General features: G+C 40.8%; 4 protein-coding genes across 4 annotated transcripts; all 4 read left to right on the top strand.

Annotated features, from left to right (window-relative positions):
- Nucleotides 1-10,443: 10,443 nt before the first annotated feature.
- Nucleotides 10,444-22,854, top strand: LOC306755778 (uncharacterized protein). Its single transcript, XM_079240293.1, has 8 exons — nucleotides 10,444-10,503; nucleotides 19,107-19,185; nucleotides 21,488-21,664; nucleotides 21,743-21,853; nucleotides 21,931-21,987; nucleotides 22,052-22,228; nucleotides 22,311-22,427; nucleotides 22,511-22,854. The coding sequence occupies exons 3-8, from the start codon at nucleotides 21,497-21,499 to the stop codon at nucleotides 22,577-22,579; spliced, it is 699 nt and encodes a 232-aa protein (XP_079096419.1). The 5' UTR covers nucleotides 10,444-10,503; nucleotides 19,107-19,185; nucleotides 21,488-21,496; the 3' UTR covers nucleotides 22,580-22,854.
- Nucleotides 22,855-23,794: 940 nt separating this feature from the next.
- Nucleotides 23,795-26,962, top strand: lamtor2 (late endosomal/lysosomal adaptor, MAPK and MTOR activator 2). Its single transcript, XM_079241272.1, has 4 exons — nucleotides 23,795-23,979; nucleotides 25,398-25,560; nucleotides 25,649-25,738; nucleotides 26,479-26,962. The coding sequence occupies exons 1-4, from the start codon at nucleotides 23,912-23,914 to the stop codon at nucleotides 26,533-26,535; spliced, it is 378 nt and encodes a 125-aa protein (XP_079097398.1). The 5' UTR covers nucleotides 23,795-23,911; the 3' UTR covers nucleotides 26,536-26,962.
- Nucleotides 26,963-27,711: 749 nt separating this feature from the next.
- LOC306755791 (ras-related protein Rab-25-like) lies at nucleotides 27,712-43,725 on the top strand (the record flags this gene model as incomplete). Its single annotated transcript, XM_079240311.1, has 5 exons — nucleotides 27,712-27,748; nucleotides 38,173-38,368; nucleotides 42,621-42,814; nucleotides 42,926-43,006; nucleotides 43,604-43,725. The coding sequence occupies 5 exons, from the start codon at nucleotides 27,712-27,714 to the stop codon at nucleotides 43,723-43,725; spliced, it is 630 nt and encodes a 209-aa protein (XP_079096437.1).
- Nucleotides 43,726-45,674: 1,949 nt separating this feature from the next.
- On the top strand, nucleotides 45,675-64,501 carry rab11al (RAB11a, member RAS oncogene family, like). Its single transcript, XM_079240310.1, has 5 exons — nucleotides 45,675-45,966; nucleotides 55,492-55,687; nucleotides 57,426-57,619; nucleotides 59,824-59,904; nucleotides 63,031-64,501. The coding sequence occupies exons 1-5, from the start codon at nucleotides 45,927-45,929 to the stop codon at nucleotides 63,168-63,170; spliced, it is 651 nt and encodes a 216-aa protein (XP_079096436.1). The 5' UTR covers nucleotides 45,675-45,926; the 3' UTR covers nucleotides 63,171-64,501.
- The last annotated feature ends 4,821 nt before the right edge of the window (nucleotides 64,502-69,322 follow it).

The following is a 69,322-nucleotide window of genomic DNA, read 5'->3' as shown; positions in this document are numbered from 1 at the left end:
AAAATGAAAATCAAATATGCTTTTTTTATTTTATTTTTTTTATTTTTTTTATCATAACGTCAAAAAGATTTAATCTCTAAGAGTTGCATTTTGTGTGATCTGGCAGCAACTGCAACAGTTATGTTACAACAGTGTCACGTCAGCATTTTCTGACAGAGTAAAACTAAGAGAGACTGTAATAAGTTTTCTGTGCTGCAGTAAATAAACCTTATATATTTATAAATAAGTTCATAATTTATATTTATATTATGTTTATTTATAAATAAATCATTTATATTTATTTATATATTCATAAATAAGATTTATGAATAAATCTTTGTAAAAATAAAAACACCCCAACCTGCAGCTGACGGAGTGATGAGCAGTCGTTCTGTTCGATATTTTGTACACTTGCGTTATTTCTGCAGTTACAAGCTACTTAGCTAATGCTACGCTAGTTGGGATAAGCACAGGGATGATGATGTCAATACAAACAGGGAGCTTTTTAAGCCAGTTTGGCACAATTTCAGCAATGCAGCATAAATAAAAAGCTGACCGGCACAACAAATCACACGTTGCTCGTCATTAAACATAGCTAACTGAGTGCAGCTGTCGGCAACTCCACTCAACCCAGTGCTGAAATGTAACCTGCCGCTCCTGCTGCATCTTCCTGTGTGGGATTGAATGGAGTCTAGTGGACTAACCGCAAGTAAAACAGTAAACGCTGTTTACTGTTTTATGATAAAGAAATGAGCATTTAATCAGCAAAACAACGGCTGATAATGGCTAGTTTGAAAAGCACTAATGTTGGTGGATTTTATTGGGCAAACTGATAAATCGGTCGTTCTCTAATAAAAATAAAAGTTCATGACAAACATGATAATAAAATAGCATAAGTTAGATTTTGCAGTAAGCGGTGACAATATGAGTGAAGGGACATCTGCAACAGTTTCTGGAGGTGTATGCAAGTATTGATCTGGACAAATGTAGGGTCAATTACAGCTCTTTAAAGAATCCTCATAATTGACTGACTGGAGTTTTGCAGCTTAGGCACAGATTTATTCTAAATGTCATTAAAAACAGTAAAATTCTTTTACATGCATGAGACGTGCAGAATGATGTCATTGCGACTTTTGTCCAATAGATGGAGATCTGACTCCATCCAATCATTAGTCTCAGTAAAGTACAGGAATAAAGCCACAGTCAGGCAACATTACAATGCTAAGTGGAGCTTGCCGATAGGGAAGCTCATTACGTTTTAAAATTAATAGGAATGGGTGATATGGAATAAGAAACTTATCCCAATAATTCCTCCCTTTTCGTCACAGAATCTAAAAGAAAAATGATTAAGAAAAAACAATTTAACCTAATTTTTACCAATAAATCTATCACCAAAATAATTCTAAAGGCTACTAAAAGCTCTTTTTTTCTGAGGTCAAATTCCACTTTAAAAAGACAAGAAGGGGAATTTAAGCAAGTCGTTGGTCCAAAAACTGTATAAATGATTCTCTTATATGAAATGTAGCCATGTAAATTAAAATTGTTCTTTTATTAAGCAATATTTGAGCTGTAATCACTTCTTGACTGGGGAAAAAACTCTATTTCTGATGTCCTATTCCACCTTAAGTGGGTATGGGGGTGGATGTAACAGTTGATTCTCGACTGAAGTCAGGCCATTTGAGGATATATGAAAATTCCACATTTTATTGACAAGAAATGCACCATCATCAATCCTTTTAGTAATAATTCATGGGCATCTATGTAAATGATACTGTAGCGTTCTCCATATAAATTTGTCTGTAATAAATCAATAAATGGCATTAATTGGCCTTCACAACACTAACAAGCATCAGGCAAACTCATAACCAGAAGAGTGAGGAAACAACTTGCGTGAACATCATTTCATCTCTTTGTTTTACTTGTTGATCAATTAAAGCACGAACGTACAGCAAAAACATATTTTCTCTGTTAAAATGAGCCTGATGTCACCTGTCAACCTGTTTTGTGGTGAGAGAGACCGCAGCAGATTGGAGACACAGAGAAAATCTGATTTACACGGCTTTAACATGCTGCGCGCTAATAATTTTAATTTGTTTAATTTAATTTAATAGTTTTAATTTGTTTAAAGCACAACACTGGTTTGTGTTTGTGCTCGAGGTGTTTGAATACACTGGTGGTTTTGCACGTCTTTGTTTGACCTATTTGTCTGCAAACCTTGCAAATTACAAATTTCTGCTGCGTGTCCGACTTTCTGAACCCAAACCAGTTACAGATAACGGAGATGGGGGCGCCTCGTCCAGGAATAAGCTCCTCGCGTGTCTGATGCTCCTTCCGCCATGCTTGTCAATACTCCACCCGTGCTGGGTTGGAAGCATCGCGTCCTCACCTACAACTTCAGTGGGTCTTGCGAGCATTTTGCAACATATACACGTGATCAATGGGAATTTATCATGGGATGGCAAATTCTTACCACACGTGCGGGCGGCGTGGAATTTGTAACGATAAATTACAAACGATAATTTATCGCACATTCCTTATGAAAAATGACTCGTCTTCAGTTTCAGTTTAACTCTTTGTCATGTGTAGTGACAAATGAGTCCTTTTGATCTGCATTGCATTGCTAAAGTTGAGCTAACTTAGTGTCGTGGAATTTATCCGATGAGAAATAAATCTATAAATCAACTGTTTTCTGTTCAATTTATTGGGCATGTACAGATGTTGCGGGCGAGAGGTCTCGAGAGCTCTGCCCCTGCTCAGAGTGCTACAGTGTTCTTTAAGCATACACAAACAACCCTTGCCTGGCAGCACTAGTCAAAACAACTGCTAGCTTGGAGATAAGTCAAAGCTGAAACAGGCCTTGAGCAGAACACTTAGTTTTATGCATGAATCTACTAAAGCAAGCTTACTGAACTACTCTAACTATGCAGAATATATATCTTAATATAACTTAATAAATGAGTAACATATTAAAACTACACTATACGCATAATTTCACCACATTCCCCCCTTTTGATCCTTTCAGGATCAACACAAAAGAAACACAATTCATGAACATAACAAAGCAACAAAACAAACCCATAAAATAACACTAACTACCCAAAGAGATGCAGGAAACTAAAACATCAGAATGGTCACTCCTGGCAGGGTTGAAGAAAATCATCCTGAACGGAAAAACACTCACGTGTCAGAGTCAGAATCAGAAAAGCCATCACTATCAAAAAAGAAGGAAAAAGGATCAAAGTGAGGGAGATCCAAAGCAGGGAGAGTAATAAACAAGCCGAGGAATGCGACATCCTAAGGCAGAGTCAATCAGCCCAACCAACAAGGCTCTGATACACGGGACGACACAGCAAACACGGAACAAAAAGGGCAGCAAGTACTGCAATGGAACCCCAATAGCGTTGACGTAGGCAGAAGCAGCTGAGTCGTCAGGATGAACAGAGTGCCTGGACCGAGTGACCGGATAAGGGGGCAGATGGGAAACCCAGGAAGACAACTGTAGGTAAGAGAAGGGTGACAGGGGCATATATATATACCAGCCCATTTCGATGGCAGCACGCCCCTAAGAACCAGACCACCGTACCACCACCAAAGGCCGGCGCAGGCCACAGAAAATTAACAGCATAAACACTGTCACACCAAGCACGGACCAAAACCCCAACAAAACCAGAACCCGGAGAGGAGCTCATGAAGCAAGTAAAATCTCACTTCATCACACCTGAACCAGAGAGGAGGGGACTGTGTGCGGGTAACAAGGAAAGGAACATCCAAGGAAATACATATCTGAAAGGGATAGGGTTAGGGTTTTCAGAAGAGAGTAAACAATCATACAGGTGGAGTCAAACTCAGGTGGAGGGGTAACTACATGCAGCACAGGTCTGGGCCCCAGGCAGACCACACAGGCAACTCCAACAAACACTTCTACCTGCTCAGCCAGCAATATCCAATTATTACTCTGAGCAGACATGCCAGTCATCATCTCAAAGCAATCATCCACTTACTTCTCAAGTTCAGACTTGGGACCCGGGAAAAGACCTACAACGGGGAAATCCACATAGGACTCAGCCAAGCTACGTGGCGACGACACGACATCACTGCAAAGAGAAAATCTTCTAACGGGTCCCAGCGAGGGCCCGGAACATACACAAATAACCTCACATGACAACAGGAGTTATTAAAAGTACCACCCCGATATCGACTAGGAGGAGAATGCGACAAAAGGGGTTCAGAGGTAGTGTTAAACGGGAACACCAAAGTAGCCTTAGTCAGGTCTAATTTCAACACACAAGACCACCTGCGAGGATTCTTATTATCCACGTTGGAGGAAGGAGACCAGTCAGTTCCAGTTTAGGAAAAAACGGTCCCCCAAGTAGACGCAGAAGTGGAATCAGAAAAACACCACTGGTAACTGGTCCACCGATCACCATGCCATCCAAAGAACCAGAGCACACACATGGCGCATGTATCATAATGACAGAGTAGACCGCACAGGGGCTCCTCAGAGTGCTAGCAGGGAAATACATGACGGCGCGTCTACCTGTTAGAACCACAGACTGTATAAAGAGATGGACGGGGTCTCTGTGACGTCACCCATAGGTTCCTGAAAAGCCGAATTGAAGCTCGGTGGGCGGTCCCTACCGTCGCCATGTTGGTAGCGTCATGCGCGTCGTCTCGCCCGGAAAACACAAAGATGGGCAAAGAGGTGGAGCTGAGAGGGGGGCTGTGAGCGTCATGGCGGATGATGGACATCGAGTGAACTCTGAGGCTTCTGTAGCTAAAAGCTAACCGAGCTAACCCCGAGATAACGGGAGCTACCCAGCTAATGGAGGTAAGCGGGCTAAAGCTAAGTCACATTGATCATCGGCTAAAAACCGTGGTTGTTCTATGTCCTTCGTCCTTGAAGCCAGAGATTGGTACCTGTCAATAAAAAGGACCCCCATGGGAACAAGGTGACATGGGAGCCTATGGGGATTTGCTCTGTTTCTGAGCCAGCCCCTAGCGGATGAAGGGGCAACTGCAGCTGAATGCACTTCAGCATAGGCTTCACTTTTAACCGCCAGAGGTTGCCCTCAGAACCCTTCTGGGCACTCAGCAACCGCGGGGCAGAGAAGGAACTGTAGTGAGTGGCAGAGCGGTTAACAGGGGGTGAAGCAGATTGATTAAAGAAGATAATAGGAAACACAATGATGATAGCTAAAATAACCAAACAACACATTGAGCTCTTTAATGATCAGACATGAACCCTAAATGGATGCCAGGGTCGATCTCTCTCTATGATGCCGTGTGGGCGGAGCTTGCGTTGGAGCTTGGCACGCTACTGTTGCAGGTGGACACTAATTACACTCCACACTGAGATTGCTTGAGAACGGTGGCTGGTCTTCAGGTGTGAGAGTAGACTGTCTCACTACCCACGCTACCACAGGGATTATTCTGCCCTCTGTCGGGTGGTGTGTTACACTGCTGCGTCAGGATCAGCAGCAAGCCGGGGAGCCACGGTCAGTGCAGGAACCTCCCTGCAGCAATGATATGGTATTACGGTAGCCAAGTAGCACGGTCATCTGTCTGGGTCGCCAGAAGAATGTGAAATAGGTGGTCCCAGCACTGACGTTTGAAGCTTCTCATCAGTACAAAGTCTCCAGGCTGAAGTAAACGGAGGTACTTAGATGCTGGTTCAGGAAGGTCTGCAGCAACCTGAGAGCAAATGCCTGAAAAGGTTCACATGAGATCAGCACAGTATGTTAAAACATTACTATCACACAGGGTCGTGCCAGGAGGGGGAGCCTCGGAGGGGCCCATGCCCATTCGGGTGGACCTGCAAAAAGAATTTACGGGGGGACCAATTTGGTCCTCCCCTTTTACGCATGCGCATGGACAACAGCACGAGAGGAAGTGCTTTGGTCCAAGAGGCCTGAAAAGGCCTGAGAGAGACCAAGGAGGAAATCTCTCCATCTGTGGGCCGTGAGAGAAAAGAGGAAGTGAGAGGCCGTAAAAGGAGGGTGGGTCAGAGACTCAGCCTCCATCTGCAGGAGAGTCACCTGTAGAGACAGGGTCAGAAGAGTTAGTGCATGTGTGCAGCAACCTGTCAAGGGAGCAAAATGGCAGAAAGAAGGGAGTCAATAAGGCGACGGTGACGAACTGGGTCACCATCAGATGTCAGGAAACCATGGTATTTCCACAGTGCTCCAAAACCCACACCTGGGTCTGGGTTCTGAGAGCGGAGCCATCAAGTCAGGGTCAACTCGAGGTCGGTCAGAGAGGTCAGGTCTGGGGGTGCAGAGGATGGCCAGTCCAGCCACACAGTCATGGTGCGTGTCATCGGCAGGAGCGGGGAGTAGAGAGGCTGGATGTAGGACTGTGTGTCGATTGACAGTCAAATCGGGAATAAAACATCCAACACTGATAAAGATGATTTCATCCACTACAACAAGACTCACACACACACACACACACACACACACACACACACACACACACACACACACACACGTGCACGTGCACACACTCACCCACACACACAGCAACACCTCCTTCTTGAGAATGTTTTTTTTCACTGTTACACACACTTCTCCACTGGACTTAACACAAATGTGTGTATCAGAAAAGGCCAAGGCTAACGGTCTAGCATAACTAGCTTAACCTTGGAAAGACCAATATTCGGCCTCACGTTTATGGTATTTTGAAGACATACAGGGTACAAATATTTGTTTGTTGAGCATGTTGAGCCAGAGAACAGGCTGTCTACTGGCAGCCTTCACAAGAGTTGCTTCCCCTCGTTGCTTCCCTTCATCAAATAAAAGCACTTGATGTGAAATTAATAGGACTAACTTAGTCAGATCAGGACTAACACACCGGGCTGTCAGCAGATAACATGGAGGATTCCAACCTTTCCTAATATTTTTCTTCGATTGGTCATATTGCACCTGAGTGGCGTACACCGAAGCCAGGAAATTACCACCTTATTTATTGTCATACAGTTAATGCAGCCTTATGTTGTCTGGGCTGAAAATTTAGAAACGTACACGAGCCGGGAATACTCAGCGATCATCTGTGTGCTGTCTTTAAACAGGTTTGCCACCGTAACGGCCTGCCTGGTGCATGTTTTGTCAGAGACACTGAAGATAAATGTTTTGTGATAAGGCACAGCTAGAGATGTAGAGCGTGCCAGAAGTTGTTTTGTCTGTAAGAACTGATGTTTCGCTTCACAGCAGCAGAGCAGAGAAAATACTGGGACCTTGTTCAGTTGCAAAAGTCTGCAGGACTGCAGAACTTTGTATGCATGTTCATAAGAGTGGTATGAAGCTAAGCAGAAATAATGAAAATGTTTGATCTTTGGCCTAATTGTGTGGCCTGGTCATGTGGATACAAGGCCAGGAATATATGTAGGTGTGTATAATCATTCAGCTCGGACCACTCGGTCTGCTCAGGAATCAGATCCACTACAGTCACCACACCCTGCCCACCAATCAGCATACAAGCAGAAATTTATGCCAGGAAGTGCCCAACACATGTCTATTAAAGCTTCCTGGTAGATAAATCCGGTTCATATGTATAATTAATAAAGACTGACATGTAAAAGATCAGGGAGGGGCCAACGGTTCAAGGAAGCAGATCCAGGTTTTCCACAGAGAACTGAGTGAACACAACAGTCTTTCTGACAGAATCAGGGTGCAGCTTATTCCAGAAAACATCATCTGACTCTGTAGTCGGGGTGGGACTTGTGCTGCCTGCCGGCCACATCCATTAGTCTTTTACTTCCAGAAAATCCCACAGTCAGGACAAGGAGGACCCATCACCTCCAGAGGTCTAAGGTGAAAACCAAGCCCACATGTCCACCATAAAACCCATATCCACACTGTTCACAGTCACAACCAGCAGGGCTCTGCCAGACCCTCTGGTTCTGGGATTGCCGGGCCCCATCAGCAGTGGCGGGGTCCCTGTAGTCACATCTGCATATCAGGTCCTGCTCCAGGACTCAGAGTCTACCAGGACTCTATAACATGACCCAGGCTGTAACAGGAACCCCGCATGTGTTGTTATGGAGTAGCATTAGTGTCAGGCCATTTGACTTTTTAAAATGCAATTCTAACAAAGATGACATGTTTTGAAAAAGGCACCTCTGGTTTTTATTTTGGTCCATTTGAGTCATCACTTGAGACGAAGTAAATAACTGATTGAAGACAATGTTATTTCATTTTAAATGGTATCAGAGGGCTGCATAAATGTTTTTCCAGTAACTCATGTTCTTTACCAACAGAATACACCTTTTAAACTGATGGTTTTAATGAACAGCTGACTGAGACACTGAAAGTACGAAAATGTAAACATCCGTGGCATTAAGACATGCGCCTTGTTGCTTACACCACCCCGTCCTGGTCAGTTAGGTACTTCTTATGGATTAGGAATTGAACAAACCACAACAGACTTATTTATTGTTGTTGCAGGCTTAACAAGAACAATGTTTGCTTCTCATAGGGCTGTGTTACAAGATTTTTATTAAGAATTTGGACTGCCTGGTTCTCCAATGATGAGTTAACCCATTGATCCAGTTTTTCCCAGGTCACCACCATGGGATCCGGTCAGACTTGGCCAGAAAGGGTAACATTGGTTCCCCCTCCTGGGGGCATACCACCCATGATCAGTTGCAGTGTAACCTGGGCTGCAGCTAAAGTTGGGGATCCTGGCGGTCTGATCTTCGGCTCCAGAAACGAGCTCTCGGGATGTGGAATGTCACATCTGATAAAGAAGGAGCCTGAGCTGGTGAGCGAAGCTGAGTGGTTACAGCTAGATATAGTTGGACTCACTTTGATTCACGGTTGGGATCTGGACCCAGTATCCTCAAGAAGGGCTGGACCTTCTTCCACTCTGGAGTTGCTCCCAGTGAGAGGCACCTAGCAGGCGTGGACATACTCATTGCCCCAACCTTGATACCTCTACGTTAGGGTTCACCCCTTGGGACAAAAGGATGGCCTCCCTGTGTCCCTGTGTATGGGGGAGACTGGTCTTGCCTGTTTGTGCTTATGCACCTAAGGGCAGCTCAGAGTACCCACTGTTTTGTAGGTCCTGGGAGGGAGTGTTGGGGGGGGCACTCCCTCTGGGGTCTCCCTCATTCTGCTGGTTGGACTTCAGTGCTCACATGGGCAAAGGGGTGAGATTGAGAGGACCCACCCACCCACCCCAAATTTAAAAACAAGTGGGGTTTTGTTGTTGGACTTCTGTGTTCATCACAGATTGTCCAGAATGAACACCATGTTTGAGAGTATATGCACCTGACACTAGGACACTCTAAGCCACAGTTGAATGATGAGTTGGCTCAGACGGTGTGGGAGGATGCTGGTCAAACCTATCAGACCCAAACATTTTGTGAGGGTCTACTGAAAATGTCTGGTGGAGTTCCGTGTCATAGAGAAGTTTAACTCCTCCAAGCTTCAGCCATGTCCAGGGTGAGGTAGGGGATAAAGACTCCAAGTGGACTGTTCCACTGAGGTGGCCAGTTGGAGCTTTTAGTGCTTGTCAGGGCTGTAATCCCAAAATTTGTTGGAGGACACCAGCAGTGAGGGATGCCTTCAAGCTGAAGGACGAGTCTTTTTGGTCAGTGGGACTTTGGAGGCTAAGTGGAAAAATTATTCAGCATTTTGCTGAGGCACAAACCGGGGCATGGGAAGGAGAAAATAACTTCTGGATACCTTCAAGGAGATTTTGGTCAGTCATCTGGCAACTCGGGAGGAGGGAACAGTGCTCCGTCAACAGTGTACAGTAGGGATGGGGGGCTTCTGACCTTGACTCAGGGCATTGTGGGTCAGTGGAGGGAAGACCTCCTCAATCCCACCAACAAATCTTCTGATCAGTAAGCAGAACTGGGAGATTCAGTCTCCTGTGGGGGGTGTTCCAGTAGTATGTAAAATCAGATCCCCTTCTATGGGCTGTCCAGTCCCTAGACAAATGGTTTGGGACTAGAATACATCTGTGATATGTTCAGAGAATATAAACCAAACAGAGCTCAGGTCAACTAGTCCAGACCAGAATCCGTTCCAAAGCCCTGACTAAACATGGAGAAGCAGCATTTAGCTGTTGTGCTGTAAACAGCACAACAGCTGCCAGTGGATATTAAACTCTTTCCAAATGAAGTACCCATATCCACTTATCTGCCCCACTGTTTTTATTGAATGAGGAACAATGCATGCCAATATTTTATAACTGTGACGTTAAAGAGGCTGTGAGGGATGAAGAGGGGGTTATTGTGCTGTATGGTATTAAAATCAAACTTTCTTTTTTTATTTCAGTGTTCCTTGGCGATGTGCACCAACTGTTGGTGATTACAGTCTACTTGCAAACAGAGTCTGGACATGTTGGACCAAGAGTTCCAGTATGGCTCAGTCAGTATGGAGAACAGTTGTTGATGGACTGGTGGAAAGTGGCACCAATTTACCAATAATGGTGGCTCCTTTGAAAAGTGAAGATGATGACCCTCAGCCTTGGTCATATTCAACCCACCTTCATCAACCCCCAACTGAAGACAGCACAGAGGTAGAAGGTCCAATCAGCAACCCAGTTAAACAGATCAAATCAGAAACTGGTGGAGAGGACTGTGGAGGACCAGAAATACCCAGTAACCCAGAAGCAAACAGTTACTTACAACAATGTAGTGACAAAGAGCCACATGGGTCAGGTATAAACAGTAATGTGAAGTCTAACATCGCAGAAGAATCCCTTAGTTACTCTGAATGTGGCAAAGGCTCCCAACAATCTATCCAGAAAAAAGTCCCCAAAAGGGTCCACACAAGGGACAAAACTGTTCAATGTGATGTTTGTGGTGAAATCTTCAGTCATGAAGTAGACCCTTGTGTACACATTAGAATCCACACAGAAGATAAACCATTTGGCTGCGATGAATGCGGCAAAACATTTAGTTGTAAGTGGAACCTAAACGAGCATATGAGAACCCACGCTGGAGATAAACCATTCAGCTGCGATGAATGTGGAAAAGCGTTTGGTCGTAAGTGGAGCCTAAACGAGCATATGAGAATCCACGCTGGAGATAAACCATTCAGCTGCGATGAATGTGGAAAAGGGTTTGGTCATAAGTCAAGCTTAAAACAACACATTAAAATCCACACAGAAAACCAATCAATCAACTGTGATGAATGTGGAAAAACATTGAGAAACAAGTTGACCTTAACACAACATATGAGAATCCACACTGGAAATAAACCATTCAGCTGCGATGAATGCGGAAAAACATTTCGCTGTAAGTTGTCCTTAAACGAACATATGAGAATCCATGCTGGAAATCCATTCAAGTGCTATGAATGTGGAAAAACATTTGGTCGTAAGTCAAACTTATGCCAACACATTAAAATCCACGCAGAAAATGAATCATTCAACTGTGATGAATGTGGAAAAACATTGAGCAACAAGTTGAGCTTAAAACAACATATGAGAATCCACACAGGAGACAAACCCTTCATCTGCAAAGAATGTGGACATGGATTTAGACAAAAGATACATTTATACCAACACATGAGAGTCCACACAGGAGACAAACCCTTCAGTTGCGATGACTGTGGAAAAACATTCAGTCATAATTCAAGCTTAAAGCAACATATACGGGTCCACACAGGTGACAAACCATTCAGCTGCAATGAGTGTGGACAAAGATTTCGACAAAGGACAAGCTTAAACCAACATGTGAGAATCCACACAGGTGACAAACCATTCTGCTGCAATGAGTGTGGACAAAGATTTCGACAAAGGGCAAGTTTCAATCTACACATGAGAACCCACACGGGAGACAAACCATTTCAATGTGATGAATGTGGACAAAGATTTTGTCAGAAGACGGGCTTAAACCAACACTTGAGAAACCACATAGGAGAAAACATTCATCTGTGATGATGTGGAAATAAATGTTTTCACAAGTCCGGTTTAAAAGTACACATGAGAATCCAAACCGGATACAAAACATTTCCTTGTGAAGTCTTTGGTAAATTATTTAAATTGCTTCAAATTTTAAGAGGACATTTGCAAATGCATGCAAAAGATAAACGGCTCAGTTGCAAGTATTTGCTGCAATGTTTTCTTTTCAATCCATTTGTATTATCAGATTTAAACAGATGAATACCATTAAACACAACAACACAGTGAAACTTGGTAAGTACTTTAGAGACATGGCAAACCTGCAAGTGAAGACCAACGATGGCAATTTAAACCTTGAAAAGGACAAACGGTAAATATTATTAGAATGATATTATGGAAATGAAAGAAATGGATAAATAAAAGGGAAAAATAAAATACCAGAGTACAGTGTCTGCTGCTCATTATTCCACTAATAGTTTAGGTAATAAGGCACTCAACCTCAACTTTGGGGTCTTGCGGAAATCCAGTTCTTGTACGAATTCTTTTAAAAAGTTCCACACCTTACTAAATTTACTCAGGGATCCATTCTTAATGCAGTATGTCTTTTCCAGATTAACACAATTAGTTTTTTTTTTCTTATCTATGCTGTGTGTGATGAGGCTGTTTTTAAGATTCACCATATGAACTTTGGCTACGTTTACATGGGAGTTTTAATTTCTCTTTAATTCTGCTTTAAACTGACGAAAAATTACCATGTAAACACCTAATTCCTAATGCGAAAGTCAGTTCGAAATTAAACTTAATTCTGAGGTAACGGGTGTTCACATTTTAAATCTGAACTGATGAATTCCTCTCTCATGTTAATCTTCGTTCCGCTCTAAGTTGATTCCGATCGTTCTGCGCATACTCGTTACTTTGTCCGTCCCGATGACGCATATATTCCACACGTTGTTTTACCTCCCGTCTCCGTGAATCTAACTTCCTTCTCCTTCTCATCTGCTAAAAGAAAGTAAAGTAGTATGTTCGTGTCGAGCTGGTGCTTCAAACTTAAAATCAAAATAGCTGCGAAAATGATACTTTTGTAGTTTTCCAAGTTATGACTGAGCAGTCCTCTCTATTATGGACAATCCTGCTCATCCACTCCACCGGACTGTAGAGGGGCAAAGGAGCTCCTTCTCCAATAGACTTTTACAGCTGCGCTGTCACAGTGAGCGCTACAAGAACACATTCATACCATTCTCTATACAGATGTACAATAACTCCCCACTTTGTGACAGATAACTAACATTCATTTCAAAGCCCCTGTGTAAACTGGTACTGCATTTAGTCACATGTTGTATATATTGTAAATTTCTAAATTTCCATATTCTATATTGCCAATTTTACTTTAGATTGTTTTATTTATCTTTTATCTTTGTAAAAGTGTACATATTCCAGATTGCTTTATGGATAGTACCTATTCTATTTTATTATTTACTTTTTTTTTTTTCTTACCTACTATTGCTGTTCTATTTCTTCCTCTATTGCTGTTCTGAGCTACTGTGACAACAGAATTTCCCTTGTGGATGAATAAAGTCTAAGTCTAAAAGACAAGAAGCAGGAAGCGAACTTTATTTCCGGTAGACGTCAATCAGAATCCTTTCCAACCTGCCGCTCTAAAGTGGAATTAACTCAGGATGTTTTCCATGAAAATGTCCATTTGGAATTATTTCCATGTAAACTTAAAGGAGAATACTGTTAAGAATGATTTTAATTCTGAATAAAAAAAAATCCATCATGTAACCGTACCCAGTATCAAGTGTCTAGCAAGATGGGAGACCAACGCCACAAGGGCTGCCTCTGGAGGAACACGACTTCATAGATACACTAAATACTGCAATCGTTTGTGTTAGCTGAGAGATGTTATCCTTCCAGCATGTCCTGGATCTGTCCTGGGGTTGCCTCTCACAGGGACGTGCCCAGATCACCTCACCAGGGAGGTGTCCTGGAAGTATCCAACCAGATGCCCGAGCCAGAGGAGCAGCAGCTCTACTCTGAATCCGACCTGGTTGACGGAGCTCCTATCGATGGGTTTCTGATAAAATGAGCTGCATTTAAGCTAATTGGGCGTTTCCTACTGTCAGCATCTTGGCAGTGTCATACCTGTTGTCTCTCCCGGACAATCTCAAAATGGGCTGTAAAGTCTCTGGGGATTTGCTCTGTTTTTGAGCCCCTTCTGGATGATTTGTTGTCTTTTCCAGCATTTAAGCAAGGGACAGAAAGGGAATCGAAAAGAAGAGAAAACAGAAAAACACCTCAAAGAGAATAAGCGAGCAACCTACATGCATATACGTAAGCACGCATACACGCGTGCCGATATCACCTATACACATTGGAGTCATGTTCCCCCTGCGGGAGGATGACGCTATCAATTGTCAGGAGAACCTAGAAGTCACAAGCTAAATCAAACACAAAAAACTAGCTGCTCTTAGTAAATAAACCTGTAGATGACATAGTTACTATGTCACATGCAGAACATTCAGAGTGGAACGTGTTCGGAGAAGAGTGATCATGCCAATGCAGCCCCGCCCATACACAGGCCAGAGGAAGGCCAGGAAAAACCGGAGACCCGGACAACCGGTAGCCTCCCCTAAGCACAGGCTCCGACCGCCCCACTCCGGAGCCAACCATGCACCCACCCAGGAGGTGACAGAGTGGAGGCCCCAGCCAGAGTCCTCCACAATAAGGCGGAACAGACCCCAAGAGCCCAAAGGCGACCCGACCCCCAAACGCAGAGGGCCCAGCCCACGCCATCGAAGAGCCAGGACACCCAGACTGCCAGTGAGCGGCAGCCAGGCCGCACCCCAGCGCACCAGTCATACTCCCCGGGCACAAAGACCCTCTTTCCCCTCCAACCACACACACACACTCCCTCCCTACACACACTCTATCTCTTCACTTCTCCACTCCTCTGCCCCCCCCCCACATACTCCCCAATACACACCCCATAACATGCTCCCCCTCAACACACCCTCACACTCCTCTTCTCACACCCTCTATTCAGTCCCAATTCACCCCTTTACACACCCACTCACCCATTTCTCCATACACACACACACACACACACACACACACACACACATCAACCCACCCCTCCACCTCCACTTATACACTACTACCTCCCCCCCACACACACCCCATCAGTCACCCCCAGCCCCCACTTACATACCCCCCTTTATTCACATACATGCCCAATCACATTCTAGACTCTACACACATACACACCCCCTAGCCCCTCTTCCATCCGGACTCACACTCCTCCTTATACACAAATAACAATCCATCACATCATGCCCCCTCTATCATTCCACATACCCAACCCATCCACATACACCCACCCCTCCTCCGCGTCTCATTGCCCACCCACTTACCTGAATTATTTCACCCTGATTTCTTCCCTTATACTCCCTTCCACTCTCTCACCTTCCATTCGCAACTTCATTTATTCGTTCCCACTCACCTTCATCTTTCCTTCCAAACATGCCCCGTATGAGACAACCTGGGGGGGCAGGGGGCAGGTGGACCCCAACCAAGGCCTCCATGACCAATGCCCACCATTCCCAGTGTCCCCCCCAGCCCCTACACTGCTTTGTTTTCATGATATGTTGAATGGAAAGTATATTTTTGTTGTTTTTCTTTTCAATCAATCAAAGGATTGCAGTGTGTCAAGCTCCACCTTTTTGGGTCAGTTTGGTTAGATTGATACCTCAATGGAAGTGTCCCAAAATTAGTTGGGTGGGCTTTGTTAGACACGAGGGTACACTCTCCTGTGGTACTGCAAAAAAAAATGTTACCAGTCCCGCCCTGCACTTGTTGGTGGAAACTAGGCTTAACTGATTCAGATCAGTACCATTTCATCCATCCATCCAGTTTCTTTACCACTTAGTCCAATTCAGGATCGCAGGGAAGCTGGAGTCTGTCCCAGCAGTCACTGGGCGAGAGGCAGGTAGGTACACCCTGGACAGGTCACCAGTCCATCAGGAAATCCAACTGGAAAAGTGAGAGCAGACCAACCCACCCTGAGCTTACAAGTAAAGATGGCTGCCCAACATAACAAGGTTGAATGAAACCAAGAGTACACACATTTATGTGTAAATGTTATTGTACTTAGAGTTAAAGGTAGTGCTTTGTAACTTCTACACAGTGATAAAGTTTGCGTTTTGCGTGTATGTCCAAAACCATAAGTTGTGTTGCTGTTGCTAACATGTTAGCATCTCAAGTCTCAAGCAATACAAAGGGGATCCTGTTTTCCGACTTTTTTGACACCCAGTTAGAACATCATTCCCAGTTCTGACTTTCAACCTCAAAGTCAAATCTTTTTTTTTTTTTTTGTCCTGTCCAGCATTTAGGCAGCAGAATGATGGTCTGGATGTTCTGCTGAGCAAATTTTCTCTGCCAAGGGAAGCTTTATAGATATAATGATCCCCTTGACTTTCTGAATTTTTATTTTATTTCTATATTTATTTTGTATTATTGTTTGAATTGTAGAGTTTGTACTGCTGGACCAGAGAGGATAGACGAAAGACAGACAGAGAAAGGAGAAAAAACACCTCATAAGAAAAGTGAAAGAGATAAAAAGAAAGGAATGGGAGAGGAAAAAAAAAAAAAAAAAACCCAAAAAGAAAAAAACAACCTACAGATGTATACATATACACACATACATACACACACATACACACGTATACATACACATACATATACACACATATGTATACACACACACATATATATATATATATATATATATATATATATATACACACACATATACATATACACACCTCAATGCACACACACTCACATACATACGCACAAACATATACGCACTCGCCAGTATTAACACATATACATACACATACAAGCCAACTTTAGATCATAGTAATTAAACTATGAATGTAAAAAGTTAAATATAAATGAGAAACAAACAGAAATGAGAAAACTAGCTGCTGTTAGTGAATAAACCTGCAGACGACTCGGTGACTGTGTCACATGCAGAACATGCAGAGTGGAACGTGTTCCGGAAAAGGTGATCATGCCAGTGTGACCCCTCCCACACAAAGGCAAGAGGCACGCCAGGAGTACCCCCGAGACCCGGGCCATCGGCAGCCACCCCCAGGCGCAGACCCCAACCGCCCCACCCCGGAGCCAGCCATGCACCGACCCAGGAGGCGGCAGAGGGGGGTCCCAGCCAGAGTCCCCCGCAGTCAGGGGGAACAGGCCCCAGCAGGCCCGGACCAGCGAGGACCGGCCCCGCCGGGCACCGGCCCCCCAGGGCAGGTAGAGCGCGGGCCCCACGGCCCCAAGAGCTCGGAAGCAACCCCCCACCCCCGCAGGCAGAGGGCCCAGCCCACACCGACGGAGGGCCGGGATCCCCAGACCGCCACCGAGCGGCAGCCAGGCCGCACCCCAGTGCACCAGCAGCGCTCCCCGAGCACCAAGACCCTCCACGCACGCACACACACACGCAAACACACATACGCACACACATGTGCACACACACATATGCACCCACCCACCTCCACCCACACACACACACACACACGCACACGCATCCACACTTCCTCCTTAAACACACCCTATACACCCATTCTCTGACACACGCTCAAACTCACACTCTCCTACCCCCGTTCTTTATACACACACACCCCCTCACACACACATCCCTGCTCCCTCTATAATCACCCATTCTTCCACACACGCATACCCCACTCTACACACACACACACACACCTCCCTACACCCCTCTATCCACATTCACACTCCTCATTGTACACCCACCCCATCACTCCCCCGTATCACCAACATAACCCCACATACACACCCCCACCCATCTGCATACACCCCCCCTTCCCCCTATCCCAGCGGCCACCCACTTTCCTAAATTCTTACACCCTGATTCCTCCCCTTCCTCCCCCTCTACCCTAACATTCATCCACCACTTCATCCATTGGCTCCTGCACGCCCTCACCTTTCTTTCCCAACGTGTCCCCTGTGAGATACCCCCGGGGGAGCAGGGGATAGGAGGGCCCCGATCAGGGCCCCACAACTACCCCCCACCCCTGTCAACGCCCCCCCACCACCCCACACATGCAGCCGATCCAGCACCACCCAGGGCCAGCAGCAGTCCCACCCCTGCCAGGCCAGCCCAGACCCAGGTCCCCTGAACAGCACCACACCCCCGCCCAAACCCCCCCGGCACAGCCCCGGAAATAGGGGCGTGGCAGGACCCCATTGTCTACCGCCCCCCCATATCATATTATGCATATCATGAAAAATAATAGTTCTTGAACATTTTATGAATTGAGATTGAATCAGTATGTGTTAAATTAGAACAGGTTCAAAACTCACCTTTTTAATTAGGCTTTTACTTAGTATTTATTGTTGTAGTGAAGATCTTTTAATTTTTTATTTGTTTTCTTTTTTTGACATATTTTATTTTAAAATGTGTTATACTTATTATATTCCTTGTTCATCATACCTTTTTAAATTTATTTTTAAGTTAGCTATTTTCATGCATTTCATCATATTATGTATTTAACGGTATTGCTCAGAAGGAGCTCTCTGCTTCTTGGGTTCATGTTGGCTACAGATGTTGGTCTGGTGATTGGTGCCCCAGTCGCTGTGGTCCTGTTGACTCCTGATGCAGACAGCTTCTGGGATTTCCTTACTAGGGTCCTCTGTACTTAGCTTCATGTCAATCTAAGACTGTGTGGCGATGACGATGGGGTGTTGGAAGGGGGTGCACTTTGGGAAAAAAAATGTTTGTTATGCTTTGAAATTACATTATTAATTTGTTTTAATGATGGTTAAAACGTTTGTCAAAAGCATTTTTACAAAGAGATGGATGGATGGATGGATAGATAGATAGTTTATTCATCCCCAGAAGGGGGTGATTCAGGGTGCTCCAACAATTCTTTTTAACAAAGAAAGATAAATAAGAGTTAAAAATAGTTAAAAGATGTAAACGATTATGCCACAGATTACTATTTTTAGGCAAATTTTTATGTTTTTTTAAAAACATCTTTAGTATTTCTACTTTAACTTGAAGAGAGACATTAAATATAGTAACTTAATGTATCTTGCTCTGTATAATTTTGATGTTTTTATTGTGATTTTTGCCATTTGTTGCTGCGTTTTTTACCACTTTTAAATATTTTTTCATGCTTTTATTGTTTTGTTAGTTTTGAAGTGTCCCGTGCATAAACTTGCTTTAACTTTGAAGGGTTTGTTGACAGGAAGTACCTGGTTTCCGTCTTCCTGAACTCACAGCAGCGACTGTAAACTAAACAGTTTCAGTTTGAAGCAACACATCAGGTGAGTTGTGTCAACATACCGGTGATCATTAATCTGATAAGATGTTTACCTGGTGTGTTTACAGCCTGTAGAGAAAGTAATAACTCATCTTCATTTCATTTTATTATCTTTTATTTTCAAGTTGTTTAAAATGCGTCATGTCTATGTGTGTTGTGAGTATTTAACCCTTCATAGTTACACTTGGAGTCATAAGTTTTGGGACTATTTCCCATTAAATCTAATGGGAAAGTGTCCCATCATTATGAGCCATAGTGTGTAATATATATATATGCAGCAGTAGTAAGTGTACTTAGTGTTTCTCCCATCTTAGCCAATCTAGATGGGAAATCTGGGATGTAACCTGATCTTTGATGACTGGTGGGGAGAATTGTGTGGTTGCATGATTTTATGCAGCATACAGAGGTTTTGTGTCCTTTAAGTGACCAAACATGGTTCTTCGTCCAGTAAAGTCAGATTTAATATCCTTATTAATCATTTGTGTTTAAACATGGGTTGCATGAGTTAATCTGTAAACTATGTAACATTGGAATGAGGAAGTTTGGCACTTACTGGAAATTATTCTGGACTTCCTCCTTAATCCCTGATCTTCCAGGCTGATGTGTTTATATAGTGCTTTAATGCAGATAGAAGAGATGCAGATATGGACAAATATATAATCTTAAAGAAAGTGTTCATTTTAACAAACAATCAGGATGAAATGACAGGTTTTAACGAGACAAATTTGATTAAAAGAAGGAAAACGAAAGTTGTCTCAAGTCTTTTATCATATTTATATGTTTTGTTTCATGTGAGAGACGAAGATCTACTTTACTCAAAATATATGTAAATTTACCCTTTCCTGCTTTCAAGAAAATATTCCAACTTGTGGATTTTACCTGCAGAAAACATAATGTCTCTTCTCTGTTGACTGATGTGCTGCTTATTTTAATGACGTTCATTCTTGTGTGTGTGTGTGTGTGTGTGTGTCTGTGTGTCATGCAGCAAAAGTGGTGAAAAATGTTTACTGAAATTCACAGAAGAATTTTTTATTGACTATTCTAATAAAAGAAAAAAAAAAAAAGATCATATTAAAGACACTGACATGAGAACATTTGACAGTTTGGAATAAAAATCACAACTAAAAAGCTGTTTATGCAAAATAATACAAACCAACTTGTATGTTTTTCTGCTCATTTGTTGTTGGGTTTTTTTTTTAACCCTATTCTGACTTCTTAACAAATAATGTACATATTCTCAGAAAAGAAAAGTTGGTGTCTCTCTATCAAATATAAAACCTTAATTTTAAAAAAAAATATTTCTTATTATTTAACCCTTGTGGAAGAATTTATATTTATGCATCGTTGACTTGAGCCACCTCTAAAAGAAGGAGCATTCATGGTGATGATTGAATGTAAAATCAAATCAAATCAAACTTTATTTATGAAGCGCTTTTCCAACATAAAATATGTAACTCAAAGCGCTTTGCAGTTTAAAATCAGACATAAAAGAAAACACACACAGGAAGACACACTATATAAAAAGATACCTCCAATCCCCCTTTTTAGACACATCTAAATGAGAGAGCTAAGTGCAGACGGACTAGTCGTGGAAACCCCATCCGAGGAGCCGTTTGCAGCGCAAAGGCAGGCATCAGTAGCACTGCACCCTATCCACCACCGGATCCACCACATTGTTAACTTGTAGGGAAGGATTAAGAGACAGAGATTGTAGCTTAGGTAAAAGTTTCTCTCTCTGGGCTTCAGGACCAATAACTAAAGTCCCAGTTTTGGCCTGGTTAAGCTGAAGAAAGTTCTCTGTCATCCGGGATCTGATATCTAAAATACAGTTAAAAAGTGCGTCCACTGGCCTGGTGTCATCAGGAGACACGGAGATGTACAGCTGTTTATCATCAGCGTAACTGTGGAAGTTTACTCCATGTCTCCTCATGACCACGCCAAGAGGGAGCATGTACAGGTTAAAAAGCACTGGGCCCAAAATGGATCCCTGGGGCACACCATATGTGATTTTATGGACCATATTTGAAACCATATGGAAAATGATGGTGAGGCCACAGCGTAGTCATGTAGGCTGTACGTTCAGCTGAGGAGCGGAAGAGTCTGGAGAGCCGAACTAATGCTCAATAACAGTTTCACTTCAGTTAACACACAAATAATAACACAGATTACTACATGATACCTAGTTCAGTGGTAGTTAAGAGCTGTTTGGATGAGTTAATGCAAGTGAAAAAAGTCTAAACAAATAAAAAACGATTATTTTTAAGCGTTAATCTCTGCTCCATGTACGTCTGCTGTTTCTGCTGCAGGTGTGGAAGATGTCCATCTCTGTGGCCAAAGACAAGGATGTGACGGTGGTCACGGTGAAGGCCGACAGCGGCTCCATGCTGCCTCCATGGTGTCAGATCCTCTCAGCTCTGTGCTACAGCCCGGCATTGTGCTCCGTCCGCAGAGGCATGATGTACAGTCCGATGGCAAGTCTCGGGGTGAGGAATCGAACTTGTGAAATGTTGCTTTGTTGAGGTGAAACAGAGGAAGTTTTCATGGTTTTGGACGTGTTACAGGCGGTGCAGATCATGGTGGGCCTGTTCAACATTGGGCTCGGCCCGGGACGAATGAGCATGCATCCTGAGGATATTACTGACTTGAGAGCAGCGTATTGGCTGGGAGGAGTGGTAAAACAAACACCTCATTTCTCATCAACAGATAGAAATATTTTGCATTTTTGATGAGCTGCTTGTTTTCCCTCCAGTTCATCGCCGTTGGAATCGTGTCTGTTCTCGCGGACTCGTGTCCTTCTGTCTGCTTGGTAAGTGAAACTGAAACACTCGCTGGGGTGGAAGGCTGCCAGACTAATGAAACCCTCCCTGTAGGTGGGATTTTCTGTGTTCATGAACATAGTCGGCTCCCTCCTGGCTATCGTTGGCATTGTTCTGTACGCTATCGACCTATCAGACTCCTCCATCATGTGGATGTGCAACAACCAGAGGTCTGATGACAGCTGGAGGTCAGATGATGATAACTGCAGATATGTGGCGTATCATTTCCAGGTGAGCAGCTTTAACGAACGCAGGCTCGTGTTCAGGTTGCAAGTTTTGTCTAAAGTCTCTTTCTTTTTCCTCTCCTGTTCAGAGATTGCTGACAGGCATGGACGTGACTCTCATCGTCCTGGTCGCCTTGCAGCTGTGCATCTGCATCAGTCTTGCAGTTTTGGGCATCATGGCTCTGTGCTACAGGTGGAAGGAAAATGTACGAAGCAGCAAAATCACCGTCCACGTTAAACATTTGTTGATGTGTTGCCTTGTTGAAGCAGGATTCTTGTGTGTCTGCAGGGTGACAGAGATGCTGAGACTCACCAGCCACTGTTGAAGGAGGTTCTCATGACCAGTCCTGGTGCTTAAAATCAACCTGAACACACAACATGCAGCGTCTGCATGTTTTTAACCTGCATCCGCATGCGGAGGGCGGCGAGTCAACTAAAAGCAGCACTTCTAATCATGACAGCCGATTATATCTGTTATCTGGGGGTTTAACACTTAGTGGTGTGGTCACACTTTCTCTTTTCTCCTTGATTTGTTGTACTTTTATTATTGAATTGTTCTAATTGTTTTTCTAGTGTTTTTAAATTGTCATTTGATCTTTTGGAACGCAATATAAATAAAGAACATTGACATCATTCAATATAGAAGTTATGTGTATGTTATGCTGTTGCGTGGCTGAAAGATGCTTCCCTGCTTGATGCTATGTGTGGGATATGATGAGAAACTGGAAAAAATCATTTTCTTTTCAAAGAATGAATCTAATGATTCTGTAAAGACATATATAAGATATTATATATATAATATATTGAGGTAATACCCCCTCCAGCCACAAGAGGATGGTATTCTTCCAGAGAGACTCTGTCCTGCTCCGTACATCAGGTCGGTCTCTCCCCTTTCACATTTTTTAAAAAGCTCTTTGTTTCTTATTTTGATAGCACTGAGAATCAATATTATCTATTTCTTACGTAGTTAAGAAAATTTGCATACCGAATAAAACACTTGGGGACAAAAACAACACGTGTAAAATGCGTTATTTTCTTTGACCTGTCAGATTTGTTCTTTTATTTTGTGGTGAAACATGGAAATCTTTTGTTTATGGGTTGATTATTAACTAATAGTGCAGTGCAGCTGATTAGCTTTAGATATAATTGCCAGAATCAATTTTCAGAAAGTCGAACCTTTAAGAAATTCAGCGTAGAAGTGTACGCAGTATTTTGCCTCAAAACAAACAAACAAAAAAAGTACATATTTAATCTATTTTCCTCTACTCTAACCTTTATGTCCACATGTTTGTATGTGCAAAATGACAAATCTGGTGTAGATAGGTGTTTATATCAAACATACATTCAGGAGAGAAGCTACACTAGTGGCCACATTCAACACTATAAATCAAACTTTCCTTACATGCACAGTTCAGGCCTTCAATAAATGTATTTAAATATAAAAATACAGAAGTATACGAACTGTGAATTGCTAAATTTGGTTAAATATGTGAATAAGTCACAATAAAAAGCGCTTTTCCTCAGTATGACTACAACTCCCATGATGCATTGCAAACAAACCCGGAAAAGGAAGAAAACGACTAAATCAGCTGACTCGGATGCGTCCCGATGATTGTTTTACTACGTAATTTTTCAGTTTTTGTCATTTAAAGTATATTAATATTGTTTTATGTTATTAGAAGAGTAGAAAATGTTACGACCAAAAGCTTTGACCCAGGTTCTGAGCCAGGCGAACACGAACGGCGTCCAGAGCACCCTGTAAGTCCGATCAGCTAGTGGCTAGCAGCTAGCCGCTTCTTCGGTTCTGGTCGTTTCAGCTTGTCCAGTTTTCACATTTAGACTGGAAAATATGCAGAAAAATAAGCAGTTTTTCCTTTGTTGTTTTTATGTGCTTCACTGTGAAGGTCAGGGAAGTTCTGCTTTACTCCATTTTTATATAAATTCTGCACAAAGAACAAGCTGGAAGGCTGATTTGTCAGAAAACTACATTTTCTTCTTTTTCCTGTTTCAGGAATTTTATTTCTCCTGAATACTGGTGGGGGTTAACTGGGAGGTTTGCTAAAAACAGTTCTAGTAACCACCTGAACCGAGTTGGGAGATTTTGGATCATGTTAGTTGCTGTTGATCTATGACAAGGGTGTCAAACTCCAGTTCTGCAGGTTTTAGTTGTCTCCCTGCTCCAACACACTTGACTGAAATAAATAAATTGGTTGACAAGAAGCTGCTGGATCCATTTGATTAGAATCAGCCGTGTTGGTAGAGAGAAACGACAAAAACCAGCCAGATACCGGCGCTTTAGGACTGGAGTTTGACACCTCTGATCTATGATATCTGTGTCTATGCTCTGTGATCAATAAGTTCCTCTTTCCATCCTGAGTTACATAGTTAATATTTGCAGGGTTTTTTTTTGTTTTTTTTTTGTACCTTTGAGATTCTTTATCATTCATAAATATGCATAACAATAAGGGCTGTGATGATACACTTTTATCCCAATTCGATTCCAATTTTTTGGATGTCAGTTTGATTTAAATTGCAATTCTCACAGTTATTTGTAATTGCTGATTTTTGTAGATTAAAAACCAAAATAAATATGTAAAACTTTTTTTTCTTTTGCTCGTCATTTTTCTTGATTTCAATTAGGAGTAAACAACACAGTAGCCACACCATCATTCTGCTGCTATAATGCCCAAGGAGACAAGTAAAAAGATCAATAAAAATGACAAAAATTCTATGGTGTATTATTTTTATTTAAATGGAAAAAAAATCAATTTTAAAATTGTGAAGCAAAAAAATCCTGATTTTTTATTTTTCGATTCGATTAACCCACCCTAAATACAATACAGAGTTTTATATTGATTACATCCACATATTGGCCATTTTATTAGGTTGACCTTTCTATTGGTGGTTTGGACCCCCTTTGTCTTCCTGATGTCTTGATTGTTACTGTCAAACATTTAGCTCTACGCAGTTCGTATACTTGTGTATTTTTCTATAAAGGAGTGTTGGAAACATTCCTGAGAGGATGAAGCATCACACGGTTGTTTTACATCATAAAGAAAATCTCCTGATTAGTTTTAAGTGTAAAAGATGAACCGATGAAGTGGCCGATGTGTTTAATACTCTTGGTATTAAAGTGAAACTTGTGCGCTGACGGTGTGTGTGTTGAACATTTTCAGGCTACTGAACAATGAGGGCTCCCTCCTGGCGTACTCCGGTTATGGCGACACCGACGCCCGAGTCACAGCCGCGATCGCCAGCAACATCTGGGCGGCCTACGACAAGAACGGCCACCAAGCCTTTAATGAAGACAAACTCCAATTCATCCTGATGGATTGTATGGTACGAACGTTCCTCCTTCTGTCTGGTTTGGACGAAAGACGCCTGTTGCGTCTGTCTGCTTTCATCGTTTTCTCCTTTCTGTCCTCAGGAAGGAAGAGTCGCCATAACTCGAGTAGCCAACCTGCTGCTCTGTATGTACGCCAAAGAGACGGTGGGATTCGGGATGCTGAAGGCCAAGGTGAGAGGTTTAACTCTTCCTTCCCCACACAGAGGATGTTGCAGCGGTTATAACTCGTCACATAATGATGAGTCAGATCTGTGAGAGTCGTTCTGATCTCCTGCTTTTCAATGAGCTGCAAATAAATCCAGGAAAAGTCTCAGGCTGCCATGATTAGTTGTGATTACGGTGATTAATAAAACAGTCGACCACTAATCCAGAAATTGCTGTAAAGTTTTTTTTTTTATTCTGTTGAAGCTCAAAATGTAGTTACATTTTTCAACTTCCTTAGTTATTTATAAATAAATATAATAAAAAATAAATATAATGAATAAATAATATGATAATAAATAAATATAATAGTATAGTTATAAATAATATAATTCAATTATAAATAAATAATGATATAATTATAAATAAAAAATAATATAATTGTAAATTAATAATATAATCATAAATTAATATAACAATATAATTATAAATAATATAATTATAAATAATATAATACAGTTATAAATCAATAATAATATAATATAAAAAAAAATATATAAATATAAAAAATTATAATTTAATAGATAAATATAATTATTTCTGTCAGATAAAACAGCCTCTGTGTTGTTTATGAAGTCAGGAGGGGAAAAAAAAAATCAGAACAAATAAACTTTCTGCAGTGACACACAGCCAGTACTTGTATTGTAACTGTGTGTGTGTGTGTGTGTGTGTGTGTGTGTGTGTGTGTGTGTGTGTGTGTGTGTTTGCAGGCTGAAGCGCTGGTGCAGTACCTGGAGGAACCATTAACTCAAGTGGCGGCATCGTAGTGGAGACGTGACCCAAACTCTCCGCCTGTTTTGTGGGACTTCTTACGGACTTTTCTAACATTCAGCTTCTTTACAGACTGCACCGTGCATCGTGTGTGTGTGTGTTGCTTCGTGCATCAGCAGGACGCCTGTGCGTTCGCCTGCTGACTGATTCATCTCTCAGTTCGCTCATTTGCAGCTTTACGGATCGAAGCTGCTCAGAAAACCAAGTGGATCAGAACCGCAGCGAAGAGACGGAAACGTTCCCAGAAACAGGAAAAAAAAGAAGATTTTTCTGCAGTTTTTCTCCTCAATGACATAAAAACAGGATAAAACTGTAATTTATGATGAGATGTTTCATATCCAATCAAGTTAATCAGGATTATTAGAATAAACTCTTGGAAAAAGAGACATGAGCTCTTTTATTTTTTCTCCATGTTGTCGTTGTTTCTCTTCGCCGTGTCCGTCTGATCGGGTCGCCACAGCGAATCATCGCTTGTGTTTTACTTTTTCTCCAGGTATTAATTAAAAATAATCTGCTCTTTATGCGATTTGGCAACTTCCTTTGCTCTCTGACAGCCTCCACCAGTCCTCAACTGGTTTTCAGCTTCATATAAAAACATTTGAGGTGTTTTCTTTGTTTGTCGCTGCAGCTCTTTGACTTTCTGCTGCTTTTTGTGTCGTTCTTGGTGTTTGTCACGAAGAAGTTAAAGATTATAATCCCCAGACTGAAACCAGTCTGGATTAGGAGCTCAGATGTCAGAAACGACGGAAACCGGATTTATTTCCTGGTTGAGTGAAAATCCTGAACGCAGCAGAGAAAACCTGCAGACTGGATCAGTTACTTCGTCCTGCATCCACCAGGAGGCGCCTGGCCGTTCCCCCCCCTCCTCCCTCTGCTGTAACTACTCACCCCACCTGTCCAACCTGCCCGACGCCGCCTCCGTCGCTGCTGCGCCGCTCCCTGGCTGAAGCCCCGCCCTCTGCAGCACTGCAACCTGGATACGCTTCGCCTCTCCTGTTCAAACAAGCAGCTCCCTGCCAGCGCAGACGGGGGAGGGTGGTGAAGGGCACACAGCTGCTGACTGGTTTCCATGTGGCAGAACACGCCTGCTTCCTCTCCCCTGTGGACCCTGAGGACTCGGTTCGGTCTCGGCTTGCGTCCTGCGAGGAGCGGATCTGCTGAATGGACCGGACATGGCGTCAGATGAGGCTTACAACTTTGTCTTTAAAGGTGAGTCTTCCAGCTGTTCTGGTGCATCCTGAGCAGACTTTGCATCACTTCCAGGCTGAACTGTGTCTGAAATGTTCACAACCGAGTCAGCTGTTTGGAAAAAGGTGAATTCCTCCTCCAGATGTGTCGTTGCATCACTACGCAGCTGAGTGATACGGCGCTGACATCACCTGTTTACCGCTTTGTTTCTGCAGAAAAGCACACACCACGAGCCGGATCAGGAAGCGGGTTGTAATGCTCCTCAGGTGATGAATGATTCCTGGTCTTAAAAGGGAATTTAGCATTAAAGCCAGTGGAAAACGAGTGTAAATGTCCAGTTTATGCAAAGAATTACGTCTCAGTGTGAGTTTCCTGGACATTAAATCAGATCTGGTCTTATTAAAGATAAACTTTATAGACATGTATGAACCAGATCTGCCTGCTCATCTAAAGAAAAACACAACAGAAGGCTTTATTTTCCTCCAAAGTTGGGATTAATTCAGTATTTCTGCAGCTGGTTTTATGCTGCGTCTATGAGCTTCCCAGTTTGGTTGACTGGTGGTGTAACAGGAGGAGGTGGGAGGAGGGGTTCACCTGGTTCAGAGCAGAGACAAAGCAGACATGCAGATGCTCACATCCAGTCAGTTCAGAAGCAGCAGGTTTGTTTAGCTGAGGAAATGTTCTTCTGCTACTTTGATGACGTTAAATAAAATGTAAAAGTTCAGTTTGGTGTTAAAGTCAGTTTTCATCTTGACTGACAGTTTGATGCAGATCCAACAATCTGACCTACATTAACCTTTGTGATGCGACAGTTTATCTGCAGGTATCCAGGTGGGCAAGAGGAGGGGTCACTAGCCCCTCTGTCTAGCCCATAGACTGGATATAAAAGATGGGCGGAGCCTCCGTGACGTCACCCGTAGGTTTCTGAAGAGCTGAATTGAAGCTCGGTGGGCGGTTCCTACCATCACCATCTTGACAGCATCACAGGTGCTTGTTTATGTCTCTTGGAAAATACCAAATTGGGCAAAAAGGTGGAGTCTATGGGGATTTGCTCTGTTTTGGAGCCTCTAGTGGATGATGGTGGAGCTGCAGTTTTATGCACTTCTGCATAGGCTTCACTTTAAACCACCGAAGGCCGCTGCTTGGTCTAGATCATAGACCGTATAAGAAAGATGGACGTAGCCTCTGGCGGTAAAAGTGAAGCCTAAGCGGAAGTGCATAAAACTGCAGTTCCCCCTTCATCCACCAGGGGCTGCAAAACAGAGAGAATCCCCATAGACTCCCATGTTGAAAAGACCAACTTCACAGCAGAAATAAACATGTTTACAGCAGAAATAAACATGTTTACAGCAGAAATAAACATGTTTACAGCCTGGTTCCATTTTAGGTTTAATAGGTCAGGTTTACTGTTAACTGTGGGGGGAGTGAATTTTTTTCTAACTCGCCCATTTAAAAGTAATTTAATCTCAAAGTGCGGCATATTTAGGGGCGTGTCCTTTTGATTGACAGGTACCCAATCTCCCGCTTTCAGTAATAAGAACATAGAACAACCGTGGTTTTTAGCCGGTTAACAACGTGACTTAGCTTTAGCCCGCTTACCTCCGTTAGCTGGTTAGTTCCTGTTATCTCCGGGTTAGCTCGATTAGCTCTTAGCTACAGAAAGCTCGGAGTTCGCTCGATATCAATCATCCACCATGATGCTCACAGCCCCCCTCTCAGCTCCTCCTCTTTGTCCATATTTGTATTTTCCGGGCGAGACGACACGCATGACCCTGCCAAGATGGTGATGGTAGGAACCGCCCACCGAGCTTCAATTCAGCTCTTCAGAAACCTACGGGTGACGTCGTGGAGGCTCCGCCCATCTTTTTATATACAGTCTATGGTCCAGCTGTTCCTCTTCTTCTCTGGTTGTGTGTCAGGTATACAACTCATCGCTGCCCCTGCAGCTTCCAGTTCGCTCTGTTTCCTGCATCAGGTGACGAATCGCTGAGCTTCTTAAAGACTGAGCGTTACCGCTGCTGTGTTTCCATCTTCTGCATAAATGGCCTTAAACATGAAGGACGGTGGCTCTCGAGGATTTAGTGAAAGCATGCGGAAAAAATAGTTTTTTGCAACAAAATGAGCATTTCTGAGCGTGCACAAGAAGCTTTATGATTCTGTTTGAGCACAAATTTACCTTTTTATCTATTTTTAACAGTAAAAGAAATGCTAAAGTTTCTGATTTATCTTGACAAGAGTCACGTTTTCATTTACCATTTAGAAATTCACAAATATAAGAACTCAGTTCTTCTTTTACATTTACATGAAATAGTAATTAAGCTAGAACTGCAGCTCCAGCAGTAGAATCCAGCAGAATAACTCGTCTGTCTAAACAACAACCTGTGTTTTTATATAAACATCATATTACTGAGACATTATTTCTGGGCTGAAATGAGGAAATGTGGATTATTGTTTAGGCTGAAAGATTTATATTGAATCAAAACTGCTGGCTGCAGTCCAGCATTTAATGCACTTTCATTATGCCAGTAATCACCTTTCCAATATATGATAATTACAGCTAATTATTTAATGCAACTAATTTAAAGAGATGGAAAAAAAACTAGTTTTAATTTGCAGAGCTGCTTGAGAAGAAGATGCTTTCATCGCTGAAACATGCTTTTCAGTTCAAACGGTGATTTTATTGTCAAAAATGTAAAAATAATCAGTTAAATCTGACTGGTGTTTTGTAGATAAAACATTCCTCATTTATTAAACTTCCTGTGCTTCTGTATAAACCAAGGTAACCAGGTTTAGTTAATTTACAACTAATCAGTAAAAATGCAGGACAGAAGCTCTAATTGTTAGTTTTTCATGTTAATCCTTAAAGCTGAGTTTCTAGCTACACTTATTGTGCCTGTAAGGCATGTTTGGAGTCACCGCCAGCAGGTACATTTCTATCCCCGTTCTTCCAGCTTTCCTGAGGATCAACAAAACCAAACCCAGCAAGCGCTCGAAGGCCACTCGTCTTGCGTTTCCATAGAAACCAGAAGGATTGTTTGCTTTAGAAGTTACTCAGTAGTGGAGGAGAAGATGTGGAAAACCGCTCAGTCACTGGAAAACAAGCGATCCCGCTTCAGAGTGAAGAATAACCTAAAACAAGCCAAAGAAGAACAACCTGTAAAATATTCTACGACCTCGGTGCGGAGGTCAAACAAACTCGGAGAACTTTACGGGAACCAGCAGCTGCTCCGCAAACAAGTGCAGGTCGTTTGGTTTTACTGCTGGCTCGCTAAAGAGAAGGAATTATTCCTGAAAGTCAACTGGAATCAACCGCAGGAAGAACAAATCCAACATTTATGGAGCTTTTAGAGCAGGGTGGCAAACATATGGTCTGTGGGCCAAATCCGGATCGCTCGGGGGTCTAATCCGGTCCCATGAATGACTTTGGCAAATGAGGCGTTTTACCCCAAAAACTAGAATGACTGAAGGTCCCATTTCACCCAAACATTTCCTCTTTTAGAGAGCTACAACATACTTGAATTTCAAAACTGCAAGTTTTTGTCCCATCTCTGCCTCAGACATCGGACTCATGCTGCATTTCACTTCCGACCTTAGGATAGATCGGACTCAGTTGTTCTCCAAATGCCTGTTATTCTTCTAAGATCATTTACATCCAATTGACCCCCTAAACACCCATAAAAAGTTGTAAAATGTGGCGCACACACAAGCCCGGCAAAAATTTCCATAATCTATAATCTGCATAGACTTAAATGCAAAAACGCCTCTACAGCGCCACCTAGAGTAACAAAAAAATCCCCAAATTAATTGTGTCCCAAATGTCTACTTTGACATTGGACAATGAAATTTACCATGCATGTGTAACACCCCAAGACAAGGGGGGAAAAAAAGTCAAACACCTTTTGCCATGGCAACGGGGTGTCCACCATCGTGGAGTTTACGCCCATTTTTTATCCAATTTTTTCACTTTACGAACGCTGTATCTGAGCAAACTAGTCTGTAGGGATCGATGCGATTGAGTCCAAATTTGGCAGGAAGCTTCATAACAAGTTAGGGACCAAACAATATTGAAATTTCTCGAAAAGGAGAAACCGTGTTACCGTGGCAACCCACAGAAAAAAAACCTTCTTGTCATGAAAAACGGTTTACTCATATCTCCATAGAAATACATGCAATGTGTACCGAAACTGATAGCGTTCATATTTATGTCCTTAACACATTACACGCTGCATTGTGGAGGGACGGAGAGAGGGGGGGAGGGGGGATTTTTGATTTAAAAAAAATAAATAAATAAATAAAAGCCGCTTAAGGCTTTAATTCTGGCTTTAATTAGGGTATAGCTCGGACCCTATTGTGGTTGAAATGTTTTTTATTTTTTTAAAGCACAACGCGATCAAATTTGACCCCCTTAGCCCCTTTCTAAAGCAGTGACACTTGGCACACACTACAAGCATGGCAACAATTTCGATATTCTGTGGTCCGCATACACTTCAATGCAAAAATAGCTCTAGAGCGCCCCCTAGACACAAAAAAATCACCTATCAAATTGGGTTTAAAAAAGTCTACTTTGACTTAGGAAAACAAAATTTGGCACACATGTTTAACACCACAAGATGACCAAACATCTGCTTTGACATATGACAATGACATTTGGCACATGCGTAAAACCTCAAAACAAGCAAAAAGTCCATAAAACATCTGTTGCCATAGCAACGGGATGTCCACAATTTTGGCGTTTACGCCCAGTTTTTTACTTCATGCACATTTTACATCTCTATAGAAATGCATTGGCTCTTCACTAAAATGCACGGCATTCAAAATTGTTTGGTCCTTAACATACTCCACAATGTAGGTGGGGAGGGGTCGGCCTGAGGCCTGGACCCGATGGATGCCACTTTCGACTTTAATTATTATCATTGATGTCCACTCTCTCAGACAGCGGGGCTGGAGGGGCTGGAGTTACTCCGTGTTTGTCGCAAAATTACAGAAAAATTGCTGCCTTCCTCATAGACTGTGGTGGGCTCTGCAGGCACTGGCGGCATGCAAAGACAATCAAACTTTTTCTGTAAAGTTTTCCATAAACGCCATAAAAAGAAGGAGTGAAAACGAGGTTCCTGTTTCGGACTGTTGGTTTTGACACGTTCACACTTTCTGGCCGTTTGAACACATTCATACCATTCTCTATACAGATGTACAATAACTCCCCACTTTGTGACAGATAACTAACATTCATTTCAAAGCCCCTGTGTAAACTGGCACTGCATTTAGTCACATGTTGTATATATTGTAAATTTCTAAATTTCCATATTCTATATTGCCAATTTTACTTTAGATAGTTTTATTTATCTTTTATCTTTGTAAAAGTGTACATATTCCAGATTGCTTTATGGATAGTACCTATTCTATTTTATTATTATTATTTACTTTTTTTTTTTTTTCTTACCTACTATTGCTGTTCTATTTCTTCCTCTATTGCTGTTCTGAGCTACTGTGACAACAGAATTTCCCTTGTGGATGAATGAAGTCTGTCTAAGTCTAAGTCTAAGTCTAAGTTTGGTCTGCTTTAGACGGTCTGTGGTCCTTTTCCAGGGATCTCATGATTCGTTTGGCACAGTATGAGCACCGACCGCACTCTGATGCGGACCAAAGAGGGAAACAGTGGTCCGCTTGAAAGTCAGGGGTCTCAGTCGGCTTGCAAACTGACCAAACAGAAAGTGATGTCTGCCTCTTTGGGTCCTTATAAAACCTGAAGAAGAAGCAGGAAGTGATACCAACTATTGCTTGGGAAGAAAAAGAAAACGTTTGATGTGTGAATAAAATGGATGTTCTGCACACCAAGACCAGAGTCCTGCATGGGTCCAGTTTTACAGACTCGAACCTGTTAGGATGACCAGACCCTACTTGTTTATGTCGAACTTGCGGCCGAATCTGCACGGTAACACATTACCCCACCCCTTCTTCCTTCATTACGTGACTTTTCTGTATCTCTTTTTTTATATTTAATGTGATTAATGTTGTTTAGTCATGTTTTCATTTACAATAAAAACAAAAAAGACAAAAACAGTGAAAATATTTGACGTGCCAAGTCGTTAAAATGCTGTTCATGTTCACAAAAAATAAACAAATCCTACAACCTACCTGCACAATATTTGATCTGTAAATTTTACCTGATAAACTGTGTTTTTGTGGGAATATTGCTCCGTAGAGAACAGCTGTTTTAACTGGAGCTGTTTGAATACAAACCAAACCAAAGTCAGGTGTGAAATTCTGTGGAAATCCCTCTGATTGGTCCAAGTCCCCCGGACTATTCTGGTGTGAATGCCCCATCAGGGACGAAGCTGTTCAGGGGGTTTTGATACGAGTGTGCAGAATCTAATAAAGCCAGAAAATGCTGAAATGTGAATGTAAATGTAATGAATGTAAATTTTTTATCTCTGTGGTGACGCATGTGGAGCCGACATGCAAAGCAGGGAGCTGGAAGCTCATATCCGTCCAGCCGAAAGACACACGTTTCTTTATTTGTGTGTTTGTATTTATGATATTATTGCTTAGCAACACTGCGATGGACTGGCGAGCTGTCCAGGGTGTACCCTGCCTGTCGCCCAAAGCCGGCTGGGATAGGCTCCAGCTTCCCCGCGACCCTGAATTGGATTAAGCGGTTCGGAAAATGAATGAATGAATGAATGCTTAGCAACAAACACTGAAGTGAAAGAGACTTGGTCTAAACTGATCTTCCAGCTGAAAGTGGACTGCATTAGGCTCTTTGTCATACTGTAGTTACCTAATTGTTGAATGTGGACTCTTTTTTCATATTTGGGGAATCTTTTAAAACCCCTTTCTGACATCTTAAAAATTAAATTACAACTAAATCCTTTGACAGCCATATTTGGAGTTCCTGAACTGTTTGCTAATTTACATACCAAGCGTTGAGATCTTAGACCTTTTTCCCTTGGAAATCACTTGGTTCCCCATCAGCAGCATCATGGCGAGAAAATGTCTTAGTTGGAGAAAATTAAGGTCTGTCTCAAAGGTCCTGCTGCAAAATTTACAGCCTTTTTGTCTTATGTTAAACAGCCTCCATGGACTCCCAAATGAGCAGACATAATTGCATTTTTCTTTATTATCTGTTTATTTTCATTATTTATAATATTTTATTTGTTTATTTTCCCACTTAGCATTTTGTAGCATGCCGTATCATGGTGCTGAGTCATCAAATCAAACTTAAGTCTACTTATCAAGACATTTATTCAAATTGTTACCTGGAAAAACATTTCAAACCCGTTTGAAAGATTGAAGAAGTGGGCCGTGGCCCCCCGGAAAACCCCATTTGGCTCCGCCCATGGTCACTTTTCGACTCATGTAGTTACTGTTGTGACATTTTTAATGGCATCTCATGCTCTTCAAGAGCATGACGTGGAAATGGGAACGTCTATAGCAGCGACCCCAAACCGCTGATGAAGATCATGTGATGCCTTACTTAGATGTTGTGTTTTCATGTTTATTCAAAAGTTACAAGAGACAAAGAAATAATTTAGAAATATCACAAAGTAATGTAGAAATGCCGTATTTAACATCTAGAATAAAATAATTTATCAAAATTATTCAGTGTTTTTTAGTCCGCAGGTTTTTGCATTTTTTCTGATCTGAAATGCAGCTCAAACTTAAACGAAATACTTTCCCGTCCACTGAAAGGGTTGCAACTGAACTATAATCTGCAGACAGATCGTGATGCATCGTAGTCTAGTTCTGTGCATCTAAGAGGGCAGTCTTTAAGTTTTACATGCCATTAAGTCAAACTAATTTAGATTTCACAGCAACTGGAAGTTCTGAAAATGTGCCCTCATTCCCTGAAAAACATGTGGGTGGTTCAGTTTTTACAGCCCTGACCTGCAGAGCTGGTTTGTAATGACACAAAACTAAAAACAAGCCGTGATCTGTTTTCCCTTGTGAGTCCAGATGCTCGTCGTTGAGCGAAGGTCCAGTTCTAGTTTTTACCTTTTGGTTAAACGGAGATTAAAACCACTGCGGGGGATGATGAGCAGCAACATCATGAATCCAAGTTTTTCATGTATATTCTCGTGTTATTTATTTATTTATTTGCCATTTTTTTAAAAATGTAATTACAATTGACACATTTTTAGATTTTTTTCATAATTTTAAATAAATTCACTTTTTTTTTAAACTTCTAGTCTTATTTGTTTATTTTTTAATTCCAATATTACTGTTCTTTTGCAATTTTTGGATTTTTAAAAATGATATAATCTCCAGAAATTTTGGTCTGTCAGTATTATTCCTTCCTTTAGGAGATTTTTTTTTTTTTTTTTTTACATTTTTCTAAACAATTTTTTAAAAATTTTTTTGTAAATGGATGATAATTTCAGCTGTCTTACTTTTATTTTTCTTTTCTAATAATTTTTTTTATGTATTTATGATAATATTACAGCCACTGGAATGGATTTTTTTGTTATAATTCTTAGTATATTTTTAAAAATCCAAAACATTTCGCTCTTCCATGTCTTGCATCCGACACTGATGCATTTTGCAAAGTTCAGTGACTTAAATGAACAGAAACATGATTCAGTGATTTGAGCATTTTGAAGTTATTTATGCTGTAAAAAACATAAATAAAAAAATGACGCTTAATCAGTTCTACAGCATTTTTTCCAGAAGATAGGTCCTCAGACGGGGTTTCTGGCAAAACATAAAAACACATGAATACAATGAAATCTTTTTTGTTGTAAATTTCCAACATATCCAAGACTCCAAAATCACCATGAAACTCCAGTCACCCTAAAAATCTTTTCAGGGAAAATAATTAAATTTTTGTGTTTGAAATAATGCAATAATGCATTTTTAAAAAAAAAAAAAAAAAAAAAAAAAACTTTTTATATATTTTTATACACAAAACTATATGAAAAATAATAAACAAAACAAAACTTAAAAGAAATTTAAAGGGTTAAAATAATATAGAAGCCTCTTTTTTTTTAGCAGCTTTAAAGTTAATCGATTTATAAAAAAGATGAAGAACATTTTGATGAAAGACGATTTTACAGCAGTTTCTGTTCGTGGACATTTCTGGTACCAGATGCTACTAAATCTGACAAACAACACTTTCACTGATTTTAGTTTTTCCCCAAATATCGCACAAATCCAAATATTTGTTTCCCTCAAGTATGATCAGCTTTCCACCTTTATGACCCTCTAAATGTTATAAACTATAATCATTCTTGTAAATCACAGTTTGGAAGCAACAAGATGGGATTTGTAATCTTTTTTATGTTTATTTTGAATTGTTTTTATTAATTATTTACATTTGCATTTCACAAAGAACATCCAGTCTGATATGAAAAGTGCAGTAAAATTAAGGTCAGATTGATTGATAACGTTTGATTTAAATAATTTACTATGATTTGATGCAAAAGAGGTATTTAATAACCATCTCTGAAAGTGAGTTTCACCTCATGTCTGCTATTTCAGTCAGTAATCAGAAGCACTTTCAGCACTGCAAGAGAGATAGTTTGGAAAAAAACACCTTGCACAACTTTTCCAACACTAATTTTCATATATAAATACCCTGAATAATCCTGTAAATCCCATCACACCCAAATATCCACAATTAAAGGCTTCTGAGATGTCATAAGACCCTTATCTTATCTACCTGCACACAGATCCCATCGCTACTGCAGTCATAGTTTCTCTCTGTGCCAATTAAGCCAAGCCTTTTTTCTTTTCAGTCAGTTACCTCAAACTGAAAGCCAAACATTAGTCACAGAGATGTCCAGCGGGGTGCCTCGTATGTTGTTTACCCAGCAGGTATGTTCCTCTGACAAAACAGGAAAAAAAAGGAGGCAGTGACTGAACTCGTTCCACCTGATTTTGACTGTTTAATTTCCAGAAACAAAGGTTGGCTTGTGACAGATTTTTATCTCCAAGCTGTTCAGGTTTCTAAGGGAGGTCCAGTAAGTTGACGGATAAACAAGAAAAAGACAAATTATGAAGCATTTGTTTCATTTTAAAAGCAGACCTGAGGAAGGCCCTGTGGACCCAGACAGTCTGAAAGAGAATTAGATCACCTATTTTAGAGCAACATGCAGACCATCGACTGCAAGGATGTCTTTAAATACTCTCTTTTCTCAGCTGTGGTGACATCTGTGGCCTGCATCCATACAGTCGTCTTAAATTTGTCCCACTTTACTTCATCTTTGACAATTACAAGAAGAAAAAACATGTTTAACTCAGTGATTGCACAATCTGGTCACCACTCAGGTATAATGAAGGTGTTACCTTATGGTGTAATTAGCCAAGCCCCAGACGACTAACACTGTGCATTTGTGGAGGAGGTTAAAAGGACACACCTAGATTAAAAGCCTCTGTGGACGAAACAAGGATTTTTTTCTGGGAATTTGTTTGAATCCTGAGAAAAAACACTGAAAATGTTTGTTTTGCAGTGGTTCTGATTGGAGAATCTGGTGTTGGAAAAAGCAACTTGTTGTCCCGCTTCACTAAAAACGAGTTCAGCCATGACAGTCGCACGACCATCGGCGTGGAGTTCAGCACACGGACGCTGCAGCTCAGCGGCTTCACCATCAAGGCCCAGATCTGGGACACGGCCGGCCTGGAGCGATACCGGGCCATCACTTCTGCGTGAGTCGCAACAACCATCACCGCTGCTGCAGCTCAAAACCCCAACAAATTCACCTCCCAGCCACAAACATCCACAACAAAACACATTTTAGCGTATCAATGTGCTCGACCAGGGGTACCCAAGTCAGGTCCTCGCGAACTACCGTCCTGCAACATTCAGGTGCATGCCTTGTCCAGCACACCTGAATCAACTGACTGTCTGGTTACCAGGTGTTTGCAGAGCTGGATGGCATCCATAAGAGGGAATTCAGCTGTTTGAGAAGGGTTGCATCTAAACATTGCAGGATGTTAGCTCTCCAGGACCGGACTTGTGTACCCCTGTGCTAGACTACATCTTGGGAAGGATGTGTAACTTTCTGGAATATCCTCTGATTACACAGACACTAGTCCATACCAGTAAGCGGACTGGCAGATTTTCCTACCATGTTTTCATGCTTCTAGCATGCTAAACCAGGCTAATGGTGGGTTCATATAAGCTAAAAGCTTATATAATGTTTCTAATAGAAGGAATGACTTTCTACCATATTTTATTGTGGTTAAAGTAGTTCTGTATAACTTTTTTAAATGTTTGTGTACTAAGATTACATTCATTGTTACCACGCAGCATCCTGAGAAAGCCAAACAAAAGTCCAAGACATGAAAGAGATTAATCAGCCATGATGCTCCCTCCAAATTTCCAGTTGTTGATATCCAGTTGCTGGCAAATGGTGTGGTGGTTACAGTGAAATTCAGCTGAAAATGGATGCAAAAAAGTGTTAGGTTTCATTTCTCAGCCTAAGAACACTTAGCTTTAGCCTGCCTACCTCCATTAGCTGGTTAGGGTTAGTTAGCTCCAGTTAGCACCAAATTAGCTCGGATAGCTCTTAGCTACAGGCAGGTCAGAGTTTGCGAGATATCAATTTTCCACCCCCACACTCACCCTCCGGGGAATCACACCCCTCAGCCTCCCTGGGAAGGTCTATTCAGGGGTCCTGGAGAGGAGGGTCCGCCGGATAGTCGAATCCCGGATTGAGGAGGAGCAGTGTGGTTTTCGTCCTGGGCGCGGAATAGTGGACTAGCTCTTTACCCTTTTTGGGGTCCTGGAGGGGGCATGGGAGTTTGCCCAACCAGTCTACATGTGTTTTGTGGACCTGGAGAAGGCATTCGACCGTGTCCCCAGGGGCTCCTGTGTGGGGTACTCCGGGAGTATGGGGTACCGTACCCCCTTGTGCGAGCTGTCCGGTCCCTGTACGACAGGTGTCAGAGCTTGGTCTGCATTAACGGTAGTAAGTCGGATTCGTTTCCGGTGAGAGTTGGACTCCGCCAAGGCTGCCCTTTTATCACCGATTCTGTTCATAACTTATATGGACATTTTCTTTGCTAACTTGATCCCTTGAGACTTGGAGGTGGCTATCCAGCCATCAGGAAAGAGACGATGTGCAAAGTCAAATGAGAAAATCCTGCTTGTGAATCATCAATGATTAGTACATGATTAAGTTAATCTAAAAAATTAACCCCAGTCATAGAAAAGCTCTAGAAACCCCCGTGTTGTGAAGCAATGTTGCTAACCGCCACACCTTCGTTCAGCTTCTGCTTTAATCAGCTAATAAACACAATCAGACTTAGTCAAATAAAGTCTTGGAGTCTGATGCAACAAAGTTTGGGATTGCATCATGTTTTTGTCTCAAATAACCTGCCTGGTGTCATAATATTGGTGAGAAATATCGTACTTTCCAAACTGCATTTCTTCAGCATCCACACAATTAAACTGATGTAAACTGATTAGTTTGTTCTCTTGCTCCACACTTGTTGAGCAACATGTATGTCGGCATTGTGAGGTGATGCTGCTATCAGTCGAAACACAGGTCAAGACAGGATTCTGATCCTCAGGTTCCTCCCACTCCACCTGAAAAACCACCAGCACATTCCTGAATCCCTTCAGTTTCCATCTGGCACACTGGACCTCCAAAAGCAACTGGTTTGATCAGTCAGTCTCAGCAGGCCTCTCCTCCATCTGAGGCGCCTCTGTCTCTTTCTTTTCAAATTAAACCAGAAGAATGAAAACTTGTTTTACAGCAATGGGGGGGCATGTCAGTTTTATTTTTACGACATGAAAGGATCTGAGGATATGCTACGCCGCTGGATTAGCTCCTTTCTCGTCGGCTTTTGAGTAATTACTCACCGATGTCTTCCAGTATGCAGATTCTAACTCCCATGGAATTTCCCATTCACTCTGTATCAAGCAGATAAAACCTATTAAAGAGAATTAATCATGCAGCTGCAAGAGGAGAGCAGAAATATTGATTAGTTCTTATTATGCATAGCTATGGACACTTATTAATGTTTTTTTTAACTGACCAAAGGAGGAAATGGCTTGTTGCCAAAAAAAAAACAGTCATTGGCTCTATTTTCCAGCAAATAGTAAAAGAATATGTTAGATATTAGATGGATCAGCCATCGCACTAATTTTTAAACCATATCTTTCTCACCAGCTACGATCAAACATGGCTGTCTTGTGCTTAAAGAGCTGTGACAGCTGTGCTTTATGGCAGTGGTTCTCAAGATCGGGTTGGGACCCTCATGAGGGGTGTAAGATCATTTCAGGGGGTCACCACAAAAACTGTGAAAAACATATGGCCTACATTTACCAGATAAATTTATTTTTGTTTTTTACCAGTTATGTCGAGATAAATCCACAAAATAAGCTCCTTAATCAACACATTAACGCATAAATAACAGTCGCATCTAAATTTGCCATCATTTCCGCAAGAGAAGCTGATTTTGGGCATGTCAGTGCCTTGTTGCAGCGATGAGCCGAATCCACAAAAAACCCGCTTTATTCTCATTATTTATAAAGATTCTGACAAATTTCCAGCCTCACATCTAGAGCCACGACCCACAAAATAATAGATTAATATTCAGGACATCCCTCACACCACAGTTATAAATCAGATGGGCCATCCTGCACCTCTGTAAGGCTGAAAAACTGACATAATCTTCACAAACAAGGAGGATAAAGTGAATTATAGGGGATTCAGTTCAGCGCTGTGAAAAGGCACCTACACGCCCAAAATTGGCTTGTCTTACACAGATAATGTCAAATTAAATGTTTAGTATAACATTAAAATTATTTTGACAGCTCTGGTAAAAGTCCCTGTTTCTTTTTTTTTTTTTCTTTTTTTTTTATTAATGTAGGCTAAATATCTTTAACATTTTTTGTGGCGACACCTTCAAATTTTCTGGCCACCCTCATGAGGGTCCCAACCCCCAATTTGAGAACCACTGATTTACTGATATATCTACAGAGAAGTTTCATCTCCAGTTAACTAAGTTTGATCTGAGCCACGTGCATATTGAGAAATATAAATTCTCTGAGCAAATAGGTATAATGGCAGCTTGAAATTGAGTAACTGCACCATCAGCAGTGCAAACGCTTTGAGCCACGACCCCTAAGTTAACATACGTTAGTGTTCATAACCCTCACCTCCAGGGTGGATTTGGTACACAGCTGTGACTAAGCATCTACAAGCCCAACATCAGCTGAAAGGCCCATTTATGCTCAATGTAGAGGCTGAATATGCAGACGGGCGGACAGTTTCTTCTGTCTCCTGCGTCGGTTACATCTACATTTGGTCCGTTTTAAAGAGGTTTGGCTATCCATCACTTGACGCAGAAAATGGAGCAATACTATTGGAAATCACAAGGGGCAGTGTTGAGATAAACAGGTGAAAGATGACAGAAGAAGAAAAGGAACAGAAACTGCCATATTAAAAGCACCAGAAGACACCGAAGAAGTTGAAAACAGCAAAGAAAATTTGTGGTCTTAATTCTTCTTCTGGTGTTTTTGGACGATTGTAAAGAGTTTTGAAGCTGTGCATCACCGCTGCCAACATGGAAGTGAACTCTGAACTGAACACTGCCCACTAGTGGATGAACTGACCCAACAACTACGGCAACGTTAAAGACGTATGGAAGTAGGAGGGCGGCGATTAAATGTACGACCACATCTACGTAACGGAGCAGAAATGGGCCTTGACTGGCCAAGAAAATGCCAAATTTTTAAAAACGACTTGTGTACTTTGTTGTTCATATGTTAATGTCTAATAATTACATTGCTAATTTCACAGATTTATCTCTAATTATAACAGTCCTGGTAAAATGCTAATCTAGGCTGTATATTGTTTCCAATCATGTGACAACCACTGGAAATTATCTCAAGACCCCCATGAAGGTCTACAGGTCGCAGCTCTGAAGTTCCTTCTACTCCATGCAGGTATTACAGAGGCGCCGTAGGAGCCCTGCTGGTCTACGATGTCACCAAACACCTCACCTATGAGAGTGTGGAGCGCTGGCTGAAGGAGCTGTATGACCACGCCAACCAACACATTGTGGTGATGTTGGTGGGCAATAAAACAGACCTGGAGTCAGAGAGGTCGGTTCCCACGGAGGAGGCCAAAGACTTCGCAGGTCAGCAAGTTGTTGTAGATCCTGATGTGCATTCCCTCCTTGTTAAAATGGAAAAACAAAATAAACCCTCATTTTTATTTCATAACAAACATCTTTGTTGGTGTCGTCTAGAAAAGAGAGGCCTGTTGTTCCTGGAGACATCGGCCTTGGAGTCGACCAATGTGGATGAAGCCTTTTGCAACGTCTTGGCAGGTAAGTTGTGTTTTGCATTAATTATTTCTTCTCTTCTGATAAGATTGAATGTGGCTGCTTTCATATCTAAATTTCTAAATATATATTCATGCAGATTTTTCTGTAGCATGAGTTAAGTTTTTACCATTTTTTGACATGAGCCAGACCCGCCTCTTCGGGTCTTAATAGAATAGTGGAGAACTAAATATTGTGTTGTCCTAAAGCAGTTTGACTGGCTGAACAACCCCTGACTGGTTAGTGATTCATCTTTCTGACCTTACTGAACTTTAGTAAAGCCTCTTGAAGCCTAGAAAAAGCAGCATGTATCCAACCCAGTCCACTTTATTTCTATATAACATGCTATAAACATAAACAGTTTTCAAAGTGCTGCACAAATAAAACAGTGAAAAAGAAAAATAATGTTACAATACTAAAAATTGACTATACTCAAATAGCAATAAATACATAGTAAGTAGCCTAAAATCTATCACAATAAATAGGTAATAAAGAAAATAAACAATTTAATCAAATAAAATGTAATATATATACTTGAGCCTCTTGGTATTTGTGCATGCTGCCATGATATTAACTGCATCATGCATGTGGTTTTCATGCCAGAGATACACAAGAAGGTGAGCAGCAAGGAAGTGGTTGGCGGCTTCGTGAATGCTGTGTCCCTGAACAACAACTCCAGTGCAGAAAACACGGCAGAGAGCAAGCCCTGCTGCAGGAACATCTGATGGCACCGTCCCGCATTCAGCCTCGTTCAGCCTCCTGAGCTGGGAAACGCAGCGCCGTGGCAACCTCAGGCTGGTGAGGCAATGCTGGTTGCTCATGCAGCATGATGGCACAGCAACCAAAAGAGATGATTGGGGATGTGAGCGGATGGAGATAAGTTCAGGCTATAAGGAGTCATTCGTGCACAAAGGTGGAAGGTGAAGCACCAAACTGCTTCCGGAGTGATTATTCACACAGCAATTGATCACTATGACTGTTTTTGTTTTGTTTGTGTATTTTTTTCTGAAAATTAACAGACTGTAACTTGCTGTACGAACACGCCTGATTTATTTTATATTCAGAAATAAATTATTTATAATGATTATTCATTAACCGTGTGATATCATGAGTTTTTTTTCTTAATGAAAGGGTCGTTCCGCTGCTTTGTGATTTAACGTTTTCTTAAATATATATGTATATCTATATATATATATATGTATATATATATATATATATATATATATATATATATATATATATATATATGTATATATATATATATATATATGTATATATATGTATATATGTATGTATATGTATATATGTATATATATGTATATGTATATATATGTATATATATATATATGTATATATATATATATATATATATATATGTATATATATATATATATATGTATGTATATGTATGTATATGTATATATATGTATATATATGTATATATATATGTATGTATATGTATATATATATGTATGTATATGTATATATATATGTATGTATATGTATATATATGTATATATATATATATATGTATATATATATATATATATATATATATATATATATATATATATATATATATATATATATATATATATATATATATATATATACATACATTTATGTACATATGTACATATACACATATATATATATGTATATACTGCGATGGACTGGCGAGCTGTCCAGGGTGTACCCTGCCTGTCACCCAAAGCCAGCTGGGATAGGCTCCAGCTTCCCCGCGACCCTGAATTGGAATAAGCGGTTCGGAAAATGAATGAATGAATGAATATATATATATATATATATATATATATATATATATATATATATATATATATATATATATATATATAAATATATATATATATATAAATATATATATATATATATATATAAATATATATATATATATATATATATATAAATATATATATATATATATATAAATATATATATATATATATATATAAATATATATATATATATATATATATATAAATATATATATATATATATATAAATATATATATATATATATATATATATATATATATATATATATATATATATATATATATATATATATATATATATGGTTTTATTACTGGTTTTACTGTTCTGACCACTTTGCATGCAGGGAATTAAATGTTTAAATGTTCATTAAATGCACTAGATGAAGAAATTATCTATATAAGCAGAAGTTTTAGTGGTTGGAAGCGCTCAGGTGGGTGTTTGAGGAAAAACGTGAGTGATATTAGAGCCAGCTGGACTACTTTCATCATTTTACTGAGTTTTTATCCAATAAATCAAAGCAAAACGCGATTTAAGGCGTATATCTTATTATATGTCATCTGTCCAACTCCCAGTATGACGTGTAATGTCTTCCTGGACACCTGAGTTTTGCGCTTCACGGCGGCGTCACGTGCAGCAGGAAGACATGCGCCATCCTGCTGTGTGTCAGCTGAGCCAACCTGAGGCTTGACGTTACCTGTTGCTGCTCGGGAGCGCGTACGTCACCCAAGTTAACGACCAACCGCTAAACCGTGAACGACAAGACGTCCGACCAATCAGATGACAGCTAGTGACAGGTGTCGATCAACTATTGACCATTAGGAACAAGAAGGGGGCGGGGCTTAGAGCTGGGTTACGTTGCAGCCTCGGTAATGGCAAGTGACAGAGAGTGAGGAAGACGGCTCGAAAGTTTCCGGGCTTGGAGTTGATATCACGCTGCTTAGAAAAAAACGTTTTGCGAGCACCAGCGACGTCTCTTTCTTTACTCTAACGGTTGTTTCACATCGTGGTGGAGTGACTGAAAAGTGACGGGGTTTCCCAGCCGAGGTCAGAGTCGCTGAACGGTGTCGAAGTAACTCAATACGCCCGAAGTTTGTTCGACTTCGAGCGAGTCCCCGAAAAAGGAGAAACCATGACAAACAGAGAAGATGAGTACGACTATCTGTTTAAAGGTAAGTTTCTCAGGTGTTTACAGTTTAAACCTGATGGCTAAATGTTCGCTTCAGCTGCGCTTGGTGTCATTTGATGCCGGGTTGCCAGCAGCCGAACGGGCAGGACGTCGCAGAGACGAACCCACCTGCCTCCAGATGCAAATTTCTGTCTGATAAGTTATAAAATGACCTCACTAGCAGGTAAACAGCTCTTACATCTCGACCAGATGATGATGCAATGATCAGGGGTTGCACTGCTGGTCAACATAGGGTCTCCAGCTTCCTCACACTTAACTATTTTTATTCATCTTAACTTCCCTGCATCTCTTTAAAAAGCATTTAAAAAACAGCTAAATGCACTGATCATTTAGGAAAAATACAAATCTGAGCTTTTGTAGTTAATTGTGCTTTTACATGAAGACGAAATGAGCAAAAAAGGTTTGAAAAGTTAATACAAGATTTATCAGGCAAAACCGTCTTTTCCTTTTAGAAACAGATTAAATATAAACCATAATAGCATTATTTACTTATTAACTTTAGTGTTTAAATGTATAAGGATGATAAAAAGTTGCCTTTGTTATAGACAGTTTTAGATTTAACATAGATAAGTGGAGCTATAATAAAAGGTTAATCCAGTCTAAAATGGCAGAATATCATGTTAATGTGTCGTCTGGTACTACAGGTGTGTTACCTGTTCGGCTTTATGGTACAAACAACTGCACTCTCTCATAAATAAGGGGAACTGAAGCACTTCTGGCTTCTTCAAATATAAAACACTCAACAATCGTGTTGTCAAACTGGAAAAACCTGCATTAAGCGTGTGTGTGTGTGTGTGTGGTCACAGGAATCTATCCCACAGGATGGGCGACACGTACTCCAGTCGGATGCCGCGATGTGTTTTCTGGGGATGAAATGAGTCTTTCGCAGCCGCACTTTGACTCGAGGCGGTTTTAGCTAAGTCGTGATTAACCTGTAAATCACAAACATGAATGATTTTGTCGAGTCGTCATGCTGGGCGAGCTCACAGGTATTTTTCTGTGTCAGGGCAGGAAGTCGTCCTGCTTCAGTGCTGTCATTTTATCCAAAGCAGACTTGCTTTTTAGATGAGTTTTTGTTTCAAAGTTGTTCTGCCTTTTGCAATATTTTTTCTGCTTTCTCCCCACATGTTGGAAATGAGTATGCAAAAGTATGAACTGGTGGTTCCCTAACCCATTACTACACCGTTGATCAATTTCATTTCCCTTTCTCTCTCAATTTCACAACGACAGACTGATAGAAACAGATTTATGCAAAAAAACCAAAGACAACTGCAATATTTCTGGCTTTAAATAGTTCTTCCTCTGCTGGGTCGACACTTAAATGCACATTTCTCAGCTACTTGGTTTGCTTGAAATCTTTTTGCTTTATGTCTCTAGGACAGGGTTGTGAAACCTGCAGCTCCAGAGCTGCAAGTGGCTCTCGATGACTTAAGCTTAAAAAACAAAGAACCAACAGATCATTTAAATATAGAAATAACAGAAAGTGCAGGTTTTTAGCAGTTTATAACGACATAATGACACTAAGATCTAGTTTTCTTCTTCATTAGGCGGAAACTGTGACGTTTTCAAAATTTTACATGATTTTACAAAAAATATCAACAAATTTTGAGTTTTTTGGTTTTTTTCTTTCTTTTAAAAGCTAAAATAGAAAAAAAAAGTTCTTAAATCGATCATCAGAAATGATAAGTTGTCTTGTTTCAGAAGATCATTCGCGTCTCTAAATTTTTTATTTTGCTGGAGTGAAATTAGAAATGGCTCCTTGGATTGTAAAGGTTGCAGGAGGTTAGGCCTCGACACTTTGGGTGAAATTTACAGGAGATTGAAAAAAACTGATATAACATGACTGTATGACATTAATTTCAAGATAAATATTGATACATATAGTCTGATGGGAAAATGAGTGGTATAATGAAAAGGATTCTTTAAGTACAAGCTGTCACTGAACCAGAACATCCTGAACCACGTCTGAGTCCAACAAGCTGCACAACAAGTCCTTAAACATTAAATGTGCATTGAAATGTTTAGAGAAAGTAAAATTATGTTCCCATGAAAAGGTAAAAGTACATTTTAGGTTTAATCTGACATCGTTTAGAGCTGTGTGGGTGCGTATTCATGCTCTTTTCTAGTCCAGCTCTGCTTTTTAAATGAGTAAAATCCTCTCAGATAAAAAAAAGTCATTTCCCTTCTGAAACCTGAAAAAGCCTCCTTGAAGACGGGCTTCTGTAGCCAGGACGATACGCCGCTTTAAGTTCACATAAGTGGAAGAAATTAAACACGTTCTGGAGTCGATTCTTCACTGCTTTTACGTACAGTCAAGGCATTACTAGTCTATCAATTATCCTCAACCAACACAGACTTTATCTAACATTTAGTATCATCTCTACATCTGGCGGCGGCAGCATCGCACAACGTGACAGAAGGTGGCCGTATCTGTCAGAGAAAGAATTCAGACTGAACAATAGAGGAGTGTATGGGTGTGTGAGGCAGGCTTGACTTTACCAGTCTGGTGGCAGCGGACTTAGAAAGAGTTGTGTAATGATTTTTCTCCTCCACCCAACATCTTTTGTGCCAGATGAAATGGGAAAACGTCACGAGACTGACAGTGTTGCAACACGGTGTTACACTTCCAATAAAGTACTACCACAGTAGTACATCCACATCCTAGTTTTTTCACAAGTTTTAGTTCATAAGTAGCAGGGAAGATGTGCAAACAGCGCGGATGGTTGGTTCATAAAGTTTCAACATTCCTGAAACCAATTCCTATTTCCCAACTGGAGGGTGGGGAGTTGCTTCCTTCTGACAGACTGGCTCACCTGACAGTTGTGGAAGTTTTATTCTGACCCACAGCCACCTAAATAATTCTCAGTTCTGTCTGTTTTAGGAGAAGACGACTCCATTTGATCTTTAAAAAGATGTGCTGAAAGGAAAACTTTGCCTTTTCTTGCTCCTGTAAAATTGTTTGCATGTCCCCACAGGACATATTCCAAGTAAAACTCGCCAAGTTTTCCTGGAAAATGTCCTCTGAGGCCATGCAAACTGTTTACACAATTTATACTCATTAACCCTTTAAGCTCCAAGATGTTTTTGTTCTTTAAAGAAATCAAGCTGAACCTTTTAAATCTCAGTGGGCATCCAGATATAAAGTTTTTCAGGACAGCCGCAGGTGTCAGATTATGAGGCTGAAATTATGTAAAATGAACGTATCAGAAGATATCGCTCCATAAAGAGAAACTAAAGCAAGAAAATGGAATTTATTATCTACAGAACTGCGTGGAAATGACACACAGATCGACAGTGACCAAACCTTTCTCTCATCTGCACATTTTCTAAAAATATTTACACTTTCTCCTCATTTCCAGTTATTTATGCCACTATTTACATGCTTTATTCTCAAAACCAACTCCAACTCTGATAGTTTTTGGCACCATTGTGTGTTAAAATCCTCTTCTAGTCTTTATTCCAGCCATAAAGAACCATTATATTTCTTTTTAGACATATTTCTGATCACTTGCTGATCTTTGGCTGCTCCTGATCGGACATTAAGCTCTCTGATTGGTGGAAAGTTTGACAGGAAGTGGTGTAATCAATATCATCATGTCAAAATAAAGGTCTATTAACAATATAGTGTTGATAGTGATGATTTTTGAGGATGGAAATGTGGTAAATAGGATTTTATCATGGATCCGTTGTGGATTTGCCGTATAAAGTCTCTGAACAAACATTACATTTTGTAGCTGGATTGTAAACCTCCTGATGGGAATATAGACCTAAAACTTCCATAAATCACCTTAACAGTAAGCTAAGGCTGCAACGATTTGTCAACAATGAAAATGTATCGACGCAAAATTTCATTGTCGACGCGTTGCACACAAAATGACAATACTGCCCCCTAGCACTTCCTGTGGTGCTTTGTGTCATTTGTTTGGTGTTTAGAGTTCTTATACTGTCTGAAAAGCCGTGGTTTGTAAATGATAAGTTGCCTGGCGCAGCGTTTTATTAGCAAAGCCGTTACAAACATGTTTATTTCTGCTGTGAACATGTTTATTTCTGCTGTGAACATGTTTATTTCTGCTGTGAACATGTTTATTTCTGCTGTGAACATGTTTATTTCTGCTGTGAACATGTTTACTTCTGCTGTGAACATGTTTACTTCTGCTGTGAACATGTTTACTTCTGCTGTGAACATGTTTACTTCTGCTGTGAACATGTTTACTTCTGCTGTGAACATGTTTACTTCTGCTGTGAAGTTGTTCTTTTTAACATGGGAGTCAATGGGGATTTGCTCTGCTTTGGAGCCCCTAGTGGATGAAGGAGGACCTGCAGGTTTTAGCACTTTTCTTTTAACAGCCGGAAGTTGCCACTTGGTGGCGTCTGACATGTCAAACACTTTTCTTTCCTTATCATTCACAACGACAGTTGTTGATGCATCTGATCAGATTAACTTCTTCAGGAAAGTCCTGCTTTCTCAGCGGCGTGACCAGTAAACAGTCCAGATCTCAATCTGGTCCTTATTTTATGACAGAAACCTGTGTAACAGATCTGTCGGATGTTACAGTAGAACATGCCAAACTGGTAGAAAAGTAACTAAATTTCTCTCCAATTGAGATATCCTGTCAGCTCTGGAAAGCTTGTATTGATTTCCTTTTGAGTGAAGTGCTTCACAATTCCAAAATTTAAAGTAGCGAGTTTCCTTGTAAAATAAACTATATAATATATATTTAAGTGCACCATCATGTATTCAGTGTTAGAACAAACCTTGTATTTTACATGTCGGATTTAGGGGATGGTGCAACCTTTTTGAAATCTGAATTTTAAAGCGTTGTTATCAACTTGGATCGCTAAAACCGGCTTTCCAGTCACCGACTAAATCCTGCTGGTCTTCACGCTTGCAGATGGAGGGGTTCAGCTTTGCTGCAAGGGGATTGTAAGCTTCTGAGCAACTGTAAAGCCGCATGATTAATGACCAGACCTTGATTTCTCACTGAGATATTTGCCAGAAAGAATATTAAAAAAAAGTCTGAATGTGCTGTTGGACCAATTAATGGTTTTCTAAAGCTGCTGACTTTCAGTCATCCTTTCCTTTGTCCTCTTCCTTCTGCTGCAGACATGAGGCTCAGGTGAGGTCCTGATCCCTGAAGGTTTTTAGGTCATCTAACCACACTGGATGTGACCTGGACAGTCATTATGTCAGGAGACGACTGTGATTATTTCAATTGATTGTACTCAATCGATTCCTTTGACATGGAAAAAACTAGTTGAAGCTGTAAGATGTCATTTTCCATCTTTAAGCAGAATTACGTGTCTCACACAGGTGATTTATATTGTAGTTAGGGGTTCAGAGAGATTTGACTTTTTTTGTGTAATTAAATGGCCTAGTATGGCGCTCCATCTAAGCTAATACTTTATATTTAATATTTTTTAAATGTAAAACTTCCCTCAACTGTGATATACTTAAACAATTCTACTTGTCTTTCAAGACGCTTTTTAAATACTCTGATATATGCGTTTTTTATGGAAAGAATTGAATCAGATCCTTTTTTTTTTTTTCAATCGAAATCTGAATCAAATCGTAGCATACCTGAAGAGTCTCAGTTTTTAGGCCTCAGTACTAAACATGGACAAATTTTCTGACTTTCACGACAAATAATTCAACGTCCATCTTGCATCCTGTCTCTTCTCTGAGCTCTCTCTCATTAGTAAAAGTTGGTCCAACGCTAACCTGTGTATTATCTCCTAGCTCAGTCACTTTCTTTGTCTTTTTCTCTCTCGGACAATGTCTTCTTGGGACCCTAAAAGTGTGGTTCCTCGGCCCTGGGAACTACATCTCCAAGAAGCTACAGTGTGCCATTAAAGTGAATTAGATGCACATTAACGTGATTTTACTTCACCACGACTTGGGAACATTGTGGTACGGGGTGGGAAAATCGACTCGAAAAATAAAAAATCTGGATTTTTTGCTTCACAGTTTTAAAATAGATTTTTTTTTCAAATAAATACAAATAATCCATTATAAAATTTATTTATTATTTTTTTTTTTTTATTGTTTTTACTGGTCTTTTTGCTTGTCTTCTTGGGCAGTATAGCATCAAAACGATGGTCTGGTTACTGTGTTGTTGTTTTTTATTTTTTTTTATTGGAATAAAAAAAATGACAAGCAAATGAATAGTTATGTACATTTTTTTTGTTTTTAATCTACAAAAATCAGCAAAATATGGAAGAGTTGTGAGAAACGCAATTTAAATCAAATCAGCACCCAAGAAAATCGGAATTGAATCGGGACAAAAGCATGTCGTCACAGTCCTAATTGTGGTTTTTCTGTCAAAGTTGTTACTCTCCATAGCTGCGTTTCTTTTTTTTTTTTTCAAAATAAAAGGGATATTTGTAAGTTTGGGCGAACAACAATTGCGATTTCCATTGAACAGTGTTTAGCAAACAAGCCTCAGTTCTCGTAAAATCTTGTCAGCCGAGCGAGGTTTTACATGAATTGCGGTCCATGCAAGGAAGCCACATATCTTTATTTTGGTTTTTTCTACTTGCTATAAATAATCTGTTTTGACTTTTCAAAGCTTTTCTCCCCTTATTTTCTTTTCTAAAAGTCTGAAATTTGCTGTTTGTTCCACACCGCACCATCTTTACCGGAAATGAACTGGTCACGATTCCCCACTTCACGTCACGTCCAGCGACATGTAAATGCAAAAAAAGTGTTTCCATTACACTTTTGTGACATATTTCTACATCAGTCTGAAAAACCACCTCATGAGAGCATAAAACTTTTTATTAATATTTAAGACCTTTTTTAAATGTAGGTGTTTCCATTACTTTTTTTTTTTTTAAATTGCGATGTTTAGTTTTCAGGCTATTTTAAGTGCAATGGAAATGCAGCTTATGACATTACACTTAGTAGTAGAATGGATTAAAAAACAAGACTAAAACATTTACTTTTCTGACAGTTGATTCTCAGCTATGATTTTAGGATCCTGACAGGCCGGCTGACAGCCGAAGGACGGTTATTAGGGCTTTTTTAGTAAATTATGTTGATGTTAAACTTGTCTGTAACATTTGTTTTTCTGTTTTCAGTCTGTATGGAGATGAATTTAACATTTAGAAAGACGACATGATGTTGGCGTGATTAGTTTGCACTGCGGCATCAAGAGACCAGGTGATATGTCCACAGCTGTGGAAGTTCAGTAAAAACACTCTTTCCAGGGAGGTGTTAATAATGTTCATCAATATTCTGCATATAGTTGGATGACTAGAGGGGGAAAAGAAGAAGGTCTATAAATGGTTTATATCTGAGATGGAAAGATGTGGGAGAAGGAGCTTTCTGATGCCGTGCAGCTCAGACAGGAAATGACGAGCTGCTCTGTATCTTAGCAGTCATGTAAGTTTTAAAATCTGCAACTCAACAGTGAAGACGAGCTTGTTGGTTATAATTCGCTGCAAACATCCCGGCTGTGAGAGAAGAGCAGCAGGTTGATGAAGGCCGAGCGCTCGACACATTTTCTTACACTGACACGGCTTCTTTCACTCGCAGTTTGGTTTGTTCCTGACGATAACATACCTACATGATGCTTTCATGCAAATTCTTGATATTTAACTGTTTTAAACATTCCTTCCCGTCAGGGACATTTCCTCCTAAAAGACTCTGCATTGATTTTACTGTGATGAACACATTTAGAACAAATCTTAAATGTGAGGTAAAATTGATTCATCACCCTGTAACTTACATTTTGTCTGTTTTTTATTCTGTCATGGTTTCCATCATGAAATCAAGACATGTTGCCAATAAAAATGTATTTAGTTGTAAAAGAGGATTAATGTGCTCATGTGAGGATGTGATCTGCTTCCCTGACAAGAGTTTCTCACAGCACTGGAACCGATGCAGCCTCCAGTCTTTGTAACGTAACCAGGACTCAAGTCTTCCCCAGAGAGTCAGCAGCAAAAACACATTGTTCCTGATTTATTGTTGAGCATGTAATAGAATTATCTTTTAGTTTATTTTCTTTTTCAATGATACATTTACTTATAATGTGAAATGTTCTGCTTTCTACGTGTCCGACCCCAGGAAAATAGCTGCAGTTTTGCTGCAGCTAATGGGGATCCAAATGAAAAGAAAAAGAAAGAGACCAGATGATTCACCAAAGTTTCACCAAAAAAAAGAAGAAATGCTGCAATAAATGGCTGTAAAACAAACATAAAACAAAAAAGCTGCCTCTGTTTGCTGCGTGCAGACCCTCGTTATTAACCTGCTGCTCATTTACATCCTCTAGAGACTAAAGATATTTTCCACCAGGTGAAATTTTATGATAGAAACTAGAAAACGACTCGGAGGTCAAACGTCTGCCAGGCGACCGATGTTCCCACATTCTTTCTGTATGGATCCACGATCACATTCCAGATACGTTGATTACGATCCACAGTGTCATGGTCATGCTGTTGTGTTTGTTGCATGTTCATACAGTCGTCCACATATTTATTCATACCCCCCCCATTACAGAAGGAAAAACCAGCTGCCTGTGAAACAAGATGAAATTGACAAAAGTAAAAATAAATGAAACATTTTATGAAAATCATTATTTTCCAATTCTAGTTCAATAAGAATACTTTTAAAATGCAAACAAATATGATCAAATGATTTATGTTACTTTACTGAAAAACTTTTAGTTTCAACTTTTAGTTGAACAACAATGATGTTTCCAGGACAGTGATGTGTTTTCACCTGGTGGCACATATTTTGTCTCTCATTTGTCCAGGACTGATTTATTTGATTTTTTTTTTATTTCTTCAATTCAATTGAATAAAAAAAAAAACTGTTTTATATCACTAAACTATAATTTAGCAGATTTTTAGTTTGTTATCAGTGTCCAGTTATTTGAGTGACGTTGTAAATTCAGCCTTTTCTTTAATGAAAGTGTTTGATTTGATGACAACTGTATTTTTATTGCATATGATTCTCCTACTGGGCATCCAGAGAGAAGACGAGGTGATGCATGAATGAAAAACTTTGTCAAATGAAGCAGAATTAAAGTTGCGTTCAGCGTGTTGAGCCTCTGTTTCACCTGTCTGGGACGCTTTTACCTTCAATGTTTGTGGCGTTAAACAAGCAAATCGTCCGATTCCAGGTTTGTGTTTGTTCATTCAGACGGAGAGAAGACATGGCAGATAAGATGAAGAGCAGATCGACGCTGGTTACACTGGAGGTTCATACTGGCTGCCGAGACGGACGGAGCTTCTTCTGTTTTCATTTAATTTCTTCTTGTTTATTTTTCTATTATTGTTTTCTTTTGCACCTTTCTGTGTAAATTCTGGGATGGTTTGTAAATGAAATACAGATCAAGCCGCCTTACCTCCAGTGTCCATCTTTTCCTGTCTGCTTTTGTCCCTGGAAGACAGCAGGTGGTTCAACGTTCTGTTGTTACACGTCCATCAGCTGCAAACAAAGCCGTAAACACGTTCAGGCTTTCATCGTGGTCACGCCGACTGACCTGTTGTCTCGTTTTGTCTGTAGTGGTGCTGATCGGAGACTCTGGCGTGGGGAAAAGTAACCTGCTGTCCCGCTTCACCCGCAACGAGTTCAACCTGGAGAGTAAGAGCACCATCGGGGTGGAGTTCGCCACGCGCAGCATCCAGGTGGAGGGCAAGACCATCAAGGCTCAGATCTGGGACACGGCTGGACAGGAGCGGTACCGAGCCATCACCTCCGCGTGAGTTCCTCTTCAACGTGCTTGGCGCCTCATTCACACGTCAAGACATGAAATACTTAGTTGTATTTGTAGCCCTTTTCATATGAGTTGCACCTTATTGATCCAAAAGAAACAACCATGCAGAGCTTCTACTCACCAGAAGAAAAGTTCTGTTTCAGGTTTTAGTCTTTTACTGCAAGAACTGCCTTCAGCTACACCTCAGCATTTCCTGAAGGTGATGTTTGCTTGTCAGGAGCTCCCATCATGTTGTAATTACTTTTATTAAAGTTTTTTCCTTCTCTGAACTACAAAAGACTGAAATAAATTCGTCCTCCAGCTGGAAGGTCAGCGGTTTGATCCTCTGCCTGTTGGAGTGTTAATGGACAAGACGCTGCGCTCGTAGGGAAAACTGCTGCATGAGTGTTTGTGCAAATGGCTGAATGAGTGATGCGAAAGCACTTTTTATAACCTAACAAGGTTAGAAAGCTCTGTAAGTGCAGACTATTACCATGAAATCAATGAAAAGGATCTTGAAATACTTTTTTTTAAAGCAGAGACTTTGAAACAGCTGTAATGCGACCACTCTTGCTGGTTTTAGTCTGCGCTGCGTTTAAACGCAGTTGTTGTTGTTTAGATATTTTCTGTCTAGGCAGACCAGAAATCAGCATTCTGGAGACTCAAAGCAGAAAAAAATGGGTTTATACCGGAGTTTCTCTTTACCCTCAGTGTCAGGGGCAAACTTTACTGCTGTACGCTTCTTCAGTGATTCTTAACCATCGGCCCGTGGCCCTTGTTTGGTCCTTGAACCCCACCTACAGGTGTTTGTACATATGGGCCATCTGTTCTGTAGGAGAGAATAACTTTACTAGGTACAATAAATATAACTTTCCTCCATGAGAAGTTTAGTTTCAGTGCAGCTTCTTGGTGGGGGTAATGTAGTCAGTTGTAAAACATACTCATGAGAGCAGAAAACGACATTCAGCTAGCTGCTAGCGTTTAGCAAAAGTTATGAAGAAGTATATAAAATGCAACAAATAGAGACAACTGTGGTCATAAATGCCCCGTAAAGGGAAAAATATTAAGAGAAAAACAATCCAAGTCATCAAGTCTGCTTTTATAAAAAGGCAGAGCCGAGATGTGTGTTTAGACTTTTAGCTAACGCTAGCTAATGCTTGCTAACGCTGTCCATCACCGAAGCGCTGAAGCTTCAGCACTAAAGCAGCATCTAGAAACCAAATAAGCAGAAAGACGGTGGAGTTTTTAACAAAAACAGATGCAGAAAACATCTCATGTCTGGCAAAAGAATCGCTTGTTAATTAAAGTTTCAGCTAAATGTTCATTTATTTATAGTTTATAGTTTATTTCATTTTAACCTTTTTATTATTAATTTGAGTGTTATTCAACAAGTTCCTCCATGTTGCTGTAGTAAAATATAACGTTTAGTAAATTTTTATGAACCCAACTTTAGCTTTAAATGTTCTTTTTGCTTGACTGAATTATCAGCCTCTAAGAAGTCTTATTGTATGTGCAGTTTGCACATACGTGTGATGTATAAATGTGTATCTGTCACGTCATATTGATGAGCTTTTAGCTTGTGAAACTGCAAGTTGATTTGGTTTAGTTCCAGATGAAGACGTGATATCCGTTAAACCAGTTCAGTGTTCCTATTCGAATGATCTACGGACCAGTTTGTACTGGAAGTGTAAAGAAGTTTCCCAACGTCTGCTGTCCTTCACATCGTCTTCATCTGATCTGCTAGGTACTACCGTGGTGCAGTCGGAGCGCTCCTGGTTTACGACATTGCCAAGCACCTGACGTACGAAAACGCCGAGCGCTGGCTGAAGGAGCTGCAGGACCACGCAGACAGTAACATCGTCATCATGCTAGTGGGCAACAAAAGCGACCTGCGCCACCTGAGGGCGGTGCCCACGGACGAGGCCAAGGGCTTCGCAGGTAGCGACACGCACGGCAGCCTCATGTTGGTGTCATCAGATCATTGCCAGGTTGGATGAGCGGATTCCCAGCTGCTTTGGTCGGCTGCTGACCGCGGGAACGCTTAATCCAACACTTTTTGTGGTTTTGTGGTGTCAATGCTGCGTTTCGTACGTTTCCTCATCGGTTGTGCATAAAACAGGAAGTACAGAAGGAAGAAGTCATTTCTGTTCCACTGACCTTATTTATGATGTTTACGAGGTGACCACGTCTATGCAAAGTGTTTTAATGTGTGAAGGCTTCATTTAAAACAAACTAAACACACACACTCAACAGCAAATATATAGTAACTGGATATTATCTTTTATTCAGACTTGACTGGTTCCATTTGGAAGTGAAATATACAAGCGAGGATGATCAGAGGAAGCTGGTTACATGCAGCAACGCCGCCTACCACTGAGCGTTGTGACATGAGACTTAAAAACAGTCGGTTATGTGTGATGATAGCGTTATTTTTGGGTCCGCTCCTTTACCGTCAGCCAGGCGAAGACCTGAGGAAGTGAAAAATGGCGGCGGCGGTAAATGGAGGGGAGAGCGTTTGCTGGTGGAAAGATATTTTACCAGAACAAATATCTATTGATTTTTCAGGGTGAAATTGATCCTAAAAAAAAAAAAAAAAAGTTAATAATGAAGTCATTTCGTAAACATTTCTTTCAGGTTGTAGTTAGCAAAGTGCAACAGTGTCCATTGGAGGACAGATGAGACAATTAGTTGGATTGGAACTTAACTTTACTGCCTCAAACAAAAAAGTCATAAAATCAACAGAAATTGTTTTTGGAATCATGTATAAATGTGTAGTTAAACCCTGATCATAAGTCAAGATCGCCATTATTTATCAAGTTGGAACATTTTCTGCAGTTTATCTACAAACCGACTGATTGGTTTGTGGTTAAAACGGGGTTGATGGATCTGAGTGAAAACTCCTCCCACCTGGCTTGCCGGTGGGTCACCCGGGCAGTAAATGGAGTGGACCCATAGGCGTCACGCGACGTCTCGTTTGGAAAGAAAACAAGGTTCACAAAAAAATAGTTTCATCTCTTGAAACAGCCTGAAAGGTCTTGTTTAGTTTTTTTTTTTATAAGGTCTTTGATTCCAGCAGATATTAATATTAGATATGAATATTATTAGCTTTTAGATTTTTTGTGAATGTTTTCATTTTTTCTAATGGATGTTTTTAGAGCATTTTCATTCAAACACGCAGAGCTGTTCTGCTGCAGTTTTCTTTCTTTAAAATGCTATAATTTTCTTATTAAACCGTTTTATTTATTGTGTTGTTGAATTGAAGCGCTGTTGGTGGCAGATTTCTGCTCAAGGGGATTAATTAAAAAAATCTAATCTGAACTAGAAAACATACATAAACACACAACCAGACTGGCAAGATGAAAGCTGAAATGAAACTATTATTTTATTTTCATAACATTAAAAATTGTTGTTCTGATTTAGTAGTTTCATTACAATATTACAGATTTGATGAAACAAACTTTACAATCTGATCCCAGTGGAAAATGTTCCTTACATCCTTATCAGCTGCTGACTTCCCGTCATCACATGTTGCCAGGTTATAAACAGCAGGTGGAAGAAAAACGACAATCTCTGTCAATGTGGAAACAAAAGGGATAAAATAAAACTTTTTTTTTACGCCAACCTTGCTTCATTTTCTGTCCCAAATCATAAGAAAATGGGAGAAGTTTCACTTAAACTTAACTTACAGTTGAATTAAACTTTATTTGTATGACGGCGGTTTGGTCACGTCGAAGCACAACTTCAGTCCAGTTCATTATAATCCAGTTAACAGATAACTAAATCCATAAAATGATCCATGTTAGCCCAGTTCCTAATAACCACACAGCATCACAATTAATAAAAAAAAAGTCCTTATTACTCTGTCATTTGAATAATCAATTATTGTTTCACACTAAATAATAAAAAGCACTGAATGATGCTTTTAAAAAGATGTTTATCCAGTTACAGAAGAATCCTCGTCTTATATTTGTCGTCTTGTACATCGAGTCTTCTTGTGTTGCAACATGTATGTAATGTGTGTGTCATGTTAACCGTTTCGAGTGTGAACAGGTAAAACCTGCGTGATGTGTGGATCACTGCAGAACATGTCAGCTGTTTATGGAAGTTACACATGCTTCACGTGCATGTGTGTGTTTTTACAGAGAAGCACGGCTTGTCCTTCCTGGAGACGTCGGCGTTGGACTCCTCTAACGTGGAACTGGCTTTCCAGACTATTCTCACCGGTTAGTATCACATTTCTGCTCATTTGGTTTATTTTTTTACGTCAAAACGTCAAGCTGAACCTGCAGAAGTGTCTTCTCCTGAAGGACACAGAACTGGGCAAAAGTCTTGACTTTTAAGTCTATTTTCACATGAAAACATGAAACAGGAGCAGATTTACTGAAATGTGGATAATTACACATAAAACAGTTTGTACCGTTTACAGCTGCCTCAGACTCATCAGTCAAGCAGAACTTCATCTGCTGTTCCATCCATTTAGTGTAGGAACCAGCTGGTAGCTCCGTCAGACCCACAGAGGTCCAGGCTCTGGAGAGGATCCATCTCTTTATCAGACCTTCTTATCTTCAGTCCAGTGGATGGATCATGTGACCTCAGCCGTTTCTGGCTCCCTGACCACCCCGTTTCCATGGAAACTATCTCTGATGGATAAACTGAAGGTCCATATGCATCTTTCAGGTCCTGGTTCAGGTCTTTACTGGACTTGTTTGATCACATTCAGATCCTGTCCATCTGCTGGAGACGGTTTATTTAGTCCTGACGTCTTCTGTCCTCCACGTCTCCAGTTTCTGCCATGTTGCCAGTTTGGGAATCATCAGGTTGGAAAACCGATTTTCACACTGACATGAAAGAAATAAAAAATGTGTGATGTGTCAGAATCCAGTTTAAAATCATTCCCACTGTGGGCGTTTGACTGGTTCCAGCGAGTGTAAACACGGTTCCTGCAGGGTCCAAAACAGTCTGAAATTCCACACTTTTCATTTAAGGCCTTAAAAAGTCTTACAAAAAAACCCCAGATTTTCATCCAAAGTCTTAAATTCCATCTAGTTAAGTTTTATTAGTTTTAACTTGCAGATGCTTTGTTGTTTGTTTGGATCCGTTAAAAGTGTAAAACGCTTCGTTAGTTTTTATCAATACAAGTTTTACTATAAAATACAGTGAAACGTTTAATTCTGCGTTTTCTGTCCACATTTCTCGTGGTGCCTTCAAGTAGTCTCATAATTCTTAGCATTCAAGAACAGGTGACACCATTCCCGGGTAATCGGGAATGGACGCCACCAAAGTCGATTTGTGCTGCAAAACAGATGAAAAACCCAAACCTGTTGTAACACTGTCACCATGACAACACCAGGTGTTTTAGGTGGTTATTATAAATAAAACGCAATTTTTACGAACGACGTAAATATCAATAAGAAATCGCCGCGGTTTGCGCCAGAAACTTAATGGACACGAAATGGACGGCATGTGGTCCCGCAGGCGGTTTAAATCTGGAATCTCATAATCCCCTGTGAGATCCCAGTTCAGAATTTCTGTCAGAAGTTTCTTGGAATTCTGAATTCCAGTAGCAACTGGAACGTAGACCACTGCCAACGTTCGTACACGGTGGTTAAACCACAAATCCTGTGAAACCAGCAGGCAAATGGCTCCGTTGCAACCACGCTGCCGCCCTCTATTTTCAGTTATTTGTTTTGGTCTAAAATTTAATTCATACTGGTCTTAAATTAAACTCCTGAAACCTGGAAAAGTTTGACGTGTGTGTTTACATGTTGTGTAAACGCCTCGTTCGGTGTGATGCAGGACTATCGCTTTCAATGTTCAGACTTATTTTAGTTTCATACGTGTTTAAGATCACGTGTTGATGCTTTCATGGCGGTCACAGAAAAGGATGATCATTAAATGTAAAGATCAATCATCCTTTTCTGCGTCTTTCCTCTGAAAATGTTGCGGCTCGAGGACCGGACTGAGGAAAACAGAAGCAAAGGTTCAGAAAGCCTGGAGAGCTTTTGCTCCGATCAGAAGAAATTCTGACAGTTTGGAAGAAAAACAAACAGAATTGAAGACTTTGCAGAGAAGGTTGCATTAAACTGCAGAAAGATTATATAACATCTCACTTCTGCCACTAGATGGCAGCAAAATCCATCTAACCACTCCTCACCGTGCCGCCTGTTGCAAGATCACCGCTCATATGTATTTCTAACTTCTAAAAAACAAGAATTTCAGGAGTCTGGAGATCCAGCTGCAAGAAAACCACCAGCAACCAGGTCTTGTCTTGCTGAATCATCAAGAGACTGGATCATAAACTGGTTTTCCCTCGTAAACACATGAGCCATTTCATGGCCGCAGTGACAAGCGTGTTTTCTTTTTCCTTTTTTTGCTGGAGGTTTGATAAGAGAGAGAAAAAAAAAAGAAGTAATTGTTGTGACTCAACCTCCAGAGAGCCGAAATGGACGATCCAGCAGGGAGCAGCGCTTCCAGAGTTTCCCCACAGCCCGTCGCCGTCAGTCTGCAGCAATTCACCACCTGCATTCTCCAACGGCGCTGCTCGAGCCAACGCTGCAGCTCCATCACTTATTTCTAATTTACAATAACTTCAAACCAACAGGCCTTATTGAGTCGGCGCTGCTAATTAGCTCATTAGGGCAGAGAAGGAGTCAGCAGTGCATTAGCAAGGCAATAAGAGCTGAACTTTAGACCCTGTGCTGCAGAGAAAACCACGGCTTGTTTAACAGAAGACAGATTACAGGTGGGGGGGGGTGTGTGTCATCCTGCTGGGTTATTGTTTACATGTGCACGGCGGCAGGGGTTGAGTCGGTTTCTAGTCAACAATCAGAGTTTAGCCACCTGACGTGTCAGAGCCAGGAGTTTTTATTTGCTTTCAGTGTTCTGGGATTATTTCGAGACTGCTTTCAGCTCCACATCTGGCTGCGAGCTGCAGGAAAAAGTGGTAAAACGCACCAGTAAGTCAGAGATGTTTGCTCTGAAGTGGTCAGTGCGGCCCACCCCAGTGCCACACTAGCCAGAGTTGAAGCTGAATCCTTTAGAAATGTTCTGAGGAGAGATAGAAACAGTGGAAGTTGACCTCTCTGCTTGAACTCCTGTGTACTCGGGATGAAACTGCAGGCTGGCGATGTTTCTCTCTAACATGTTGCAGCTTCAGGAATGCCTGAACGGAGACGCCATTCCACCTCATGACGCAACGAGGCCAGTTTAGGATGGAAAGACTCTGGATAGAACAGTTGTTCAGTTTTTTGCCGTGCTGTTTGTCCTTATCACAATATGTCCCACTGTTGGTCGGATTTATCGGCATCTACTCCTGACTCACTCCGTCTCTTCCCTTCTCTCCGTCGCAGCCATCTACAACATCGTGTCTCAGCGGCAGATGTCAGGACAGAGCCACTCGGACTTCTCGCCGGCCTCCAACGTGGTGCCCATCACAGTCGAACCCACCCAGCACTCGTCCAATAAGGGAGTCTGCTGCCAGACCAACTGAGACTTTTTCCACTGACCTCCTCCTCTTCCTCCTTCCCCTCTACAGAAACAGTCAGATAGAGGACAGACAGACAGATGGACAGGGTGAGACAGGTGGAGCGGTGCCAGGTGTGATGAGTCTGTTGAGTGGTTAGGATGTGATGCGGCGTGAGGAGGAGGAGGGATGGCGAAGATGTCCAGAGGAGCAGACAGGATGTGTGGTGAGGGAGGATCAGGGTCATCGGAAACCATTCCCAGTGTAAGGTCCTTCTGGTATCATCCAGTTTCTATCTTTACAAATCATCCTCCCTTTCAAAGCCCTTCTTTTACAAGCTGGTAAAAGCTTCCCTTCTGGTCCCGCTCTGGGGATACTGGGCTGTAAAAGTCCACTTCCAAAGCGCTGAAGAACCTTTTCTTTCCCAATTTCTCTCCAAACTGCAGAACATTTAAACCATTCTTTCATGCTATATTTATTGAACACTTGATTGCTTTGGATTTTCCAGCCTTTCCTCCTCGTTTCCTTTACCTGCAGCCGTTTTCCTGATGCCCGTGCCGGACCCGGTCAGCTTGTTGCCCGGTTCCAGGCCTCTCAGAGCAATAACATCCCTCCCTAATGGTGACAGACGCTTTCTCTTTGATAGCTTTTGATCTTTACTGGGAAGGCTCTCCTCATCGGCACACTTTCCAGAGATGAGTCATGCCTCCTGCAAGCTTTGCACAGCATTAACTCTGAGTGAGACGGGATAGCTGCATCACTCAGGAACGGGTTAACTGCTCTGCCTTCCCTTATGACCGTCCCCCCCCCCCAACACTCTCAGCTGCAAAGGGAAGGATGTAAGATGTGGTTTAAATGCACGGACAACCCTGTGCTGCTGCCTGCTAGCTGGGATGGATAGATGGATAGTATTTCAGGGGATGAGGCAGTGAGGGCACTCAGCCCTGCCCTCCTCCTGTGGTCTCTGATGTACCCGAGATGGCTTGTTTTACTGTAAATGAAATCCTCCACTGCCTGCTGTCCTACTCCTTTCTATCTCTTCACACTGTATGTAACTGGAACAGGACTCTGCCTTCTGGGATCTCCCTGAGGTCTGCCCTCACTTTCACTTGTCTTTATTTCCTGTCAAAGGGTTGGGGGGGTGACTTCAGCAGCCAGGATTGTGTTTGTTAGTTTCTAAATAGTTTAATAGATGAGGAAAGGGAGAAAAGATTGTAGCGATAGGAGGGGTTGATTAAATCCAAAAGGTTATGGACACAGATGGTGTTTATCCTGCTGATGTGTTTTCACATCAACACAGACGTCTGTTGACTTCACAGGTCATAAACTGGGTGGTGAAGGTTAGGGCTTTTTAAACCTTTATTCTAATATATGTATATTTGTGGACTGCATACACACACACACACACACACACATATATATATATATATATATATATATATATATATATATATATATAAATAAATCATTTGTTATAGCTCGTCTCCTTATGTTCATTGGGTTAAATGGACTGCAGATGTATTTACATAAATGCTCAAAGTCCGATTAAACCTCTTCTTGGCCAAGCCCTATTTTCTTACGTCCCTCTGTCCAAAATGAATGAAGTATCTCCAAAGCTACAAGTACTGGAGTTATAGTCCTGGTCTCTAGACGAGGCTGAGACATGTGACGTTACTACAGGAGACGTAAATTCACCTGGAAGACGGTAGAAAATGTAAACATCCCCTCAAAGTCACATGACTGTCAGAGGAAACCAAGAGAGAGCAGCACCAGTAATGTTTGACGAGGAATAGTGCAAAAGTAGAAGATAAAAAGTGAACCTGAGCTGTTTTCCAGGCGTTTTAGTCGAGCTGTTACGCAGGTAAACATCTCAGCTCCATCTTATCAACACCTCTATCGATGATCAGTCGGGAGATTCCAGAGTTGGAGCCCAAATTCACCAGAAACACCATGAAGATCCAGAAAGAAGTGAAGCAAACATCACGATAAAACCTCCTTCATCTCCATGGAAACCAGGAGGATCTTCATCTCCATGGAAACCAGGAGGACCTTCATGATTCATCTCAAACAAAAAGAGTCACAGGAGACACATTGGTGTTTTTTGTTTTTTTTTAGAGCTGGAATGAAACTTTCTGCCGTAAAACTGCAACATGTTAGATTCTCACATGGGAACGGTGGAGTTTGAACTGTTTGGTTTGGATGCCGATGCTTGTTGGGAGTCTTTTCGCTTTGTTTCTCCTCTTCATGTTGCTATGCTACATGTTAGCATTGCTGCTAACATGCAAACATTTTCTGTGCAGCATGGGTCTCCTTAAGAGGTTATTCCTCTGTCTGAAGATGTAATTATAATCCATAAATGCTGTTACAACAAAATGATGGATCAATGACGTCACACACACATTTAGGTTCAGTTGGAGATCATTTCCTTTTTGTTTTATTAGAAACATTTACAATACATCTTGAATCTTGGAAAAATAACAAAGAACCAGAACTAACATGGCGCCGATACAATAATAATAATAATAATAAAAATGTCTCCAAAAAATGTAATTCACAAAAAAAAACATGTGCTATAAGAAATAAACCTGCAATATCCACATGCCTCGTACCGGCATGGCACACTGTAACAGAGTTCAAACACTTCTTTTTTTTTTTTTTCTTTTACTTTTTTTTTTCCCATCCATCAAAGTTGACGGTCAGTCACGGGGTGGGGGGTTTGGGGTGGGGTGGGGGGGGTGTGCTGCTGCGGCAACCCTCCTTCACTGTTCACAGAGAAACCAGAAACTAACGCCAGGTAATGCTGGCCCAAAAAACTAATGCACTACCACCACTATTAGACCGGTTATGAACAACTCTACTGTGCTGGAAAAATTGGAAAACGCTACCAAGAGACAAACTGTCGGACTGCGTCGGCCTCTTTGGAAAAAGGTCGAGAGTTTCACCAGCGAGCGCCACGTCTGTCCCCAACCTTTGCCTGCAGCAGAAAAAACGTGCCGTTTATTGTCAAGTTTTTTATTTTTATAAAACCGTATCAACTCTTCCAGAAACTGAGCTTCAAGTGAATCGCAATGCGGTGCGAACTTTTTGTTTTTCATCGCTAAACAGCTAACTGAGCGTACGAGGTCCGACTTTGGCTGCTGGGGACTGAAGTGGTCTTCATCTGGCTCCAAACTCCCGTCGGCTTTCCGCTTTCTAAAGAGATCCCAACTATGAAAAATCTACAGCGGAGAAACGGTCCAAGCGCGCCGACGCTACAGGCCGACGCCGGACCTGCACCGCCTCTCCTTCCTAAGTGACCATACAACATACATGCAAACTAGTACGGTTATGAATCAGCCGTGTGTGTGTGTGTGCGTCTAGTTACATACATCTACACAGTGCGCTGTCGTCCGCTCCGTGATGCCTTCACTGACACGTCTCCTGATTAACACGCCAGGAAAAAATCCATCAGAAAGGCTTTTTTTTAAAATGTATTTATTTAAAGCCGATCGCTGTCCGTCACCATGGATCGATCAGACTGAGTAGCAGATGTAGAAAATGTATGAATGAAAGTGTTTACAAGTTTTGTGCCCCCCCTCCCCCCCCCCCCCACCCCCCTCCTTCTTGGCGGGAGGGTCACAGCTGCCTCATTCATTCCAAGCGTTGCAGTTTAACGTTTTTGCTAAGAAAAAAAAAGCGAGTTTAGATTACAGAGGAAATGAGTAATGCGTGTCAGTCAGTAACATGGGATTAGTTGAAGTGGGGGGGGGGGGGGGACAGGGAAGACAGGGAGGGGGAAGAAAAGGGGCTTTACAGCAAGCAGCATTGCTCAAAGAATGCTGATGCAGGAAAAATATATAATTGAGGCACAAAATTGATGCTCTGTGACTAAAATATCTCCAAATTCTAAAAATATTATATTATTTTCTGTAATTATTCCATTGTTAATGAACCGATGTTGAAGTAGTGCACGTCTGAAGTTAAAATTTCAGCTATGGGGGGGGTACTCCGTCCAGCTGCAAGGAGCACCGTGGACAAAAAGCCTCCATAACTTTCATAAATACAACTTCTAAACTTATTTTCTCATTTTTATGTATTAGTAGAAACTGACTTCCCTGTGTTTAGAAATATATTAACTTCTTGTCATTTTAATTAAAAAACAAAATGTCTTGAGGTTACTCATAAATATGTTGTTTTTTCATAAATAACATCCAGATACTGACTTTTTTTCCCTCTGCTTTCTATGAAATAATAACCCATGTTAGCAAAATAGATTTGAGAAACTGTAATATGTTTTTTTATTCATTTTTAAGTTACTTTCTATAAATGTACGTGGAAGAACTCAAATATAGACTACGCTGAAAACCTGTTGCAAAAATGTTTTTTTTTTCCCAAAAAAAACAAAGAAACTTAAAGCTCACTTATAAATCGCCCAAAATAAAAAAAAAAAGCGTAAGGGGTGCATTAAGTTTTTTTTTTTGTCTTTTTTTTGTAAGTTTACTTTGTACATTCAAATGCATTGCTTCAATGTGACTGACAGGTTGGTATAATTGCGTAAGTGCATCCATATAAAATAAGGATTTCCTATCACTCCTTAGAAGGGATTCTACATAAATGCATTGACACCTTTCAATATTAAGAGAAGAAAACATCCACTGTTACTAGAATATTAAGCTTAATACAATATTGTAAATAATACTAAGAAGAACGTAATGATTGGAGTGTCACTGAGTCGCCCCACCCTCTGCTGCCTCCGCAGAAAGTATTTCACACTTTGTGAGTTTGACAAAATGAAACTTAGCGTGTTCTTACGAGTCATAGTTAAACTATGCGTAATTAGTTAAACTACGTGGTAAATATAAGACTTTAAACTGACGCTTTACCTTAAGGTCTTAAAGCTTTTTATACACTTCCGATATCGAGCTGATGTAATCTTTTTTTTTTTTTGATAAAATCTTATACTATATTTTACTAACATGCAGTTAAACTTATTGCAGTTAATGCCTCTCTTAATGATAGAGGGAAAAAATGTTTGTTTACTGTAGCTGCGTTTCTATTACCTCATTGATTGCGCAAAACCTGAAGATCGTAAAAAAAAAAATGTAATGGAAACACCTCCATCACGAAAACCTCTCAAATATCGCGAAAACATTTTTATGGTGGTATAAGGGAGATTTTCAGACGTACCGATTATATAAGTATATCGCAGAAGTGTAATGAAGACTTTTTTTTGCATTCACTGGATGTGAAATAGTTCATTTTCAGTAAAGGTGGCGTGGTATGGACGGACGGAAGGAGGAGACGGAAATTGTTCGTAAAGAGAAAAATTTAACTTGGTAACCTTGGTAGGAAACAGTGAAATGTAAAGTTTTACAATGAACTAGAGAACGGGAGACAACCTCAAATTTGTGGAAAATTTTTCCATAGCAAGTGGAAAAAAATGTGAAACAAGTTACATAGCATAAGCCGCAATTCTCGTAAAATCTCATCCATGGCTAATGTGCTAAACACTTTAATGGAAACAACTGCAAATCGTAATTGTACTTTGTTGAAATTATGAAAATATCGCTTTAATTTAGCAAAAAACTGTAACGGAACTACAGCTATAGGTTACAATTCCGTTACCCCTAGAATTACACCAAACCTAAATATTGCGATCAAAAACTGGTAATGGCAATACCTACATTTCAAGAACCTCTCAATATGGCTAAAATCTCTTCCACGAGAGTTGCAGCTTACACACTAAACACTATTCAGCGGAACAACCCACAAATCGCATTTGTACTACTATTTTAGAAATATCGCTTCTGCTTTGCGAAAAACTAATGGAAACGCAGCTTATGAAACTGTTGCTGTGTTTATACTTAGCGTAATCCCTCATCTTTGATTCCATCTCATCGTACGTTGTTAAAATTGGCGAAGGAAGAGAGCAAGGATGTGCTGTAATCTGATCTCTTTGGGGGGGGGGGGTAAATCTGTTACTGGCGTCTTTAATCTTACGACATCGAAACGTGATATGCCTTCATTTACACAGAGATCAATGAATTGGATATTCAGGAGTTCGTCCGGCTATGAGATCATGTCTGTCTTCGGTAAACTCTAAACCTGGCTGAATTCTGATGGTAAAAGACGTTAAAATAAGAGATAAGTTAGCTCTTTTGGGATTTGTTCTTTGGCTATGCCTGATCTTTTTCCTTAAA

Source organism: Telmatherina bonti (genome assembly GCF_933228915.1).
Source record: "Telmatherina bonti genome assembly, chromosome: 5".
Taxonomy (NCBI): Eukaryota; Metazoa; Chordata; class Actinopteri; order Atheriniformes; family Telmatherinidae; genus Telmatherina; species Telmatherina bonti.
Note: the sequence above shows the minus strand (reverse complement) of the source record. Positions and strands in the feature narration are given on the sequence as shown.

What these genes read in the sequence shown, in the direction of transcription:
- rab11al (XM_079240310.1), top strand. Translation starts at nt 45,927, where the DNA reads ATGACAAACAGAGAAGATGAGTACGACTATCTGTTTAAAG. An exon ending in TACCGAGCCATCACCTCCGC is followed by an intron (nt 55,688 to 57,425) that starts GTGAGTTCCTCT and finishes CTGATCTGCTAG; the next exon opens with GTACTACCGTGGTGCAGTCG. An exon ending in CGAGGCCAAGGGCTTCGCAG is followed by an intron (nt 57,620 to 59,823) that starts GTAGCGACACGC and finishes GTGTTTTTACAG; the next exon opens with AGAAGCACGGCTTGTCCTTC.
- lamtor2 (XM_079241272.1), top strand. Translation starts at nt 23,912, where the DNA reads ATGTTACGACCAAAAGCTTTGACCCAGGTTCTGAGCCAGGCGAACACG. An exon ending in AACGGCGTCCAGAGCACCCT is followed by an intron (nt 23,980 to 25,397) that starts GTAAGTCCGATC and finishes GAACATTTTCAG; the next exon opens with GCTACTGAACAATGAGGGCT. An exon ending in TCGGGATGCTGAAGGCCAAG is followed by an intron (nt 25,739 to 26,478) that starts GTGAGAGGTTTA and finishes GTGTGTTTGCAG; the next exon opens with GCTGAAGCGCTGGTGCAGTA.
- LOC306755778 (XM_079240293.1), top strand. Translation starts at nt 21,497, where the DNA reads ATGTCCATCTCTGTGGCCAAAGACAAGGATGTGACGGTGGTCACGGTG. An exon ending in CGTATTGGCTGGGAGGAGTG is followed by an intron (nt 21,854 to 21,930) that starts GTAAAACAAACA and finishes TTTTCCCTCCAG; the next exon opens with TTCATCGCCGTTGGAATCGT. An exon ending in ATGTGGCGTATCATTTCCAG is followed by an intron (nt 22,229 to 22,310) that starts GTGAGCAGCTTT and finishes TCTCCTGTTCAG; the next exon opens with AGATTGCTGACAGGCATGGA.